The sequence below is a fragment of the Salmo salar genome, chromosome ssa06 (genome assembly GCF_905237065.1).
Source record: "Salmo salar chromosome ssa06, Ssal_v3.1, whole genome shotgun sequence".
Lineage (NCBI taxonomy): Eukaryota > Metazoa > Chordata > Actinopteri > Salmoniformes > Salmonidae > Salmo > Salmo salar.
The window spans coordinates 4,645,001-4,697,500 of record NC_059447.1 but is presented as its reverse complement, the minus strand read 5'-3'; the positions used below and the strand labels follow the sequence as shown (position 1 = coordinate 4,697,500).

The window sequence follows — 52,500 nt, the reverse complement described above, 5'->3', positions numbered from 1 at the left end:
AGTGTGTCGTCGGGATCCTTGTTGAAGCGTCGTTCGGTTGGAGAGTTCTCTCTCTCTCTCTCTCTCTCTCTCTCTCTCTCTCTCTCTCTCTCGGTTAGAATGGATCTTTCAAAGCGACATTCATTAATGTCGTCATAGAATGGATGTTTCGTTGGTCTTCACGTTCAATGATATAATTTACTTAGCTGCAGACTAATAATTAATATCAAAGACTTGTTCTTATTCTGTCAGTATCAATAGTCTAAAAGTTAACCACGTGGTATGGTTCACTTTCCGTAGAGTACTTGGATGGTCAAACCTATTGGCCAACTCACAATGGAGTGGAGGCCGGGTCTGAAGAAAGTAGCTCAGGCTATGGTTTTATAGTGAACATGTCACATGACGCCTGGTCCTGTCTGTGTCCCTGGGGGCGTGCCGATGACTGAGTTAAGCTTGGTACAGAAATATAATTCTATCACATTAACATCAGTACATAGCATCTCAATGTATTACAAATAGCTTTATCCTTATTAATACATTCTATACAACCATGTGGATGCAAGTCTCAAGGCTGAGGCTATTATATAAACCGTTTTATGGTAATATGGCTATATTCTCTCTTCTGAGTATCACAAAATTGTACCAAGCGGACCAGTTCGTAGCTGGATTCTTCCCCAATCTTTCATACCTTCTCCAGAACACAAATGTCGCTTGGCTCCCCAATTCTGTGAGTTGGAAGAATTTCCTGTGTCTCTCTATGGGTCATGTGGCAAGAGATTCTCCTCTTAGAGTTTTTACAACTTTCACACAGGGCCTGGGTGGGGGAAGGTAGGTTGGAGGATGGTGCAAGGGGGGGAGGGGGTCAACTGTCCTCCCTGTACTCAAAGAGGCCAACGTCATGACATACCCCCCCCTGGTGGTTTGGATCTTGTTTATCCTGCAAGTTACAAATCAACATAAAATCATGACCACGTGATGTCCCGTTGGTAGATCATCGTTGCAGTCCCCTCTGGTGGTTGAACTGTTATAGGCTCTCTGGAAGCGGAGCAGTCCACCACAAGGATGGGCAGTTGATGTCCGGTTGGTGGTCGCCGTTGCGGTCTCCTCTAGTGGTGTACCTTGGTAGGTTCCCTGGAAGCTGCAAAGTACCCCAGGAAGGGCCAGGGGATGTCCTGGTTGGTGATCACCGTTGCGGTCCCCCCCTCTGGTGGTTTACCTTGGTAGGCTCTCTGACAGCGGGCATGCCGCCACAAGGATAGGCCTTGGGTGTCCGGATTTGGTGTCGCCGTTCCGGACCCGTCGTCCAGACTGGAAGATCTGGGCAGTAACTTAGGCAGATGTTAACAACGCACACACACTCATGAAATATATATAATTACATTCATTCCCCAATGAGCGGCGTTGTGGCACTAAGTGATGGTTGTATGGGGACTTTGTTTATGGCTCTATCACTTCCTAAGTGTCAAAGGAACTGAACCGAAAAGGAATGAAAGCATAAACAAAACAAAAAATATACAAAATATAGTTCTCACACAAAAAAAATCATCTAATTGGACTGTATTCTATATACGTTCAATGTTCTGGCAAAATGATTATCATGGCATTGTCTCTAATGCCATATCTAGGGTTTTTCCTACTTGGTGTGTTACTTAGGCGCTATCCTAAGTTGATAACTATATGATAAGTCTACAGCTGTAATCCACCAGTTTTGGGCAGTCTACAGGGATGACCTATGGACTTCTGGGAAGAAAACTGGTGAGTGCTGTAGAGTCAAAGGCCTAGAAGTAAATGTTCAACTTTACTAAGGCTGGTATTTTGCTTGGGCCCTTAAGTGGTCCTAGCATAAATCCTAATTGGATGTTCCGTTGTGCATGTGCGCTTATGCTTACACAAGCGCGCATGTCAAGGGAAGAAAACCAAGTGTCCGGGCAGATTACAACTTGTTCAGAATGAGTCTGACGTAGTCAGGTAATTTTCAGGTCAATGCCTGGAGGTCAGTCAGAATTGGTGTCAAGGGAGTCTGTAGTGGTTTTACTACCAGTCACTGTCTTCCACTATTGTAGTGGCGATAGGTATGAAGTCTATTCCATAGCTATGTTATCCACGGAGGAGCTAACCTCATGACGGAAGTACTCTTTAAGTATTGGACCAGTCATACGTGGTGTGATCATGGTTCATGACTTCTAATAATTTTACTCCTGAATGGAGGGTCCTATTTATTAGTGACATGTGTGTTAACCATTGGAAGAGGGCACTGGAGATTCCCCTCCACGTGTTGCACTCTGAGTGACTCCTATGTCGCTGTTGTCAATGGTAATTTGATTGGTTAAATCTCTAACCTTCTTACTGATTGTAGCTGGACTGACTGTTGCTAGTATTGGTACTGGTACTCAAGGGGACCAGTTATCCGACCGATTTATTCAGAAATATTATCTACCGGAACACATGATTGGAGCATATTACAAGTTGTATTGTAGTTGAACCTACACATGGCAAAGAATGATTACTGATGCCATTTGTTTTGGAGGTGGACAAGTCCACTGGACTTCCTTTACGACCAGTGTGGTACACCTCAGTACTATCTTTGATGTGTTCTAAGATAATCCCCGTCTAGGGGCCTGTCTGCTCCTCACTGTTCTCATAGGGGAGTTTACAACTAGATTTGATTTATGCTCTGGCGGCCTCGTACGGTGTTGTCCGTAGTCTTGACCCCCCCACCGGCCTCGATGAGGCTCATCATGGGTCTGGGCTACTATTCCCCCCCTTTGTGCCTCGGGACCCCCCCACCAGCGGGTGGTGTTGGTGTCTGATGCGCAAACGAGAAGATCGGACCCTATGTACGAGTTGTCAGCGGCCGCGTTGTTATGAGAATGGCTGTAACCTTTCAACCAAATCTCCTGGTGTTTGTGCTTCAAAACGCTCAGTGGCTGTCGAGGCATGTCAGTCACCACCGCGTCCGTGTGTGGCAACCTCTTCATTACCTGCGAACTGAGACGAGGATATCGGTCTGTGATATCGCAAAGTGTTTCACCAGTGGGAGTCATCGGGTCAGTTGCTGGACTGATGCCATTAGTGTCATTGTAAGGGGTGACAGTCCCCAACAAAGCGGAAGGTGTATCATCGGAAGCAGAGTATACTCTGTGCATCAATGTTTTACTTGCTGAGACGGCCGCAGTGCTTGCGGAAGTGTCCGAAGGGCAAGAGAAGTTCATCTCAACTATCGTATTGCACAACTGTAAGGAGGAGGGAAGTTGCTTATTCACAGAGACAGCTGGCTCGAAATCATGAAAAGAATGGTCAATCAGGTTGGCTGATGGAATGTGTCGAGATATCGTACTATCTCCGTGGATCGGATTTTGTACCAAGAGGTTTCTAAACGTCTTTTTCCCAAGGGGTGCTTTCGACAGATACCTCTCGTGAAGGACTGCGTTGCAGCTAGCGTTAGGGGGAGACAGTGTGGTCAGTGGAGAAGGCACTGTGACCTGTGACCATACCTGGTTGGTTTTCCAATCCATCAATGGGAGTAACCGATCCATCAAGTCTGCTCCAAGTAGCAGGGTTACAGTTTTGAGGCTGGTAACATACACAGGGTGAACGAGCGATACGTCCTGGAAGTGTAGTTTCAGCATGACTCTCAATGTGAGAGGCGAGGTAGTCTGAGTGACCCCTCGAAGTGTAGTGTCGCATCGTTCCACTTTTAACCAACGTTTAGTTGGCTTCAAAGCCCTTTTGAGATCATCAAACAATGTTTGAGAGATGAGTCATATTGTCGCACCCGAATCAATTAGCACATGACAAGCTAAGCAGTCCTCCAGGACTGTTTCCAGGTATGGCCGTTTAGATTCGTGGTTAGTGGACATATTCCCCACAAAGTGGAGTGGTCGTTCGCAACGACGTGATGTGCCATGTCTGTTCAAGATGGAAGCAGATTGACTTTTCCGATTTTGAGTGGGCTTGGCTTTAACGAAGCGTTTGACCTTTTTCTTCGCAACTTTTGTATCAGAGTCTATAGACAAAGCCCGGGGGCTTGTTTCTTGATCAAGCGGGCCCTGGATAGGGTCTTGAATGAGAGCGGGAGAAATTTGAACTTTAACGTCCTTGCTATGGGTGTTAATTCCTGCGGACCTGGTGTCCGGTAATTCCCCGTCTAGTCCTTGTGACTTATCTTTTACCCTTTTCTCAAATTGTTCTCGCTTAAGTTCTTCCCGTAGTGGGACTTCTGGAGAACATTGGTCTACGTTTTGATCGTCCTTCAACCCTTTGTTACCCTTGTGCTCTGACACTTTTTGTGGGTTGGGTGCAGGAACGTAGCGAACGGGTCGATTGTAGCGGTAGTCATGTTGATGGCTACGTACTTTACAGTTATTTCGACCGCGGAGATTATTGGAACCATGGTTTCGTGGTAGAAAATGTTGTTGTTGTGCGTCATCTCTCGACGCTCCAATACCTGATAATGCACCCTCTAACTGGAGTGAGTGCTCCTGGTCAAACTTCAAAACCGAGTGGTCAGGGATCTTAGCATTGTGAACATTTGATGCCTCAAAAGCTGTGCTTGCAAGCTCTCTGAGTTGTAAGATAGGGAAGCCAACGTGGGCGGCAGGGCCCAAGTAGGTAATGAAGGTGGGATACATGTTCGACAGAAACATTTGTTTGAATGGTAACAGCTCTTCCATTCCTGTTTCTGTGAGTAGGCCAAAGTAAGCTGAACGAAGCCTATGATAGAAAGCTTGTGGGTGTTCGTTCCGAGCTTGTTTGACGGTGTTAGCCAGTGAGCTATCGTGTTTGCGAGTCGCAGAACCACTGAATTCTAATTTCAAAGCTGTGGCAAGTTTAGCGTAGTCATTTAGCACGTGTTGCTGTTGTAGACGAATGAACCTCGTCACATGTCTATTCGACGTTCGCTTCAACAGGTAAACCCTGTCAGAACCCGTAGCGTTCGGGTAGCCATCCAACGCGTCCTCTATGTCAGCTAGGAACGTCCCAGTATCGTTTGGCTGACCTGGAACGGGGTCAAAGGTGGGGAGATTCTTGACGAGTTTGTCAAGGTATTCCGCGCCAAGCGGGCGGAGAGGGTTGGCTTCATCCTGTGGAGAGATTGGGGCCGAAAGGCCAAGAGAAGAAGCCAAGCCTTGTTGTTGTTGGCCAAGAGGCGCCATATTACTCAGTGCCGAAGGGCCAAGAGGAGAAGACTGAGGGACACATGAGGGAGGCAAGGTCTGAAACCTATTGTCTTCACTCCTGTGAGTACAGGGCTCCGGTTGCTTGGATGGGTAGTCGCGCTGTAGAGCGTGACCATTCTGGATTTCCTCCAGATGGTACCTAAGGGTGGAATTCTGCTGCATTGCAGAGTCCACTTGAGCGCTTAGAGTACTGATTTTGGACACGTGAGTGTCACACCTGCTCCTTTCGGTCTCAAACTTATCTGTCATGGTTTGCAGATAGAGGTCTTGAGTACGGAGCGAGAGATTCAGTGATGAGATTTCCTTTGCTTGCTTAGAAATCAATATTTCCATCCTCATCACCTGAGTTCTCTCATCATTCATTTGGTCAGCGACTTCAATAAGTTCTGCTGATTTATCATCCAACTTTGTCATTGTGTTCATTAACTGATCGTCTTTGGTCTGCAGCGCTTTGAGGAGCACCGTGTTATTTTGAGTAACATTCAACAAAACAGCATGCATGTTGTCAAGTTGAGCGCCCCTGTTTTGTAGATAACTCTTCAGATTTATCTAATTTGGCGTGGACATCATCGTATTTAGTTTTGGCTAAATCGAGTTGTTCCTGTAGCATATGATTTTGTTCCTGTAGAAAACGATTTTGTTGAAGAGCTTGTGCTTGTTCATCGTCATACGGATTTGCAATTACATTTAATTGTTCCGTTTTCGAACGCAGTTCCATAGCTAGCAGAATTTTTCCCTTGTCTGCATTGGTCATTGGTTTCCCGGTTCTCTCCACCTGTCCCTTTATGTCTACCGTTACCTGCTCGTGCTTCAGCTGTGCACTGCGGTATTGGACAGATGGCAATCTCGGATGGCAAGACATCAGGGCTAGACTGGAGAGAACCTTTACGAGGCCTGCGCCCGATGGTTGATTTTGGAAAACATTGTTGTCTGCTTTTCCACTAATGGCATAATTAGGGTTGTTATCGCTGCTGAGGTCAGAGATCAATCCATTTACGGGTGGAGGTTCACTAATTAGTGGGCGAGTGGGGACCACCCCCTCTGATAGCTTGCACATTGTTAGAACATTTGAAAGGAAAAAATGTTTTTCCTAATTTTCCAAAATTTGGTTTTGGAATGTGGGGAGCTGCAAAGACGATTTTAATCTATTTATAGACGTTAATGAACCATCAGTACTGTACAGTACTGTGGAAGTTGGACGTGAATGAATTTGCAAAAGCAAATTGAATTAATCAATGCCAATGATTAATCCTACCTGTATAGGCTATCTGGGAATTAACTTTGAATTACCTGAGAGGTTGCTTCATCCAGGTTAATATGCAAAGTTTAAGTTGTCTCATTTAATTGGAGAACCTAGAAAGGTATGTTCGACAGTTTAACTTATTAAATTGAATGAGACGATAATCCATACAATCTCCATTGATTGGATATCATAAGTGTAAACCGTAGGTCAGATGTTGGGACCCTTCACCACTAGGGTACGCTCCTCCCTGGGGCTGAAGCCACATGGGATTCACTCCCGTGAGTAATGGGTTTTACTGAATGTGCTTTGCTAAAGCAGATTTTACTGATTAATCTATTTATGATAAATCAAACCCGTATAGGCTATCTGGGAATTAACTTTCAATTAACCTGAGAGCTTTGCTTCATCTAAGTTAAGTTTGGAAAAAGTTAATCATGTCTCATTGTAGAAACTCATCAATTTGGATATTATTTAAAAGATCCACTTGAAAAGGTAAATCTGGCAATTTCACTTGTTAGTTAAATTGAATGAGACGTCATATCCAGTCAATTGTGATTGTCTGGATATTTTACCGTGATCCACGTTTGGATTTCCCCTAGAGATGTACTGGCAATTCTTCACCACCAGGGTATAGAATGCTGGAATTAAACGTAAGTACAAAGGTCGGGACTTCCGTCGCGCTAGCGGACGTGGTACGGGGAGGGTAAAATGTTCCCTCTCTGTTAGCTTGCAGTAATGCTAAGCTCTTCCTAACTTTGTTCAGGAGTATCACTTCCAAGCACCAAAATAGGGTCCTCTCACAATGGAAAGGATGGGTTTTCTAGTGACGTCTCACCTTACCCCCATTCAGCATATTCTGCTGGCGTTTATGCTGACCGGAGCGACACGGTACTTAAATACAGATACGCATACGGTCTGCCCACACTGTCTTAGTGCGGTAGGCAAATTATTCGGCTCGGTTACCGGACAGTTAACTTCTAATTTCTAACCTTACTCTAGAAGTTAATATTGACCGACAGAAATAGTACCGTTTGGCCTAACGGACTAAATCTGGAATTTATCCCTCACTGCTATCGACATAAGACCGGAGCCACTGTAAATAGCTTCTCCCAATGGAAAATACACAATCACTTTGTTTAGATAGCAGGCTGTTTGTACAATTGATATATAGAATTTCACAGCAAAGTCTGTTTGCACAATTGATATATAGAATTTCACAGCAAAGTCTAATTCTATCTTAGATTCCTCGCACGGGGGCTCCATATATGTATTATCAAAATGACCCAACGTGCGTTTTAGTTTGAGTCCTCACAGGGGGCACCATATATGTCGTGTCTTTGGGGTACCATTAAACTGAAGATCATCATCATCATTAACTTGAAGACATGTTTATCAATTAACTCCCTGTAATTATTATCACGTGATTAAACTGATTAATCGTTTAATTGTAATTAACTAGGAGATCGGGGCACCAAGGAAAATATTCAGATTACAAAGTTATAATTTTCCTAATATAACTTTCCTATATTATAACATTATATATTATATTCTATTATTGTATAGGCCGATTATCTTCTGGTTTAAATGGTGTATTTTACCTCGCGTCCAGTCTCATTCCAAACGTCGTAAATTGTTGTATCTGCACGAACCCAGTCTTTACTAAGAGTCATCCATACATCAATTGTCTTAAAATCATTTATTTACTAAACTAAGTAATTCACATAAAGTATACTAACAGTAATTATCATCACAAAGAATTGGTAGAGTAATGTGCCCTAGTGGTCTAAAACAGGCATGGCTGGTGTCTTGTAGAACAATGGGTCATAAAATGTTCAGCTGAGGAGGTACACAGAGTTCATTAATATTAACAATTGACAATTGAACGCTCACTCATTCGGGAACAATTGCAATCAATATATATTTACGCTCAGTGTGTCGTCGGGATCCTTGTTGAAGCGTCGTTCGGTTGGAGAGTTCTCTCTCTCTCTCTCTCTCTCTCTCTCTCTCTCTCTCTCTCTCGGTTAGAATGGATCTTTCAAAGCGACATTCATTAATGTCGTCATAGAATGGATGTTTCGTTGGTCTTCACGTTCAATGATATAATTTACTTAGCTGCAGACTAATAATTAATATCAAAGACTTGTTCTTATTCTGTCGGTATCAATAGTCTAAAAGTTAACCACGTGGTATAGTTCACTTTCAGTAGAGTACTTGGATGGTCAAACCTATTGGCCAACTCGCAATGGAGTGGAGGCCGGGTCTGAAGAAAGTAGCTCAGGCTATGGTTTTATAGTGAACATGTCACATGACGCCTGGTCCTGTCTGTGTCCCTGGGGGCGTGCCGATGACTGAGTTAAGCTTGTTACAGAAATATAATTCTATCACATTAACATCAGTACATAGCATCTCAATGTATTACAAATAGCTTTATCCTTATTAATACATTCTATACAACCATGTGGATGCAAGTCTCAAGGCTGAGGCAATTATATAAACCGTTTTATGGTAATATGGCTATATTGTCTCTTCTGAGTATCACAAAATTGTACCAAGCGGACCAGTTCGTAGCTGGATTCTTCCCCAATCTTTCATACCTTCTCCAGAACACAAATGTCGCTTGGCTCCCCAATTCTGTGAGTTGGAAGAATTTCCTGTGTCTCTCTATGGGCCATGTGGCAAGAGATTCTCCTCTTAGAGTTTTTACAACCCTTTCACACAGGGCCTGGGTGGGGGAAGGTAGGTTGGGGGGATGGTGCAAGGGGGGAGGGGGTCAACTGTCCTCCCTGTACTCAAAGAGGCCAACGTCATGACACCGTGAACAAGGGGGGAGGGGGGGGGGTGTAAAGCTCATTCATTCAATGATAAACGCGAATCTGACCATCACCTCTAGTGAGACAAAACCGCGACTCATCAGTGAAGAGCACTTTTTGCCAGTCCTGTCTGGTCCAGCGACGGTGGGTTTGTGCCCATAGGGCGACGTTGTTGCTGGTGATGTCTGGTGAGGACCTGCCTTACAACAGGCCTACAAGCCCTCAGTCCAGCCTCTCTCAGCCTATTGCGGACAGTCTGAGCACTGATGGAGGGATTGTGCGTTCCTGGTGTAACTCGGGCAGTTGTTGTTGCCATCCTGTACCTGTCCCACCGGTCTGATGTTCGGATGTACCGATCCTGAGCAGGTGTTGTTACACGTGGTCTGCCACTGCGAGGACGATCAGATGTCTGTCCTGTCTCCCTGTAGCGCTGCCTTAAGCGTCTCACAGTACGGACATTGCATTTTATTGCCCTGGCCACATCTGCAGTCCTCATGCCTCCTTGCAACATGCCTAAGGCACGTTCATGCAGATGAGCAGGGACCCTGGGCATCTTTCTGTTGGGGTTTTTCAGTCAGTAGAAAGCCCTCTTTAGTGTCCTAAGTTTTCATAACTGTGACCTTAATTGCCTACCGTCTGTAAGCTGTTAGTGTCTTAACAACCGTTCCACAGGTGCATGTTCATTAATTGTTTATGGTTCATTGAACAAGCATGGGAAACAGCGGTTAAACCCTTCACAATTAAGATCTGTGAAGTTAATTGGATTTTTACAAATTATCTTTGAAAGACAGGGTCCTGAGTGTAGTAGTGTAGTAGTGGTGGTAGTAGTGGTAGTGGTGGTAGTAGTGGTGGTCGTTGTAGTAGTGGTGGTAGTAGTAGTGGTAGTGGTGGCAGTAGTAGTAGTAGTAGTGGTAGTGGTAGTGGTGGTAGTAGCGGTAGTAGTAGTGGTGGTAGTAGTAGTAGTAGTAGGGGTGGTAGTAGTAGTAGTGGTGGTGGTACTAGTAGTAGTAGTAGTAGTAGTAGTAGTAGGGGTGGTAGTAGTAGTAGTAGTGGTAGTAGTGGTGGTGGTACTAGTAGTAGTAGTAGTAGTAGTAGTAGTAGTAGTAGGGGTGGTAGTAGTAGTAGTGGTGGTGGTACTAGTAGTAGTAGTAGTAGTAGTAGTAGTAGTAGGGGTGGTAGTAGTAGTAGTAGTGGTAGTAGTGGTGGTGGTAGTAGTAGTAGTAGTAGTAGTAGTAGTAGTAGTAGTAGTAGTAGTAGTAGTAGTAGTGGGGTGGTAGTAGTAGTAGTGGTGGTGGTACTAGTAGTAGTAGTAGTAGTAGTAGTAGTAGGGGTGGTAGTAGTAGTAGTAGTGGTAGTAGTGGTGGTGGTACTAGTAGTAGTAGTAGTAGTAGTAGTAGTAGGGGTGGTAGTAGTAGTAGTAACAGTATTGGTAATAGTAGTAGTAGCAGTAGTGGTAATAGTAGTGGTAGTAGTGGGGGTGGTGGTAGTACTACTACTAGTAGTAGTGGGGGTGGTGGTAGTAGTGGTGGTGGTAGTAGTAGTAGTAGTAGTAGTAGTAGTAGCAGCAGTAGTGGTAATAGTAGTTGTAGTAGTGGTAGTAGTGAGGGTGGTGGTAGTAGTGGTGGTGGTACTAGTAGTTGTAGTAGTGGGGGTGGTGGTAGTAGTGGTGGTGGTACTAGTAGTAGTAGTAGGGGTGGTAGTAGTAGTAGTAGTAATAGTGGCAGTAGTAGTAGTAGCATTGACAAAACGTGGGTGAATGATGCATCTTGCCATAGAGATCTGTCATTTACAAAATTACACTGATTGGCCCAATGGGGGCTCTGCATCATTCGTGGGGGACAACATGTTTCCTGTTGCCTTGTTTTTTCTGGTATCGATTATTTCCTGCTTGATACACAATTATTATGCTAGTTGAGGAACTAATCCTGGGACTAACATCATTACAACTAACTATAGAGAGAGCTCACAACTCCAACAAGTAGCTTAAATGGAAATATGTGCTCAGCAATGTTCAAAAGCAGAGTTACTGAAACCAGGCGGAACCAACCGCCACTTATCGTTTCCCCTCGGTCATATTTGACTGTTACACTGGTTTGGCACATGAATCACTGTTGAGAACAGCCTGGAGTACATTTTACTAAGTGTTTCTCATACAGGTAAATGTTATTTTGTGTTATCAAGCATTTTGATGAAATGTTAGATATGTCTACTAGCGTGTCATCAACATGTTTTGTTTTGGACTCTATTTAAATGAAATCCACCGGAATTGTACTAGCTACTGTGCTAACGTTAGCTGGCTGGGTAACCAAGAGTCATGTGCACCCAGTGGCTGTATAACTAGCTAGAGTATGTGTGCACCACTTCTGACACGCGATCGCTAAAATTGGTGGATCTCGGGACTCTGCTGCTTTGTAAAGTGTTTTAGATATGTCCGTATTAACATTAATGAAATTGTCCTTGTCACATCCAGAGCATCATGCTTGCGGGGAGATGAGGACGTATATAATAACTACCATATGAAACTGTCCAGAGATTTAATCAGTTTTAATCAGTCCCATAAGTCCTACAGATATACTATCTCACTATAAGTCCTACAGATATACTATGTCGCTATAAGTCCTACAGATATACTATGTCACTATAAAGTCCTACAGATATACTATGTCGCTATAACTCCTACAGATATACTATGTCGCTATAACGCCTACAGATATACTATGTCGCTATAAGTCCTACAGATATACTATGTCGCTATAAGTCCTACAGATATACTATCTCGCTATAAGTCCTACAGATATACTATGTCGCTATAAGTCCTACAGATATACTATGTCTCTATAACTCCTACAGATATACTATGTCGCTATAACGCCTACAGATATACTATGTCGCTATAAGTCCTACAGATATACTATGTCGCTATAAGTCCTACAGATATACTATGTCGCTATAAGTCCTACAGATATACTATGTCGCTATAAGTCCTACAGATATACTATCTCGCTATAAGTCCTACAGATATACTATGTCGCTATAAGTCCTACAGAGATAGCTTTTTTATTTATTTTATTTAATTTAACCTTTATTTAACTAGGCATGTCAGTTAAGAGCAAATTCTTATTTACAATGACGGCCACCCCGGTCAAACCCGGACGACGCTGGGCCAATTGTGTGCCGCCCTATGGGACTCCCAATCATGGCCGGATGTGATACAGCCTGGATTCGAACCAGGGACTGTGGTGACGCCTCTTGCATTGAGATGCAGTGCCTTAGACCACTCCTTCACTCGGGAGCCAGTTCATATCCAAGAAAGACCATGACCCATTTAGGTGCTCAGTGGCCCAACGGGAATCCTCTTCCTACTTTAGTTCTACCCAGTACCCTCTTATTTTGACAGTATTGGCCTCCTATGCTCAAAACAACTTAATTTTCTCTCTCATTCCCCTCTCCCTCTGTCAGGTCAAACTGCGAGGTTGCTGTGATGGCGGTGAAGCTGCAAGGCTTTGAGTTCTGGAAGACTACGCTGAGGGGAGCGCGTTACGTCGTTGCACCCATGGTGGACCAGAGCGAGCTGGCCTGGCGTCTACTGAGCCGTCGCCATGGCGCCGAGCTTTGCTACACGCCCATGCTGCACGCACAGGTGTTTGTGCGCGACGCCAACTACAGGAAAGATAACCTGTACAGCGAAGTCTGCCCCGAAGACAGGCCGCTTATTACACAGGTGAGAGAGAGAGACACACAAACACATGCTGACAGAGGAATGGAGTGTCACAGGTAGTATTATTCAACTACAGCTATTAGCAAACCTCTGTTTTACCATCACCTCTCACCCCGTTTCAGCTAGCCTCTGTGCTTTACCATCACCTCACACCCCGTTTCAGCTAGCCTCTGTGTTTTACCATCACCTCACACCCCGTTTCAGCTAGCCTCTGTGTTTTACCATCACCTCACACCCCGTTTCAGCTAGCCTCTGTGTTTTACCATCACTTTACACCCCGTTTCAGCTAGCCTCTGTGTTTTACAGTCACCCCGATTCTTGTGTTATGGTCTCAGTTCTGTGCCAATAACTCAGAGGTGTTTGTAATGCACTTTCTCTGCTTTCTTTTTGTGTGTGTGTGTGTGTGTGTGTGTGTGTGTGTGTGTGTGTGTGTGTGTGTGTGTGTGTGTGTCAGTTCTGTGCCAACGACCCAGAGGTGTTTGTCCAGGCATGTCTACTGGCTCAGGACTACTGTGATGCTATCGATCTCAACCTGGGATGCCCACAGATGATCGCCAAGAGAGGTACTAACTAACAAACCCTGAAACCCCACTCAGAGACAGAGAGAGAAACCCTGATTAAAAAAAACTGTGGTTTTCAATTAGGCTAAGCGTGCTGAATGTATGAGGTCAATTTGTTTCTAACTGGCTTATTTCTGACGAAGGGCACTACGGAGTCTTCCTACAGGATGAGTGGGAGCTGCTGGAGAAGATGGGTGAGTTTGAACAGATAGAGAAAAGAGGGAGAGAGTTGGAGAGGTAGAAATAAAATATAGTATGCTGTGTTTTACCTGTCTGGAATGGTGTCATGCTATGTTTTACCTGTCTGGAATGGTGTCATGCTATGTTTTACCTGTCTGGAATGGTGTCATACGGTGTTTACCTGTCTGGAATGGTGTCATGCTATGTTTTACCTGTCTGGAATGGTGTCATGCGGTGTTTACCTGTCTGGAATGGTGTCATGCTGCATTTTACCTGTCTGGAATGGTGTCATGCTATGTTTTACCTGTCTGGAATGGTGTCATGCTGCATTTTACCTGTCTGGAATGTTCTGTACATCATAAGCACTCAGTCTTTACTAGATAATTAGTAGAAACATTTTTGGGGGAGTTTAGGGTTCTATATGTTTTCAGAAGATGGGCAGGGACTCTGCTATCCTAGTTTCAGGGGGAAGTTTGTTCCACCATTGGGGTGCCAGGAGAGAGAAGAGCTTTGACTGGGCTGAGAGGGAGCTGTGGGGTGGGAGGGCCAAGAGACCAGAGGTGGCAGAACGGAGTACTCCGGTTGGGGTGTAGAGTTTGAGCATAGCCTGAAGGTAGTGAGGGGCAGTTCCTCTTGCTGTTCCGTAGGCAAACACCAGGGTCTTGAAGAGAATGCGTGCTTCGACTGGAAGCCATTGGAGTGTGCGGAGGAGCGGGCTGCGGCATTCTGGAGAAGTTGCAGGGGTTTGATGGCACAAGCTGGGAGGCCAGCCAACAGAGAGTTGCAGTGGTCCAGACGGGAGATGACAAGTGCCTGGATTAGGACCTGTGCTATTTCCTGTGTGAGGAAGGGTTGTACTCTATAGAGCTTGACCCTGCAGGACAGAGTCACTGCTTTGATGTTTGCAGAAAACAACAGGGTGTTGTCTAGTGTCCTGCCAAGGTTCTTTGCACTCTGGGATGGGAACACCATGGAGTTGTCAAATGTGATGGAGAGGTCTTGGAGCAGGCAGGCCTTTCCCGGGAGGAAGAGCAGCTCCGTCTTGTTGAGCTTGAGGTGGTGGGCCGACATCCAAGCTGAGATATCTGCCAGGCATGCAGAGATGTGTGTCGCAAAATTAGTGTCAGAAGGGTGAAGGTGAAAAGTAGTTGAGTGTCATCCACATAGTATTGATAAGAGAGACCATGTGAGGATATGACGGAGCTGAGTGACTTGGTGTATAGAGAGAAGAGGAGAGGGCCTAGAACGGCGCCCTGGGGGACACCAGTAGTAAGAGTATATGGTGCAGACACAGATCCTCTCCACGTCACCTGGTCTCAATGTTTTTAGCTCTTAGGAAACTTTGCAGTATTTTATGTATTATTTCTTACATTGTTAGCCCAGAAAATGTTTTGTGTTATTACATACAGCCGGGCCATATATATTTTTTAATTGCTTTACTTAGATGTGTGTGTATTGGGTATATTTTGTGGAATTGTTAGATATTACTTGTTAGATATTACTGCACTGTCGGAGCTAGAAGCTCAAGCATTTCGCTACACCCGCAATAACATCTGCTAAACACGTGTATGTGACCAATAACATTTAATTTGATTTAAGCTAGCCAGACTTTTCTCTCTGTTTCTCCATCGTGAAGCTAGCCAGTATTTTGTCTCTGTTTCTCCATCGTGAAGCTAGCCAGTATTTTCTCTCTGTTTCTCCATCGTGAAGCTAGCCAGACTTTTCTCTCTGTTTCTCCATCGTGAAGCTAGCCAGTATTTTCTCTCTGTTTCTCCATCGTGAAGCTAGCCAGTATTCTCTCTGTTTCTCCATCGTGAAGCTAGCCAGTATTCTCTCTGTTTCTCCATCGTGAAGCTAGCCAGTATTTTCTCTCTGTTTCTCCATCGTGAAGCTAGCCAGACTTTTCTCTCTGTTTTTCCATCGTGAAGCTAGCCAGACTTTTCTCTCTGTTTCTCCATCGTGAAGCTAGCCAGTATTTTCTCTCTGTTTCTCCATCGTGAAGCTAGCCAGTATTTTCTCTCTGTTTCTCCATCGTGAAGCTAGCCAGTATTTTCTCTCTGTTTCTCCATCGTGAAGCTAGCCAGACCTTTCTCTCTGTTTCTCCATCGTGAAGCTAGCCAGTATTTTCTCTCTGTTTCTCCATCGTGAAGCTAGCCAGTATTCTCTCTGTTTCTCCATCGTGAAGCTAGCCAGTATTTTCTCTCTGTTTCTCCATCGTGAAGCTAGCCAGTATTTTCTCTCTGTTTCTCCATCGTGAAGCTAGCCAGACTTTTCTCTCTGTTTTTCCATCGTGAAGCTAGCCAGACTTTTCTCTCTGTTTCTCCATCGTGAAGCTAGCCAGTATTTTCTCTCTGTTTCTCCATCGTGAAGCTAGCCAGTATTTTCTCTCTGTTTCTCCATCGTGAAGCTAGCCAGTCTTTTCTCTCTGTTTCTCCTTAGTGAAGCTAGCCAGTATTTTCTCTCTGTTTCCCCTTAGTGAAGCTAGCCAGTATTTTCTCTCTGTTTCTCCTTAGTGAAGCTAGCCAATGAGAAGATCTCTGTTCCCATCACCTGTAAGATCCGTGTGTTTAACAAGATGGAGGAGACTGTTCAGTACGCTCAGATGCTGGAGAAGGCTGGCTGCCAGGTAGGAAACATCACACACAAGTATTTTATTTTGATCTTCTATGAAACATTACCTAAAATAAACCAGATTATATTTGGAGGTGCTTGGTCTATCTGGGTGATGTTTTCTCTCTCTCCTGAAATGATCTGAATCTAGGATTACAGGGACTCTCCGCAACTATATTCAATGTGCGGGACAAAATTGAGGCTATGATTAAGAAGTTGGAGCTCTTCTCTGTCTGCGTTAACAAGGACAACACACAGGTCTTTCCATCATTGTATGACATTTTTTTTTGTGTGTTCAAATGAACTCAAGCTTACGGACAATGTCAATTTTTATTATTTATTTATTTTCTTTTTATTTCACCTTTATTTAACCAGGTAGGCTAGTTGAGAACAAGTTCTCATTTACAACTGAGACCTGGCCAAGATAAAGCATAGCAGTGTGACACAAACAACAACACAGAGTTACACATGGAATAAACAATAAACAAGTCAATGACACAGTAGAGAGAAAAAATAAAGTCTATATACAGTGTGTGCAAAAGGCATGAGGAGGTAGGCAATAAATAGGCCATAGTAGCGAATAATTACAATTTAGCAGATTAACACTGGAGTGATAAATGAGCAGATGATGATGTGCAAGTAGTGATACTGGTGTGCAAAAGAGCAGAAAAGTTAATAAAAACAATATGGGGATGAAGTAGGTAGATTGGATGGGATATTTACAGATGGGCTATGTACAGCTGCAGCGATCGGTTAGCTGCTCAGATAGCTGATGTTTAAAATTGGTGAGGGAAATAAGTCTCCAGCTTCAGCGATTTTTGCGATTCGTTCCGGTCACTGGCAGCAGAGAACTGGAAGGAAAGGCGGCCAAATGAGGTGTTGGCTTTGGGGATGACCAGTGAGATATACCTGCTGGAACATGTGCTATGGGTGGGTGTTGTTATGGTGAACTGAGATAAGGCGGAGCTTTACCTAGCATAGACTTATAGATGACCTGGAGCCAGTGGGTCTGGCGACGAATATGTAGCGAGGGCCAGCCGACTAGAGCATACAGGTCACAGTGGTGGGTGATATAAGGTGATTTGGTAACAAAACGGATGGCACTGTGGTAGACTGCATCCAGTTTGCTGAGTAGAGTATTTGAAGCTATTTTGTAGATGACATCGCCGAAGTCGAGGATCGGTAGGATGGTCAGTTTTACGAGGATAAGTTTGGCGGCGTGAGTGAAGGATGCTTTGTTGTGAAATAGAAAGCCGAGTCTAGATTTGATTTTGGATTGGAGATGTTTAACGTGAGTCTGGAAGGAGAGTTTACAGTCTAACCAGACACCTAGGTATTTGTAGTTGTCCACATATTCTAGGTCAGAACCGTCCAGGGTGGTGATGCTAGTCGGGCGGTGTGATATAGAGAAGCACCTGAGTGAGTTGAGTGTGTAATTACACAGGTACTTTCCCGAAACGGATGACAAACAACTGGATTGGTTATCCCTATTATGCCCTGCCTCCAGTCCACTTACCCATATCTGAACAAGAGAACCTCATCGAATGTTCCTCGTAGTACTGCAGTGTCACCCGTGCTGTCTCTCCATAGCAACACAGACACACTCATTTCATTTCATTTGAATTTAACCAGGTAGGCAGTCTTTTCATTCAGACCTCTCCATCTCTGTCTCAGCTGCTGACCGTTCACGGTCGGACCAAGGACCAGAAAGGACCCGCGACAGGCATCGCTAGCTGGGAACACATCAAGGCTGTACGGTACGCAGACTACACTGCAGTTCTCTACAGTTAAATAAAGACTACAGAGAAGAACCAATATTATGTTTCTCCAACAAACATTGAGATTGTCAGTTGGAGACTGACAACTGTTTGTGTAGACAGTTTGTGTAGTCTAGTAGGTCTCTGCTGGGTAGTTGGAGGTAGTTTGTGTAGTCTAGTAGTCTCTGCTGGGTAGTTGGAGGTAGTTTGTGTAGTCTAGTAGGTCTCTGCTGTGTAGTTGGAGGTAGTTTGTGTAGTCTAGTAGGTCTCTGCTGGGTAGTTGGAGGTAGTTTGTGTAGTCTAGTAGGTCTCTGCTGGGTAGTTGGAGGTAGTTTGTGTAGTCTAGTAGTCTCTGCTGGGTAGTTGGAGGTAGTTTGTGTAGTCTAGTAGGTCTCTGCTGGGTAGTTGGAGGTAGTTTGTGTAGTCTAGTAGGTCTCTGCTGGGTAGTTGGAGGTAGTTTGTGTAGTCTAGTAGGTCTCTGCTGTGTAGTTGGAGGTAGTTTGTGTAGTCTAGTAGGTCTCTGCTGGGTAGTTGGAGGTAGTTTGTGTAGTCTAGTAGGTCTCTGCTGGGTAGTTGGAGGTAGTTTGTGTAGTCTAGTAGGTCTCTGCTGGGTAGTTGGAGGTAGTTTGTGTAGTCTAGTAGGTCTCTGCTGGGTAGTTGGAGGTAGTTTGTGTAGTCTAGTAGGTCTCTGCTGGGTAGTTGGAGGTAGTTTGTGTAGTCTAGTAGGTCTCTGCTGGGTAGTTGGAGGTAGTTTGTGTAGTCTAGTAGGTCTCTGCTGGGTAGTTGGAGGTAGTTTGTGTAGTCTAGTAGGTCTCTGCTGTGTAGTTGGAGGTAGTTTGTGTAGTCTAGTAGGTCTCTGCTGGGTAGTTGGAGGTAGTTTGTGTAGTCTAGTAGGTCTCTGCTGTGTAGTTGGAGGTAGTTTGTGTAGTCTAGTAGGTCTCTGCTGTGTAGTTGGAGGTAGTTTGTGTAGTCTAGTAGGTCTCTGCTGTGTAGTTGGAGGTAGTTTGTGTAGTCTAGTAGGTCTCTGCTGGGTAGTTGGAGGTAGTTTGTGTAGTCTAGTAGGTCTCTGCTGTGTAGTTGGAGGTAGTTTGTGTAGTCTAGTAGGTCTCTGCTGTGTAGTTGGAGGTAGTTTGTGTAGTCTAGTAGGTCTCTGCTGGGTAGTTGGAGGTAGTTTGTGTAGTCTAGTAGGTCTCTGCTGGGTAGTTGGAGGTAGTTTGTGTAGTCTAGTAGGTCTCTGCTGGGTAGTTGGAGGTAGTTTGTGTAGTCTAGTAGGTCTCTGCTGTGTAGTTGGAGGTAGTTTGTGTAGTCTAGTAGTCTCTGCTGTGTAGTTGGAGGTAGTTTGTGTAGTCTAGTAGGTCTCTGCTGGGTAGTTGGAGGTAGTTTGTGTAGTCTAGTAGGTCTCTGCTGGGTAGTTGGAGGTAGTTTGTGTAGTCTAGTAGGTCTCTGCTGGGTAGTTGGAGGTAGTTTGTGTAGTCTAGTAGGTCTCTGCTGTGTAGTTGGAGGTAGTTTGTGTAGTCTAGTAGTCTCTGCTGTGTAGTTGGAGGTAGTTTGTGTAGTCTAGTAGGTCTCTGCTGGGTAGTTGGAGGTAGTTTGTGTAGTCTAGTAGGTCTCTGCTGGGTAGTTGGAGGTAGTTTGTGTAGTCTAGTAGGTCTCTGCTGGGTAGTTGGAGGTAGTTTGTGTAGTCTAGTAGGTCTCTGCTGTGTAGTTGGAGGTAGTTTGTGTAGTCTAGTAGGTCTCTGCTGGGTAGTTGGAGGTAGTTTGTGTAGTCTAGTAGGTCTCTGCTGGGTAGTTGGAGGTAGTTTGTGTAGTCTAGTAGGTCTCTGCTGTGTAGTTGGAGGTAGTTTGTGTAGTCTAGTAGGTCTCTGCTGGGTAGTTGGAGGTAGTTTGTGTAGTCTAGTAGGTCTCTGCTGGGTAGTTGGAGGTAGTTTGTGTAGTCTAGTAGGTCTCTGCTGGGTAGTTGGAGGTAGTTTGTGTAGTCTAGTAGGTCTCTGCTGGGTAGTTGGAGGTAGTTTGTGTAGTCTAGTAGGTCTCTGCTGTGTAGTTGGAGGTAGTTTGTGTAGTCTAGTAGGTCTCTGCTGGGTAGTTGGAGGTAGTTTGTGTAGTCTAGTAGGTCTCTGCTGGGTAGTTGGAGGTAGTTTGTGTAGTCTAGTAGGTCTCTGCTGGGTAGTTGGAGGTAGTTTGTGTAGTCTAGTAGGTCTCTGCTGGGTAGTTGGAGGTAGTTTGTGTAGTCTAGTAGGTCTCTGCTGGGTAGTTGGAGGTAGTTTGTGTAGTCTAGTAGGTCTCTGCTGGGTAGTTGGAGGTAGTTTGTGTAGTCTAGTAGGTCTCTGCTGGGTAGTTGGAGGTAGTTTGTGTAGTCTAGTAGGTCTCTGCTGTGTAGTTGGAGGTAGTTTGTGTAGTCTAGTAGGTCTCTGCTGGGTAGTTGGAGGTAGTTTGTGTAGTCTAGTAGGTCTCTGCTGGGTAGTTGGAGGTAGTTTGTGTAGTCTAGTAGGTCTCTGCTGGGTAGTTGGAGGTAGTTTGTGTAGTCTAGTAGGTCTCTGCTGGGTAGTTGGAGGTAGTTTGTGTAGTCTAGTAGGTCTCTGCTGGGTAGTTGGAGGTAGTTTGTGTAGTCTAGTAGGTCTCTGCTGGGTAGTTGGAGGTAGTTTGTGTAGTCTAGTAGGTCTCTGCTGGGTAGTTGGAGGTAGTTTGTGTAGTCTAGTAGGTCTCTGCTGGGTAGTTGGAGGTAGTTTGTGTAGTCTAGTAGGTCTCTGCTGGGTAGTTGGAGGTAGTTTGTGTAGTCTAGTAGGTCTCTGCTGGGTAGTTGGAGGTAGTTTGTGTAGTCTAGTAGGTCTCCAAGAAGTTCCTTCACAGGAAAACATTCTATTATACTCTACTGTACAGTACTCTCTTCTGTTGTCACATAGCTGATCATGTGATTGTACTGGGTTTATTAAGTAGTCTCTCTCTCTTTCTGTTTGTTGTTGCTATAGGAACGCTGTTAACATCCCTGTGTTCGCTAACGGTAACATCCAACACCTGAGTGATGTGGAGCAGTGTATGGAGGAGACTGGAGTACAGGGGGTGATGAGTGCAGGTACACACACACACCTCCGCCGCACCTTGAGTAAATAGTCACCCAAGAGTCATAACACCTACTAATTTGTGTTTATCACTTTCTCTCTCTCTCATGTGTCTGTGTGTATGGTTATCTCTGTGTGTGTGTGTGGTTCTTTCTGTGTGTGTGTGTGTGTGTGTGTGTGGTTCTGCGTGTTTCTCTCTTTCTCTGTGTGTGTGTTTCCAGAGGGGAACCTCCATAACCCAGCTCTGTTTGAGGGTCTCAGCCCTCCTGTATGGGAGATGGCTGAGGAGTATCTAGAGGTGGTCAGTCAGTACCCTCCCTGTACCCTGTCCTATGTCAGAGCACACCTCTTCAAGCTCTGGCACCACACGTATGTAACACACACACTCAGTACTTCACTATCGCCACAATCTGTGTGTGAGTTTATTTGTTAGTGTTTCTCCAGACTGCAGATCCACAAGGACCTGAGAGAGGAGCTGGCTAAGGTGAAGAACCTGCAGGGGCTGACAGAGGTCAGCAGACAACTCAGACTACGCTGCCAGGTACCAAGGGTTAGGGTTAGCTACACTGTCAGGTACCAAGGGTTAGGGTTAGCTACACTGCCAGGTACCAAGGGTTAGGGTTAGCTACACTGCCAGGTACCAAGGGTTAGGGTTAGCTACGCTGCCAGGTACCAAGGGTTAGGGTTAGCTACACTGTCAGGTACCAAGGGTTAGGGTTAGCTACGCTGTCAGGTATCAAGGGTTAGGGTTAGCTACACTGTCAGGTACCAAGGGTTAGGGTTAGCTACGCTGCCAGGTACCAAGGGTTAGGGTTAGCTACACTGTCAGGTACCAAGGGTTAGGGTTAGCTACACTGTCAGGTACCAAGGGTTAGGGTTAGCTACACTGCCAGGTACCAAGGGTTAGGGTTAGCTACACTGTCAGGTACCAAGGGTTAGGGTTAGCTACGCTGTCAGGTACCAAGGGTTAGGGTTAGCTACACTGCCAGGTACCAAGGGTTAGGGTTAGCTACACTGTCAGGTACCAAGGGTTAGGGTTAGCTACACTGCCAGGTACCAAGGGTTGGGGTTAGCTACGCTGCCAGGTACCAAGGGTTAGGGTTAGCTACGCTGTCAGGTACCAAGGGTTAGGGTTAGCTACGCTGCCAGGTACCAAGGGTTAGGGTTAGCTACGCTGTCAGGTACCAAGGGTTAGGGTTAGCTACGCTGTCAGGTACCAAGGGTTAGGGTTAGCTACACTGCCAGGTACCAAGGGTTAGGGTTAGCTACGCTGTCAGGTACCAAGGGTTAGGGTTAGCTACACTGCCAGGTACCAAGGGTTAGGGTTAGCTACACTGCCAGGTACCAAGGGTTAGGGTTAGCTACACTGCCAGGTACCAAGGGTTAGGGTTAGCTACGCTGCCAGGTACCAAGGGTTAGGGTTAGCTACACTGCCAGGTACCAAGGGTTAGGGTTAGCTACACTGTCAGGTACCAAGGGTTAGGGTTAGCTACGCTGCCAGGTACCAAGGGTTAGGGTTAGCTACGCTGCCAGGTACCAAGGGTTAGGGTTAGCTACGCTGTCAGGTACCAAGGGTTAGGGTTAGCTACGCTGCCAGGTACCAAGGGTTAGGGTTAGCTACGCTGCCAGGTACCAAGGGTTAGGGTTAGCTACGCTGCCAGGTACCAAGGGTTAGGGTTAGCTACACTGCCAGGTACCAAGGGTTAGGGTTAGCTACGCTGCCAGGTACCAAGGGTAGGGTTAGCTACACTGCCAGGTACCAAGGGTTAGGGTTAGCTACACTGCCAGGTACCAAGGGTTAGGGTTAGCTACGCTGCCAGGTACCAAGGGTTAGGGTTAGCTACGCTGCCAGGTACCAAGGGTTAGGGTTAGCTACGCTGTCAGGTACCAAGGGTTAGGGTTAGCTACGCTGTCAGGTACCAAGGGTTAGGGTTAGCTACACTGCCAGGTACCAAGGGTTAGGGTTAGCTACACTGCCAGGTACCAAGGGTTAGGGTTAGCTACACTGCCAGGTACCAAGGGTTAGGGTTAGCTACACTGCCAGGTACCAAGGGTTAGGGTTAGCTACACTGCCAGGTACCAAGGGTTAGGGTTAGCTACACTGCCAGGTACCAAGGGTTAGGGTTAGCTACACTGCCAGGTACCAAGGGTTAGGGTTAGCTACACTGCCAGGTACCAAGGGTTAGCTACACTGCCAGGTACCAAGGGTTGGGGTTAGCTACACTGCCAGGTACCAAGGGTTAGGGTTAGCTACACTGCCAGGTACCAAGGGTTAGGGTTAGCTACGCTGTCAGGTACCAAGGGTTAGGGTTAGCTACGCTGCCAGGTACCAAGGGTTAGGGTTAGCTACACTGCCAGGTACCAAGGGTTAGGGTTAGCTACACTGCCAGGTACCAAGGGTTAGGGTTAGCTACACTGCCAGGTACCAAGGGTTAGGGTTAGCTACACTGCCAGGTACCAAGGGTTAGGGTTAGCTACACTGTCAGGTACCAAGGGTTAGGGTTAGCTACACTGCCAGGTACCAAGGGTTAGGGTTAGCTACGCTGTCAGGTACCAAGGGTTAGGGGTTAGCTACGCTGTCAGGTACCAAGGGTTAGGGTTAGCTACACTGTCAGGTACCAAGGGTTAGGGTTAGCTACACTGCCAGGTACCAAGGGTTAGGGTTAGCTACGCTGTCAGGTACCAAGGGTTAGGGTTAGCTACACTGTCAGGTACCAAGGGTTAGGGTTAGCTACACTGCCAGGTACCAAGGGTTAGGGTTAGCTACGCTGTCAGGTACCAAGGGTTAGGGTTAGCTACGCTGTCAGGTACCAAGGGTTAGGGTTAGCTACACTGCCAGGTACCAAGGGTTAGCTACACTGCCAGGTACCAAGGGTTAGCTACACTGCCAGGTACCAAGGGTTAGCTACACTGCCAGGTACCAAAGGGTTAGCTACACTGCCAGGTACCAAGGGTTAGCTACACTGCCAGGTACCAAGGGTTAGCTACACTGCCAGGTACCAAGGGTTAGCTACACTGCCAGGTACCAAGGGTTAGCTACACTGCCAGGTACCAAGGGTTAGCTACACTGCCAGGTACCAAGGGTTAGGGTTAGCTACACTGCCAGGTACCAAGGGTTAGCTACACTGCCAGGTACCAAGGGTTAGGGTTAGCTACACTGCCAGGTACCAAGGGTTAGGGTTAGCTACACTGCCAGGTACCAAGGGTTAGCTACACTGCCAGGTACCAAGGGTTAGGGTTAGCTACACTGCCAGGTACCAAGGGTTGGGGTTAGCTACACTGTCAGGTACCAAGGGTTAGGGTTAGCTACACTGTCAGGTACCAAGGGTTAGGGTTAGCTACACTGCCAGGTACCAAGGGTTAGGGTTAGCTACGCTGCCAGGTACCAAGGGTTAGGGTTAGCTACACTGCCAGGTACCAAGGGTTAGGGTTAGCTACACTGTCAGGTACCAAGGGTTAGGGTTAGCTACACTGTCAGGTACCAAGGGTTAGGGTTAGCTACGCTGCCAGGTACCAAGGGTTAGGGTTAGCTACACTGCCAGGTACCAAGGGTTAGGGTTAGCTACGCTGTCAGGTACCAAGGGTTAGGGTTAGCTACACTGCCAGGTACCAAGGGTTAGGGTTAGCTACGCTGCCAGGTACCAAGGGTTAGGGTTAGCTACGCTGCCAGGTACCAAGGGTTAGGGTTAGCTACACTGCCAGGTACCAAGGGTTAGGGTTAGCTACGCTGCCAGGTACCAAGGGTTAGGGTTAGCTACACTGCCAGGTACCAAGGGTTAGGGTTAGCTACACTGCCAGGTACCAAGGGTTAGGGTTAGCTACGCTGCCAGGTACCAAGGGTTAGGGTTAGCTACGCTGCCAGGTACCAAGGGTTAGGGTTAGCTACGCTGCCAGGTACCAAGGGTTAGGGTTAGCTACGCTGCCAGGTACCAAGGGTTAGGGTTAGCTACACTGCCAGGTACCAAGGGTTAGGGTTAGCTACGCTGCCAGGTACCAAGGGTTAGGGTTAGCTACGCTGTCAGGTACCAAGGGTTAGGGTTAGCTACACTGTCAGGTACCAAGGGTTAGGGTTAGCTACGCTGCCAGGTACCAAGGGTTAGCTACACTGCCAGGTACCAAGGGTTAGGGTTAGCTACACTGCCAGGTACCAAGGGTTAGGGTTAGCTACACTGCCAGGTACCAAGGGTTAGGGTTAGCTACGCTGTCAGGTACCAAGGGTTAGGGTTAGCTACACTGCCAGGTACCAAGGGTTAGGGTTAGCTACACTGCCAGGTACCAAGGGTTAGCTACACTGCCAGGTACCAAGGGTTAGGGTTAGCTACACTGCCAGGTACCAAGGGTTAGGGTTAGCTACGCTGCCAGGTACCAAGGGTTAGGGTTAGCTACGCTGTCAGGTACCAAGGGTTAGGGTTAGCTACACTGCCAGGTACCAAGGGTTAGCTACACTGCCAGGTACCAAGGGTTAGGGTTAGCTACACTGTCAGGTACCAAGGGTTAGGGTTAGCTACACTGCCAGGTACCAAGGGTTAGGGTTAGCTACACTGCCAGGTACCAAGGGTTAGGGTTAGCTACACTGCCAGGTACCAAGGGTTAGGGTTAGCTACACTGCCAGGTACCAAGGGTTAGGGTTAGCTACACTGCCAGGTACCAAGGGTTAGGGTTAGCTACGCTGCCAGGTACCAAGGGTTAGGGTTAGCTACGCTGTCAGGTACCAAGGGTTAGGGTTAGCTACGCTGTCAGGTACCAAGGGTTAGGGTTAGCTACGCTGCCAGGTACCAAGGGTTAGGGTTAGCTACGCTGCCAGGTACCAAGGGTTAGGGTTAGCTACGCTGCCAGGTACCAAGGGTTAGGGTTAGCTACGCTGCCAGGTACCAAGGGTTAGGGTTAGCTACGCTGCCAGGTACCAAGGGTTAGGGTTAGCTACGCTGCCAGGTACCAAGGGTTAGGGTTAGCTACGCTGCCAGGTACCAAGGGTTAGGGTTAGCTACGCTGCCAGGTACCAAGGGTTAGGGTTAGCTACGCTGCCAGGTACCAAGGGTTAGGGTTAGCTACGCTGTCAGGTACCAAGGGTTAGGGTTAGCTACACTGCCAGGTACCAAGGGTTAGGGTTAGCTACACTGCCAGGTACCAAGGGTTAGGGTTAGCTACACTGCCAGGTACCAAGGGTTAGCTACACTGCCAGGTACCAAGGGTTAGGGTTAGCTACACTGCCAGGTACCAAGGGTTAGGGTTAGCTACACTGCCAGGTACCAAGGGTTAGGGGTTAGCTACACTGCCAGGTACCAAGGGTTAGGGTTAGCTACACTGCCAGGTACCAAGGGTTAGGGTTAGCTACGCTGCCAGGTACCAAGGGTTAGGGTTAGCTACGCTGTCAGGTACCAAGGGTTAGGGTTAGCTACGCTGTCAGGTACCAAGGGTTAGGGTTAGCTACGCTGTCAGGTACCAAGGGTTAGGGTTAGCTACACTGCCAGGTACCAAGGGTTAGCTACACTGCCAGGTACCAAGGGTTAGCTACACTGCCAGGTACCAAGGGTTAGCTACACTGCCAGGTACCAAGGGTTAGCTACACTGCCAGGTACCAAGGGTTAGCTACACTGCCAGGTACCAAGGGTTAGCTACACTGCCAGGTACCAAGGGTTAGCTACACTGCCAGGTACCAAGGGTTAGCTACACTGCCAGGTACCAAGGGTTAGGGTTAGCTACACTGCCAGGTACCAAGGGTTAGCTACACTGCCAGGTACCAAGGGTTAGCTACACTGCCAGGTACCAAGGGTTAGCTACACTGCCAGGTACCAAGGGTTAGCTACACTGCCAGGTACCAAGGGTTAGCTACACTGCCAGGTACCAAGGGTTAGGGTTAGCTACACTGCCAGGTACCAAGGGTTAGGGTTAGCTACACTGCCAGGTACCAAGGGTTGGGGTTAGCTACACTGCCAGGTACCAAGGGTTGGGGTTAGCTACGCTGCCAGGTACCAAGGGTTGGGGTTAGCTACGCTGCCAGGTACCAAGGGTTAGGGTTAGCTACACTGCCAGGTACCAAGGGTTAGGGTTAGCTACACTGCCAGGTACCAAGGGTTAGGGTTAGCTACACTGTCAGGTACCAAGGGTTAGGGTTAGCTACGCTGCCAGGTACCAAGGGTTAGGGTTAGCGATGCTGTCAGGTACCAAGGGTTAGTGTTAGCTACACTGCCAGGTACCAAGGGTTAGGGTTAGGTACACTGTCAGGTACCAAGGGTTAGGGTTAGCTACGCTGTCAGGTACCAAGGGTTAGGGTTAGCTACACTGCCAGGTACCAAGGGTTAGCTACACTGCCAGGTACCAAGGGTTAGGTTAGCTACACTGCCAGGTACCAAGGGAGGGTTAGCTACACTGCCAGGTACCAAGGGTTAGCTACACTGCCAGGTACCAAGGGTTAGCTACACTGCCAGGTACCAAGGGTTAGCTACACTGCCAGGTACCAAGGGTTAGCTACACTGCCAGGTACCAAGGGTTAGCTACACTGCCAGGTACCAAGGGTTAGCTACACTGCCAGGTACCAAGGGTTAGCTACACTGCCAGGTACCAAGGGTTAGCTACACTGCCAGGTACCAAGGGTTAGCTACACTGCCAGGTACCAAGGGTTAGGGTTAGCTACGCTGCCAGGTACCAAGGGTTAGGGTTAGCTACACTGCCAGGTACCAAGGGTTAGCTACACTGCCAGGTACCAAGGGTTAGCTACACTGCCAGGTACCAAGGGTTGGGGTTAGCTACGCTGCCAGGTACCAAGGGTTAGGGTTAGCTACACTGCCAGGTACCAAGGGTTAGGGTTAGCTACGCTGTCAGGTACCAAGGGTTAGGGTTAGCTACGCTGTCAGGTACCAAGGGTTAGGGTTAGCTACGCTGCCAGGTACCAAGGGTTAGGGTTAGCTACGCTGTCAGGTACCAAGGGTTAGGGTTAGCTACACTGCCAGGTACCAAGGGTTAGGGTTAGCTACACTGCCAGGTACAAAGGGTTAGGGTTAGCTACACTGCCAGGTACCAAGGGTTAGGGTTAGCTACACTGCCAGGTACCAAGGGTTAGGGTTAGCTACACTGTCAGGTACCAAGGGTTAGGGTTAGCTACGCTGACAGGTACCAAGGGTTAGGGTTAGCTACGCTGCCAGGTACCAAGGGTTAGGGTTAGCGACGCTGTCAGGTACCAAGGGTTAGGGTTAGGGTTAGGGTTAGCTACGCTGTCAGGTACCAAGGGTTAGGGTTAGCTACACTGTCAGGTACCAAGGGTTAGGGTTAGCTACACTGCCAGGTACCAAGGGTTAGGGTTAGCTACGCTGTCAGGTACCAAGGGTTAGGGTTAGCTACGCTGCCAGGTACCAAGGGTTAGGGTTAGCTACACTGCCAGGTACCAAGGGTTAGGGTTAGCTACACTGCCAGGTACCAAGGGTTAGGGTTAGCTACACTGTCAGGTACCAAGGGTTAGGGTTAGCTACGCTGTCAGGTACCAAGGGTTAGGGTTAGCTACACTGCCAGGTACCAAGGGTTAGGGTTAGCTACACTGCCAGGTACCAAGGGTTAGCTACACTGCCAGGTACCAAGGGTTAGCTACACTGCCAGGTACCAAGGGTTAGCTACACTGCCAGGTACCAAGGGTTAGCTACACTGCCAGGTACCAAGGGTTAGCTACACTGCCAGGTACCAAGGGTTAGCTACACTGCCAGGTACCAAGGGTTAGCTACACTGCCAGGTACCAAGGGTTAGCTACACTGCCAGGTACCAAGGGTTAGCTACACTGCCAGGTACCAAGTAGGGTTAGCTACACTGCCAGGTACCAAGGGTTAGCTACACTGCCAGGTACCAAGGGTTAGCTACACTGCCAGGTACCAAGGGTTAGCTACACTGCCAGGTACCAAGGGTTAGGGTTAGCTACACTGCCAGGTACCAAGGGTTAGGGTTAGCTACACTGCCAGGTACCAAGGGTTAGGGTTAGCTACACTGCCAGGTACCAAGGGTTAGGGTTAGCTACACTGCCAGGTACCAAGGGTTAGGGTTAGCTACACTGTTAGGTACCAAGGGTTAGGGTTAGCTACACTGCCAGGTACCAAGGGTTAGGGTTAGCTACACTGCCAGGTACCAAGGGTTAGGGTTAGCTACACTGCCAGGTACCAAGGGTTAGGGTTAGCTACACTGTCAGGTACCAAGGGTTAGGGTTAGCTACACTGCCAGGTACCAAGGGTTAGGGTTAGCTACACTGCCAGGTACCAAGGGTTAGGGTTAGCTACACTGTCAGGTACCAAGGGTTAGCTACACTGCCAGGTACCAAGGGTTAGGGTTAGCTACACTGCCAGGTACCAAGGGTTAGGGTTAGCTACACTGCCAGGTACCAAGGGTTAGGGTTAGCTACACTGCCAGGTACCAAGGGTTAGGGTTAGCTACACTGCCAGGTACCAAGGGTTAGGGTTAGCTACACTGCCAGGTACCAAGGGTTAGGGTTAGCTACACTGCCAGGTACCAAGGGTTAGGGTTAGCTACGCTGCCAGGTACCAAGGGTTAGGGTTAGCTACGCTGCCAGGTACCAAGGGTTAGGGTTAGCTACGCTGCCAGGTACCAAGGGTTAGGGTTAGCTACGCTGCCAGGTACCAAGGGTTAGGGTTAGCTACGCTGCCAGGTACCAAGGGTTAGGGTTAGCTACACTGCCAGGTACCAAGGGTTAGGGTTAGCTACACTGCCAGGTACCAAGGGTTAGGGTTAGCTACACTGCCAGGTACCAAGGGTTAGGGTTAGCTACACTGCCAGGTACCAAGGGTTAGGGTTAGCTACGCTGTCAGGTACCAAGGGTTAGGGTTAGCTACGCTGCCAGGTACCAAGGGTTAGGGTTAGCTACACTGTCAGGTACCAAGGGTTAGCTACGCTGCCAGGTACCAAGGGTTAGGGTTAGCTACGCTGCCAGGTACCAAGGGTTAGGGTTAGCTACGCTGCCAGGTACCAAGGGTTAGGGTTAGCTACGCTGCCAGGTACCAAGTGTTAGGGTTAGCTACACTGCCAGGTACCAAGGGTTAGGGTTAGCTACGCTGTCAGGTACCAAGGGTTAGGGTTAGCTACACTGCCAGGTACCAAGGGTTAGGGTTAGCTACACTGCCAGGTACCAAGGGTTAGGGTTAGCTACACTGCCAGGTACCAAGGGTTAGCTACACTGCCAGGTACCAAGGGTTAGCTACACTGCCAGGTACCAAGGGTTAGCTACACTGCCAGGTACCAAGGGTTAGCTACACTGCCAGGTACCAAGGGTTAGCTACACTGCCAGGTACCAAGGGTTAGCTACACTGCCAGGTACCAAGGGTTAGCTACACTGCCAGGTACCAATAGGGTTAGCTACACTGCCAGGTACCAAGGGTTAGGGTTAGCTACACTGCCAGGTACCAAGGGTTAGGGTTAGCTACGCTGCCAGGTACCAAGGGTTAGGGTTAGCTACGCTGCCAGGTACCAAGGGTTAGGGTTAGCTACGCTGCCAGGTACCAAGGGTTAGGGTTAGCTACGCTGCCAGGTACCAAGGGTTAGGGTTAGCTACGCTGCCAGGTACCAAGGGTTAGGGTTAGCTACGCTGCCAGGTACCACGGGTTAGGGTTAGCTACGCTGCCAGGTACCACGGGTTAGGGTTAGCTACACTGCCAGGTACCAAGGGTTAGGGTTAGCTACACTGCCAGGTACCAAGGGTTAGGGTTAGCTACACTGCCAGGTACCAAGGGTTAGGGTTAGCTACGCTGTCAGGTACCAAGTAGGGTTAGCTACGCTGCCAGGTACCAAGGGTTAGGGTTAGCTACGCTGCCAGGTACCAAGGGTTAGGGTTAGCTACGCTGCCAGGTACCAAGGGTTAGGGTTAGCTACGCTGCCAGGTACCAAGGGTTAGGGTTAGCTACGCTGCCAGGTACCAAGGGTTAGGGTTAGCTACGCTGCCAGGTACCAAGGGTTAGGGTTAGCTACGCTGCCAGGTACCAAGTGTTAGGGTTAGCTACACTGCCAGGTACCAAGGGTTGGGGTTAGCTACACTGCCAGGTACCAAGGGTTAGGGTTAGCTACACTGCCAGGTACCAAGGGTTAGGGTTAGCTACACTGCCAGGTACCAAGGGTTAGCTACACTGCCAGGTACCAAGGGTTAGCTACACTGCCAGGTACCAAGGGTTAGCTACACTGCCAGGTACCAAGGGTTAGCTACACTGCCAGGTACCAAGGGTTAGCTACACTGCCAGGTACCAAGGGTTAGCTACACTGCCAGGTACCAAGGGTTAGCTACACTGCCAGGTACCAAGGGTTAGCTACACTGCCAGGTACCAAGGGTTAGCTACACTGCCAGGTACCAAGGGTTAGCTACGCTGCCAGGTACCAAGGGTTAGCTACGCTGCCAGGTACCAAGGGTTAGGGTTAGCTACGCTGCCAGGTACCAAGGGTTAGGGTTAGCTACGCTGCCAGGTACCAAGGGTTAGGGTTAGCTACGCTGCCAGGTACCAAGGGTTAGCTACACTGCCAGGTACCAAGGGTTAGGGTTAGCTACGCTGTCAGGTACCAAGGGTTAGGGTTAGCTACGCTGTCAGGTACCAAGGGTTAGGGTTAGCTACACTGCCAGGTACCAAGGGTTAGGGTTAGCTACACTGCCAGGTACCAAGGGTTAGCTACACTGCCAGGTACCAAGGGTTAGCTACACTGCCAGGTACCAAGGGTTAGCTACACTGCCAGGTACCAAGGGTTAGCTACACTGCCAGGTACCAAGGGTTAGCTACACTGCCAGGTACCAAGGGTTAGCTACACTGCCAGGTACCAAGGGTTAGCTACACTGCCAGGTACCAAGGGTTAGCTACACTGCCAGGTACCAAGGGGTTAGCTACACTGCCAGGTACCAAGGGTTAGCTACACTGCCAGGTACCAAGGGTTAGGGTTAGCTACACTGCCAGGTACCAAGGGTTAGGGTTAGCTACACTGCCAGGTACCAAGGGTTAGGGTTAGCTACGCTGCCAGGTACCAAGGGTTAGGGTTAGCTACGCTGCCAGGTACCAAGGGTTAGGGTTAGCTACGCTGCCAGGTACCAAGGGTTAGGGTTAGCTACGCTGCCAGGTACCAAGGGTTAGGGTTAGCTACGCTGCCAGGTACCAAGGGTTAGGGTTAGCTACGCTGCCAGGTACCAAGGGTTAGGGTTAGCTACGCTGCCAGGTACCACGGGTTAGCTACACTTTCAGGTACCAAGGGTTAGGGTTAGCTACACTGCCAGGTACCAAGGGTTAGGGTTAGCTACACTGCCAGGTACCAAGGGTTAGGGTTAGCTACGCTGCCAGGTACCAAGGGTTAGGGTTAGCTACGCTGTCAGGTACCAAGGGTTAGGGTTAGCTACGCTGCCAGGTACCAAGGGTTAGGGTTAGCTACACTGTCAGGTACCAAGGGTTAGCTACGCTGCCAGGTACCAAGGGTTAGGGTTAGCTACGCTGCCAGGTACCAAGGGTTAGGGTTAGCTACGTTGCCAGGTACCAAGTGTTAGGGTTAGCTACGCTGCCAGGTACCAAGGGTTAGGGTTAGCTACGCTGCCAGGTACCAAGGGTTAGGGTTAGCTACGCTGCCAGGTACCAAGGGTTAGGGTTAGCTACACTGCCAGGTACCAAGGGTTAGGGTTAGCTACGCTGTCAGGTACCAAGGGTTAGGGTTAGCTACACTGCCAGGTACCAAGGGTTGGGGTTAGCTACACTGCCAGGTACCAAGGGTTAGGGTTAGCTACACTGCCAGGTACCAAGGGTTAGGGTTAGCTACACTGCCAGGTACCAAGGGTTAGCTACACTGCCAGGTACCAAGGGTTAGCTACACTGCCAGGTACCAAGGGTTAGCTACACTGCCAGGTACCAAGGGTTAGCTACACTGCCAGGTACCAAGGGTTAGCTACACTGCCAGGTACCAAGGGTTAGCTACACTGCCAGGTACCAAGGGTTAGCTACACTGCCAGGTACCAAGGGTTAGCTACACTGCCAGGTACCAAGGGTTAGCTACACTGCCAGGTACCAAGGGTTAGCTACACTGCCAGGTACCAAGGGTTAGCTACACTGCCAGGTACCAAGGGTTAGCTACACTGCCAGGTACCAAGGGTTAGCTACACTGCCAGGTACCAAGGGTTAGGGTTAGCTACACTGCCAGGTACCAAGGGTTAGGGTTAGCTACACTGCCAGGTACCAAGGGTTAGGGTTAGCTACACTGCCAGGTACCAAGGGTTAGGGTTAGCTACGCTGTCAGGTACCAAGGGTTAGGGGTTAGCTACGCTGCCAGGTACCAAGGGTTAGGGTTAGCTACGCTGCCAGGTACCAAGGGTTAGGGTTAGCTACGCTGCCAGGTACCAAGGTTTAGGGTTAGCTACGCTGCCAGGTACCAAGGGTTAGGGTTAGCTACGCTGCCAGGTACCAAGGGTTAGGGTTAGCTACGCTGCCAGGTACCAAGGGTTAGGGTTAGCTACGCTGCCAGGTACCAAGGGTTAGGGTTAGCTACGCTGCCAGGTACCAAGGGTTAGGGTTAGCTACGCTGTCAGGTACCAAGGGTTAGGGTTTGCTACGCTGCCAGGTACCAAGGGTTAGGGTTAGCTACACTGCCAGGTACCAAGGGTTAGGGTTAGCTACACTGCCAGGTACCAAGGGTTAGGGTTAGCTACACTGCCAGGTACCAAGGGTTAGAGTTAGCTACTCTGTCAGGTACCAAGGGTTAGGGTTAGCTACGCTGTCAGGTACCAAGGGTTAGGGTTAGCTACACTGTCAGGTACCAAGGGTTAGGGTTAGCTACGCTGCCAGGTACCAAGGGTTAGGGTTAGCTACGCTGCCAGGTACCAAGGGTTAGGGTTAGCTACGCTGCCAGGTACCAAGGGTTAGGGTTAGCTACGCTGCCAGGTACCAAGGGTTAGGGTTAGCTACACTGCCAGGTACCTAGGGTTAGCTACACTGCCAGGTACCAAGGGTTAGGGTTAGCTACGCTGCCAGGTACCAAGGGTTAGGGTTAGCTACACTGTCAGGTACCAAGGGTTAGGGTTAGCTACACTGCCAGGTACCAAGGGTTAGGGTTAGCTACACTGCCAGGTACCAAGGGTTAGGGTTAGCTACGCTGCCAGGTACCAAGGGTTAGGGTTAGCTACACTGCCAGGTACCAAGGGTTAGGGTTAGCTACGCTGCCAGGTACCAAGGGTTAGGCTTAGCTACACTGCCAGGTACCAAGGGTTAGGGTTAGCTACACTGCCAGGTACCAAGGGTTAGGGTTAGCTACACTGCCAGGTACCAAGGGTTAGGGTTAGCTACGCTGCCAGGTACCAAGGGATAATTTTGTTTTTCACCTTTCCTTCCCTCCTCCCCAAAATGTTTTACTCCTTTTTAGTTTCTCTTCCTCACCAATTGCTCCTCCTCTTTTTCCCCTCTTCTCCCCCCTCCCCCTCTTCTCCCCCTTCCCCCCCTCTTTTCTCCCTCCTCCCAACACAGCTAGATGATGACACTGGTTGTTTTCTCATTTGTTTAACCTCTGCAGGAGGAGATAACCAATGGAGGAGAGGAGGCGGGGCAGGTGGTTGGGCTGCCATTCCCTCATTGGATCTGCCAGCCGTACGTCAGACCAGTGTGAGTGACAATTTCCTGTTGAGAATCCTAACTTGAGATCTGTGTACATTCCTTTACTTAGATTTGTGTGTATTAGGTAGTTGTTGTTCGATTACTGGTTAGATATTACTGCACTGTCGGAACTAGAAGCACAAGCATTTCACTACACTCGCATTAACATCTGCTGACCATGTGACCAATACAATTTAATGTGATTAGAAGATCAGTCATCAGTCCACACATAGAAACCGTAACATGTTGACTTGAGGATGAACATTGTTCCTGCCAGGCCGAAGGATCTGGTTGCTAACAGCAACGGTACGGAGGTGAAGGCAGTGCGTCACAAGAGGGCGTTGTCACTAGAGGACTCGGACGGGGCGAGCGACGCCCTCTCCAAAAACAAACAGAAGAAGAAAGCCAGAAACCCCCACAAGAACTTCTGTCCCGAGCAGAAACGTGAGTCATTTTTCCTCGTAGTATTGCAGTCACCTATGCTCTCTCTCTCTCTCTCCAGTCTAATGAAGCAATAAGGCCCTTAGCCGTGGGATATTAGCCATATACCACAAACCCCCAAGGTGTCTTATTGCTATTATAAACTGGTTACCAACGTAATTAGAGCAGTGAAACTAAATGTTTTGTCATACCCGTGGTGTACGGTCTGATAAACCACAGCTGTCAGCCAATCAGCATTCAGGGCTCGAACCACCCAGTGTATGACAAAACATTTGTTTTAACTGCTCTAATTACGTTGGTAACCAGTTTATAATAGCAATAAGACACCTCGGGATATATGGCCAATACACCACGGCTAAGGGCTGTGTCCAGACACTCAGCGTTGCGTCGTGCTTAAGAACAGCCCTTAGCCGGGGTATATTGGTATATGTTTTGTCATACCCGTCGTATACCACGGCTGTCAGCCAATCAGCATTCAGGGCTGGAACCACCCAGTTTCTAATGCTACAGAGCCTCAGCCTACACAAACAGTACAGTAGATAACCTCTGTTTTACCTCTGTTTTCTCTGCAGCAAAGTACATCAAGTGTGAGCAGTGTGGAAATCCAAAGGTGAGTGTAGAGACCTCTTCACCCTGTTCCTCATTACCATGTGTAGCGACCTCTTCACCCTGTTCCTCATTACCATGTGTAGCGACCTCTTCACCCTGTTCCTCATTACCATGTGTAGCGACCTCTTCACCCTGTTCCTCATTAGCATGTGTAGGATGAGAGGGCATCAGATGAAGTTTAGCCCTGGCCTAAGAAACGTTCAACCTCTCTCCCAGTCCCTGTCCTAACTGACTGTGTATAGTAGTGTTACATATGCAGGTCAGATTCTTAGGAGCAAGAAGCAGAACTGCCACGTCTGTTGGCGCAATTTTGTACTTCTAGGTCCCTAACCTGTCTCCCCCCCCTCTCCAGGGCCCTAACCTGTCTCTCCCCCCTCTCCAGGGCCCTAACCTGTCTCTCCCCCCTCTCCAGGGCCCTAACCTGTCTCTCCCCCCTCTCCAGGTCCCTAACCCGTCTCTCCCCCTCTCCAGGTCCCTAACCCGTCTCTCCCCCCTCTCCAGGTCCCTACCCCGTCTCTCCCCCTCTCCAGGTCCCTAACCCGTCTCTCCCCCTCTCCAGGTCCCTAACCCGTCTCTCCCCCTCTCCAGGTCCCTAACCCGTCTCTCCCCCTCTCCAGGTCCCTAACCCGTCTCTCCCCCTCTCCAGGGCCCTAACCCGTCTCTCCCCCTCTCCAGGGCCCTAACCCGTCTCTCCCCCTCTCCAGGTCCCTAACCCCCTCTCTCCCTCTCCAGGTCTCTAACCCCCTCTCTCTCTCCAGGTCCCTAACCCCTCTCTCTCTCCAGGTCCCTAACCCCTCTCTCCCCTCTCCAGGTCCCTAACCCCTCTCTCTCCCCAGGTCCCTAACCCCCTCTCTCTCCCCAGGTCCCTAACCCCCTCTCCCTCTCCCGGTCCCTAACCCGTCTCTCCCCAGGTCCCTAACCATCCCTCTCTCTCTCAGGTCCCTAACCCTCTCTCTCTCTCCCCAGGTCCCTAACCCTCCCTCACTCTCTCCAGGTCCCTAACCCGTCTCTCCCCTCCAGGTCCCTAACCCCTCTCTCTCTCCAGGTCCCTAACCCCTCTCTCTCTCCAGGTCCCTAACCCCCTCTCTCTCTCCAGGTCCCTAACCCCTCTCTCCCTCCCCAGGTCCCTAACCCCTCACTCTCTCCCGGTCCCTAACCCGTCTCTCCCCCAGGTCCCTAACCCCTCTCTCTCTCCAGGTCCCTAACCCCCTCTCTCTCTCCAGGTCCCTAACCCCCTCTCTCTCTCCAGGTCCCTAACCCCCTCTCTCTCTCCAGGTCCCTAACCCCCTCTCTCTCTCCAGGTCCCTAACCCCTCTCTCTCTCCAGGTCCCTAACCCCTCTCTCTCTCCAGGTCCCTAACCCCCCTCCAGGTCCCTAACCCCCTCTCTCTCTCCAGGTCCCTAACCCCTCTCTCTCTCCAGGTCCCTAACCCCTCCAGGTCCCTAACCCCCTCTCTCTCTCCAGGTCCCTAACCCCCTCTCTCTCTCCAGGTCCCTAACCCCTCTCTCTCTCAGGGCCCCTAACCCCTCGCTCTCTCCAGGTCCCTAACCCCTCTCTCTCTCCAGGTCCCTAACTCCCTCCAGGGCCCTAACCCCTTGGCGCTCTCTCCAGGTCCCTAACCCCCCTCTCTCTCCAGGTCCCTAACTCCCTCCAGGGCCCTAACCCCCTCTCTCTCTCTCCAGGTCCCTAACTCTCTCCAGGTCCCTAACCCCCTCTCTCTCTCCAGGTCCCTAACCCCCTCTCTCTCTCCAGGTCCCTAACCCCCTCTCTCTCTCCAGGTCCCTAACCCCTCTCTCTCTCTCCAGGTCCCTAACCCCCTCCAGGTCCCTAACCCCCTCTCTCTCTCCAGGTCCCTAACCCCCTCTCTCTCTCCAGGTCCCTAACTCCCTCCAGGTCCCTAACTCCCTCCAGGGCCCTAACCCCCTCGCTCTCTCCAGGTCCCTAACCCCCTCTCTCTCTCCAGGTCCCTAACTCCTCCAGGGCCTAGCCCCTCGCTCTCTCCAGGTCCCTAACCCCCTCTCTCTCTCCAGGTCCCTAACTCCCTCCAGGGCCCTAACCCCTCTCTCTCTCCAGGTCCCTAACTCTCTCCAGGTCCCTAACTCCCTCCAGGGCCCTAACCCCTCTCTCTCTCCAGGTCCCTAACTCTCTCCAGGTCCCTAACCCCCTCGCTCTCTCCAGGTCCCTAACCCCCTCTCTCTCTCCAGGTCCCTAACTCTCTCCAGGTCCCTAACCCCTCGCTCTCTCCAGGTCCCTAACCCCTCTCTCTCTCCAGGTCCCTAACCCCCTCTCTCTCTCCAGGTCCCTAACTCCCCTCCAGGGCCCTAACCCCCTCTCTCTCTCCAGGTCCCTAACCTCTCTCTCCAGGTCCCTAACCCCCTCTCTCTCTCCAGGTCCCTAACTCCCTCCAGGGCCCTAACCCCCTCGCTCTCTCCAGGTCCCTAACCCCCTCTCTCTCTCTCCAGGTCCCTAACCCCTCTCTCTCTCCAGGTCCCTAACTCTCTCTCTCTCTCCAGGTCCCTAACCCCTCTCTCTCCAGGTCCCTAACCCCCTCGCTCTCTCCAGGTCCCTAACCCCTCTCTCTCTCCAGGTCCCTAACCCCCTCTCTCTCTCCAGGTCCCTAACTCTCTCCAGGTCCCTAACCCCTCGCTCTCTCCAGGTCCCTAACCCCCTCTCTCTCTCCAGGTCCCTAACTCTCTCCAGGTCCCTAACCCCTCTCTCTCTCCAGGTCCCTAACTCCCTCCAGGGCCCTAACCCCCTCTCTCTCTCCAGGTCCCTAACCCCCTCGCTCTCTCCAGGTCCCTAACCCCCTCTCTCTCTCCAGGTCCCTAACCCCTCTCTCTCTCCAGGTCCCTAACCCCTCGCTCTCTCCAGGTCCCTAACCCCCTCTCTCTCTCCAGGTCCCTAACTCTCTCCAGGTCCCTAACCCCCTCTCTCTCTCCAGGTCCCTAACTCCCTCCAGGTCCCTAACCCCTCTCTCTCTCCAGGTAATTCAGGTCCCTAACCCCCTCTCTCTCTCCAGGTCCCTAACCCCCTCTCTCTCTCCAGGTCCCTAACCCCCTCGCTCTCTCCAGGTCCCTAACTCTCTCCAGGTCCCTAACCCCCTCTCTCTCTTTTTGTAGGGTAATCAGTGTGTATTCAACCTGTGTCGAGGCTGCTGTAAAAAGAAGGCCTACAAGGAGGTGGCAGACTGCCCAAGTGAGTCCACACACACACACACACACACACACACACACACACACACACACAGCTATCTTTCTCAGATATATCATGTATTTCCTCTCGTCTGGTTTACAGGTCATGGGCTAAAGTTCAAGACCAAGGCAGAGAAACAGAAGTCAGAGCGGGAAGAGGAGAAGAGAAAGAGCAGAGGATTACAGGAGGAAGAGGATGGAGGATTGTTGAACGGGACCCCCAACACCCCAACAGACCCCCACAGAGGACAGACTGTGGCCTGAGACATGGACAAACAGGGACATAGACATCCATTCATACGTAGAGCAGTACACACACACCAGGATGTGAGAAACTCCATCCATCAACAGTATACAGAGACAAGAACGTGTTGTAAGGAACACACGTGTCCATCCATACAGTCTCATACTCACCACTGTCCTCCATTGCTGCTGTGCTGATCTGGCTTTGTTGGGGTTTCACCACTACGCCCTCCTCCTACCTGACTGACTGGAGGAGTCTTCCTGGACTAGCTCCACTGGGACTGATGTAATGGACAGCCTCCTCCTACCTGACTGACTGGAGGAGTCTTCCTGGACTAGCTCCACTGGGACTGATGTAATGGACAGCCTCCTCCTACCTGACTGACTGGAGGAGACTTCCTGGACTAGCTCCACTGGGACTAACGTAATGGACAGCCTCCTCCTACCTGACTGACTGGAGGAGTCTTCCTGGACTAGCTCCACTGGGACTGATGTAATGGGGAGTCTTCCTGGACTAGCTCCACTGGGACTGATGTAATGGACAGCCTCCTCCTACCTGACTGACTGGAGGAGACTTCCTGGACTAGCTCCACTGGGACTGATGTAATGGGGAGTCTTCCTGGACTAGCTCCACTGGGACTGATGTAATGGACGGACTAATTTCTCTCTTGGACTTTAGCATAACAAGTTAGCTTTGAAGTCAATGGGAGATTCACCCCAAAACGTCCAGTTACATGTGGGGCTTTCTAGTTGGTCTACAGCTGTTTCTGGAAGGAGGAAAAACTCATGGAGTCGTAACAGTACTATCCCAGTGCTGCTCAATCTCTACATGTATTAGTCTTTTGGTTGTGGTCAATAATGGGACTATTTCCTGGTGATCTTTGTCATGTTTTCCCCTGAACTAGAATGATATTTTATCACCTGACTGTTAGAATGGTGACTGTCCAACATAGTCAGTCCGTTTTTCTTTTTAGATCAATTTTCATCAACCTATCAAGCTCCTAGTCTTAATGTGTACCTGTGTGATGTGTAGGGCTTGGAGTTTGTTTTCTAGGCCTGTCTCCAGAAAGTATTTTAGGGTAGGGATGCTGATCTGAGATCTGTTCATCATTGTTGGGGCGGCAGTGGTTAGAGGGGCGGTAGGTAGCCTAGTGGTTAGAGCGTTGGGCCAGTAACCGAAGGGTTGCTAGATTGAATCCCTGAGCTGACAAGGTAAAACATCTGTCGTTCTGCCCCTGAACAAGGCAGTTAACCCACTGTTCCCCCGGTAGGCCGTCATTGTAAATAAGAATTTGTTCTTAACTGACTTGCCTAGTTAAATAAAATAAAAAATGATCTGAGATCTGTCCATATAGGTCTTATTCATTATGATCTGAAAGGCTAAACTGATCCTAGATCAGCACTCCTACTCTGAGGCGCTTGGTGGATACGGGCCCTGTGGTAAAACTCCTGGTCATTCTGATGTCATGTGTTTACAAGTCGGGAACTTTTTAAACTTCGAGTTAAAATTAACGTAAGTTATTTGCGTACTTTCCAAGTGGGAAACCTGGGGCCTCATCTTTCTTCAAGTTTCCAAGTTGTCTTGAACACACCATTACTGGGAACCAAACAGGGGGGGGGGGCCTACCTGAATTTGTCCAATAGAAACTCTTGTTTTTGTTGCAAAACATTTTCCATTATGAAATTGTTTTGCTATGGTTTGCACAAATCAATAAACCCCAGGTGAGAAGTCAATGCCAAATCACACTGGAAACTATTTTTTCATCACTTCAAATAATTGTAAATCATTTATATGAGTCATATATTTGGTTTTAATTTCTCTTTGTGATGGTTTTATTTATTTTCTGGTGGTTGGGGGTTGCTTGCATTGAGTTCAGTGCCTTCTGGTAGACATAACACTTGGCCTATCCAGTCATATATGAACTAGAGGTTAAATAAATGGATGTGACAAGTGAGAAATGGTGTATTTGATATTTTTCTCTTATCTATGATTTCTCCATTCATACATTTTGGGCCAAAATGAGCCCTTTTGTCAACTTTTGGATTTTCTGCTGAATATAAAACTGACACGTCATCTTGTCTTTTTACTGTGGTTTGTGGATTTAATTTTTTTTTAATTAATCCCCATCTGTATCGCAAGTAGTAGTAGATTCAATTACCATCTTGCATATAAGTCTTTGCTAGGTAAAGCCCCACCTTATCTCAGCTCACTGGTCACCACAGCAACACCCACCCGTAAAGCCAACACTTCCTTTGGCCACTTTTCCTTCCAGTTCTCTGCTGCCAATGACTGGAATTAATTGCAAAAATCTCTGAAGCTGGAGACTTAATCTCCCTCTCTAACTTTAAGCATCAGCTGTCAGAGCAGCTTACCTTTATATTTGTATTTTCTTTTGTGTTATTGACTGCATGTTTGTTTATGTGTAACTCGATGTTGTCGTTTTTGTCGCACTGCTTTGCTTTATCTTGGCCAGGTCGCAGTTGTAAATGAGAACTTGTTCTCAACTGGCCTACCTGGTTAAATAAATGTAAAATAAGAGGACTTTTATTTTTAAAGTCGTGAATATCAGACGAGACGTCATTCCGAAAAAGAAGCTGAAATCCCACGCTCGTAGCGTTTTTAATCAACGTAAATTCAGGCAAATTAGAGCAGAAAGTTTTGGTCGACTTTTGGCTAAACATTCTAGTAAAGAAAGTAAAACGCATCCAAATGGATAAAACGAACTGTCCGACGTTTATTGCCCCCGAAATGTCCAAACTACAGTGGTTAACCTCTTCCTCGCGGAGCGGCTAACCGCGGCTGCTATAGAGATCTTTGGGGCCGTGGAAAAAACGATACTCGAGTATCAGGAAGACGGGGTGACCATATTTTAGTTTTCAAAAAAAGAGGACAGCGGGAGCGGGAGGCAGACGGACACAGTGGGCGCTAAATACAAATGCGTTCACAACCATGCAACTATGTTATTTAACTTTAATACATAAAGTAATACATCCTTTACATTCAACTGTTGGCCCTCAACAATAGAATAACAAAAAAATAGTTTAGCTTTTAACACCTTTCTTTTCATGGCCATAGGTTAAAATAAAATAAACAGTTATAAAAAAATCCACTATTTCAGTCAAAAATAATGTCAGTCCTCCTGATGCTCTCTGGTATACTTTCCCGAAGATCGAATCTTTCCCAACAGTCCTTGATTACCAATCAAGTAGGCATGAAAGTCTTTGCAAGACATGTTTTTAAAGTTGTATTGTGTACACAGAAGCCCCTTCAGTGACTCAACAGACAAGTGATTCCTTTCCTTTGTCCACTGGCTTTGCATCAGTGAAAAAAACTCTCTACATTTGCATTGTGAGAAGGAATAGCAAAGAAAAACTGTGCAATCTTCAGTAGCTCTGAATGAAAATCTATGCTTTTGGACCTTTCAAAATATTTGGTCCACTTCTTGTGTGCTTGCAGATTACTGAACTCTCCATCACTGTTACACCTTTCTGTGAATTTCTTCAGGTTGGTGACCTGATCAAAGCACTTTGCATCATCAATTGGCACCCCCTTTTCTCCCAGGTGTTTTATACAGGCTTCTATGTCATTCCAGTCAGGTGTCTCACTCAGATCCATCCACATGAAAGAGGAGAACTCCTCCATGGGTGCCATCCATTTCTCCAGGCATGAACTGTACAGACCCTGTACTTGAGCATTGAAATGGTCACAATTCTTACCAAGTCCATCCTTGTGCTTTTGTGCCGATAGTCCCTTAACCTTAAGGGACATGAAGTTATTTGTCTTGCGTTCAAGAAGCATGGTGTGGACTTTGTTCAAAAGGTTCTTCACTTCCACAATTGAATTACTCTCCCTTTCCATCTCCTGAATGTGTGAATGAAACACACACGAGTGAGTGCATGTGCCAGAGGTACATTTCACTGAACTCTTCTTGATCAAGGAGGGCGTTTTTTCCTGTGACAAAAAGAATGCTTTCAAGGCTGGAAACATCTGCAGCAGCCTCTCAATACCTGGGAATAATGACAGCCATCGCGTCTTGCTGTGAGAAAGGAGACTTCTGTATTCAACATCAACAAATTCACAGTACTCCTTCAGATCCTCTGTGCGCACAGTGTAGATGTGAAAGTATTGACATATTTTGAAGATGATGTTCTCAATATCGACATCTAGTGTGTCTGCACCGTAATGAACACAATTGTTCAAGACGTGTGCTGGGCAGCCCACACCGATTAAAGACTTGTTCTGCAATGACTTCTTTAAGTTTGCGAAAACATTCTTTCCTTCTTCACGCCGGATTCCCCCGAACATTGTATTGCAGTTGTCACCTGTAAATACAATACATTTGGAAAAAATCCCATTATTTCCCAGTGTTTCTGCGATCGTATCAGCTGTCTCATTTGGAGTGTTTTTAACTTCGACTAATTTACTTTGCACGCCACCGTTCTTCCAATCAAAATACTGAATAAGCAGAGGGAATATTTTCACAGCACCGTGATTGCTCCCATCAGTAGAAACACCACAGTAAGGTATGTCTTCTAGTGCTTTCTGAGCTATGTCGACAGAATGTGGCGCTTTCACAGCGTTAACAGTCGCTTCGGTCTTAGTACGAGCGCTTGAACATTTTGGCGCAGTCTCGGAATCAGGGAAAGACGTTTTTAACAAGGCAGACTTGCAGTCAGTCCATTGATCTGTAGCTATTGTGATACTTCGTGTTGTGGAATGCAAAAACTCCCTCCGCAGCAGTAACAGCATCTTCTGTTTTACCTGCTCTCACAAAATCGTCAGTTAATTTACCTGACCAACTCTCTCCTTTAGCTGCAATTTTGTGTTTTGCGGAGCTTACGTGGGCTTCTAGGTCGCTAGCACCTTTATTTGACACTGACACGTACGTGCCAGCTTTGCAGGTCATACATGCATTCTGCTTCACACGGATCCCGACCAAGACGAAAACACGGGAATTTTCTCTGGAAATCGTCTGTGAATTTACATTTGCGTTTGGGCATTTTTACGCTGTTCTGGAGCCATGTGCCACTGTTGACAAGCAAGCTGCTGCTCTGTCGCTTGGCTGTTGCCATGGTGAGGGTAATGATTGAGATGCAGTTTGACCAATGTTTGCGTAGGCCTACATGACCCACCAATGGTGGCGTGTGAGAAGGCGGGACCTAAAGAGAAAGGTCAAAGCAATGCAAAACCCCAAAAACGCACACAATGAATGGCGACTGTAGAAAGCAAAAGCCGAATCACGGACATTTTGGGTGATTTAGAAATCCCGGCCGGACGCATTTTTTTTTGTCCAAAAAGAGGACGTATGGTCACCCTAAGTAAGAGATCATCCGTTTGAGACAGGAGAACAGTCGCCTACGGCGTAATAACACGGTGATCCAACGAGAGAAGTTACCAGACCCCCAGCAGCAGCAGCTCACGTTCTCCGTCTCTGAAGAGGTTCTCCTGGACTTGGAGGAGCAGCACTGTGGGCAGAGCCAGAGGTGGAGCTCCAGTCTGGGGAAAGAGGCCCCAGAACCCAGACAGTCAGACAGAGAAGGAACAAGATTGCATGACCAGTCAGGAGGAAGCACAGCTTCAACAACTGGAGTTTGCTATCAAATTGACTCCTGTCTATTGTGTGGAAAATGACTGTATCAGGACCAACCTCAGCCCTGACACCATGACCAGCTACAGACTGTATCAGTACACCATGACCAGCCACAGACTGTATCAGGACCAACCTCAGCCCTGACACCATGACCAGCCACAGACTGTATCAGTACCAACCTCAGCCCTGACACCATGACCAGCTACAGACTGTATCAGTACACCATGACCAGCCACAGACTGTATCAGGACCAACCTCAGCCCTGACACCATGACCAGCCACAGACTGTATCAGTACCAACCTCAGCCCTGACACCATGACCAGCTACAGACTGTATCAGTACACCATGACCAGCCACAGACTGTATCAGGACCAACCTCAGCCCTGACACCATGACCAGCCACAGACTGTATCAGTACACCATGACCAGCCACAGACTGTATCAGGACCAACCTCAGCCCTGACACCATGACCAGCCACAGACTGTATCAGTACACCATGACCAGCCACAGACTGTATCAGGACCAACCTCAGCCCTGACACCATGACCAGCCACAGACTGTATCAGTACACCATGACCAGCCACAGACTGTATCAGGACCAACCTCAGCCCTGACACCATGACCAGCCACAGACTGTATCAGGACCAACCTCAGCCCTGACACCATGACCAGCCACAGACTGTATCAGTACACCATGACCAGCCACAGACTGTATCAGTACACCATGACCAGCCACAGACTGTATCAGGACCAACCTCAGCCCTGACACCATGACCAGCTACAGACTGTATCAGGACCAACCTCAGCCCTGACACCATGACCAGCCACAGACTGTATCAGGACCAACCTCAGCCCTGACACCATGACCAGCCACAGACTGTATCAGGACCAACCTCAGCCCTGACACCATGACCAGCCACAGACTGTATCAGGACCAACCTCAGCCCTGACACCATGACCAGCTACAGACTGTATCAGGACCAACCTCAGCCCTGACACCATGACCAGCCACAGACTGTATCAGGTCAGCCACACCATGACCAGCCACAGACTGTATCAGTACACCATGACCAGCCACAGACTGTATCAGTACACCATGACCAGCTACAGACTGTATCAGGACCAACCTCAGCCCTGACACCATGACCAGCCACAGACTGTATCAGGACCAACCTCAGCCCTGACACCATGACCAGCTACAGACTGTATCAGGACCAACCTCAGCCCTGACACCATGACCAGCCACAGACTGTATCAGGACCAACCTCAGCCCTGACACCATGACCAGCTACAGACTGTATCAGGACCAACCTCAGCCCTGACACCATGACCAGCCACAGACTGTATCAGTACACCATGACCAGCCACAGACTGTATCAGTACACCATGACCAGCCACAGACTGTATCAGGACCAACCTCAGCCCTGACACCATGACCAGCCACAGACTGTATCAGCCAACCTCAGCCCGACACCATGACCAGCCACAGACTGTATCAGGACCAACCTCAGCCCTGACACCATGACCAGCCACAGACTGTATCAGGACCTAGCCCACACCATGACCAGCCACAGACTGTATCAGGACCAACCTCAGCCCTGACACCATGACCAGCCACAGACTGTATCAGTACACCATGACCAGCCACAGACTGTATCAGAAATCAGTGACACCATGACCAGCCACAGACTGTATCAGGACCAACCTCAGCCCTGACACCATGACCAGCCACAGACTGTATCAGGACCAACCTCAGCCCTGACACCATGACCAGCCACAGACTGTATCAGATGGACACCATGACCAGCCACAGACTGTATCAGGACCAACCTCAGCCCTGACACCATGACCAGCCACAGACTGTATCAGGACCAACCTCAGCCCTGACACCATGACCAGCCACAGACTGTATCAGTACACCATGACCAGCCACAGACTGTATCAGGACCAACCTCAGCCCTGACACCATGACCAGCTACAGACTGTATCAGGACCAACCTCAGCCCTGACACCATGACCAGCCACAGACTGTATCAGGACCAACCTCAGCCCTGACACCATGACCAGCCACAGACTGTATCAGTACACCATGACCAGCCACAGACTGTATCAGGACCAACCTCAGCCCTGACACCATGACCAGCCACAGACTGTATCAGTACACCATGACCAGCCACAGACTGTATCAGGACCAACCTCAGCCCTGACACCATGACCAGCCACAGACTGTATCAGTACACCATGACCAGCCACAGACTGTATCAGGACCAACCTCAGCCCTGACACCATGACCAGCCACAGACTGTATCAGTACACCATGACCAGCCACAGACTGTATCAGGACCAACCTCAGCCCTGACACCATGACCAGCCACAGACTGTGGAGCTTCTGTCTCAGATCAAACCAGAAGCTAATGAAGTAAAATGACTGCACTTCATGGGAGAAACTAGGCCAAGATGGGTATAAATATCCTATCACCCAGCCACACACAACAATTCCACCAGCTCACCATGTTGACAACCCAGCAGCTACACCAGCTGAGGTATCAAACATCCAGACCTACAGAGCTGTCAAGAATCTGAGCCAAATGACAGCTCAGGTGAAAGATGACTTGAACTGTGTGGTTGGAGGACTGAAAGAAGAAATAGGTCTGAAAGAACACGTTGTCTCACTGAGAGACTCTCTGGAAGGTGATGCTCATCAGCTTGGCCCGGTACCGGCTAAGTGAAAGCGGGCCAGAAGCTCACTAGTAGCAGAAACGGTGAGGCGGCTCCATAATTCCGTGGGTAATCTGATACAGATACCAGCCTAAGGATAAACTCCCCACACAACAAGGTGGTCACCACCTATCTGATTAGAGAAGCATCCAAGGAAAGTTTAAGTGCGACTCACGACGTGCTCAGAGCTGCCAGTGTGACCTACTATGAAACAGTCCGGCGGAACTTCCTGATGCAGTTGCCAGAGAACCGTAAGAAGAGTTAAGATACACGCGTCGACAAGCAATGGCGATCGAGGAGGAAGCGGCTGCTGGATTCCAGAACCGCGATGCTCCAGAGTCACGAGGAGAAGGATCTGTGGGAAGGAGTGACATGGGAGTTGATGTCAGATGAGGAAGACACCATGGTGGATGATAAACTGGTATGGCTGGTGAAGCCTCCAGCGTTCCCGAGCATGGAGCTGAGTAAGCTGTGTGCAGTGCTCCAGAAAAGGCACTGCCACGCACCCCACACCTCCCCAGTGGATTCATGTCTATAAGGGAGCCTCCAAGGATCTTCCACCAGGACAGACATGGACAGGTGGATTTAATGGCACAACACACTCCCCTGATGCAGTCTGTTGGAGACCATCAGCGATTCGATAGCCCTGGAGTGACCCTCTTAACTGTCAGAGGAAGAGATGGACTGAAACAGACAGAGATTAAAGACGTCCCCCAGGGGTTTAACTTTTCCTGTTAAAGCGATATTCCAAGCATAACTATAACACACAATCAATAGAGAACACAAGACACCTCCAGAAGTTGTTTTTGCTGATAGTTGCTTTATTGAGCAACGTTTTTACATGATATGTGGTTGTTTTATCTACCTTAGTTGATTGGACTGACTAAGTCGCTTTGGATAAAAGCATCTGCTAATTCAGTACCCCCAGCCGTGGTCCTCCAGTACCCCCAGCCGTGGTCCTCCAGTACCCCCAACAGTGTTTCCCAACCCTGGTCCTCCAGTATCCCCAACAGTGTTTCCGAACCCTGGTCCTCCAGTATCCCCAACAGTGTTTCCCAACCCTGGTCCTCCAGTATCCCCAACAGTGCAGTTTAGTTGTATCCCTGCTCCTCCAGTACCCCAACAGTACAGTTTAGTTGTATCCCTGCTCCTCCAGTACCCCAACAGTACAGTTTAGTTGTTCCCTGGTCCTCCAGTATCCCCAACAGTAAGTTTAGAACCCTGGTCCTCCAGTATCCCCAACAGTACAGTTTCCCAACCCTGGTCCTCCAGTATCCCCAACAGTGCAGTTTAGTTGTATCCCTGGTCCTCCAGTACCCCAACAGTACAGTTTAGTTGTATCCCTGCTCCTCCAGTACCCCAACAGTACAGTTTAGTTGTATCCCTGCTCCTCCAGTACCCCAACAGTACAGTTTAGTTGTATCCCTGCTCCTCCAGTACCCCAACAGTACAGTTTAGTTGTATCCCTGCTCCTCCAGTACCCCAACAGTACAGTTTAGTTGTATCCCTGCTCCTCCAGTACCCCAACAGTACAGTTTAGTTGTATCCCTGGTCCTCCAGTACCCCAACAGTACAGTTTAGTTGTATCCCTGGTCCTCCAGTACCCCAACAGTACAGTTTAGTTGTATCCCTGGTCCTCCAGTACCCCAACAGTACAGTTTAGTTGTATCCCTGGTCCTCCAGTACCCCAACAGTACAGTTTAGTTGTATCCCTGGTCCTCCAGTACCCCAACAGTACAGTTTAGTTGTATCCCTGGACCTCCAGTACCCCAACAGTACAGTTTAGTTGTATCCCTGGACAAACACCTCATTCAACTCATTCAACTCATTGAGGCTTGATGATTAGTTGACCAGTTGAATCAGATGTGCTTGTCCAGGGTTACAATAACAATGTGTTCTGTTGGTGGTACTGGAGGACCAGGGTTGGGGGTACTGGAGGACCAGGGTTGGTGGTACTGGAGGACCAGGGTTGGTGGTACTGGAGGACCAGGGTTGGTGATACTGGAGGACCAGTGTTGGTGATACTGGAGGACCAGTGTTGGTGGTACTGGAGGACCAGGGTTGGGCTGTTGGTGGTACTGGAGGACCAGGGTTGGGCTGTTGGTGGTACTGGAGGACCAGGGTTGGGCTGTTGGTGGTACTGGAGGACCAGGGTTGGGCTGTTGGTGGTACTGGAGGACCAGGGTTGGGCTGTTGGTGGTACTGGAGGACCAGGGTTGAGCTGTTGGGGGTACTGGAGGACCAGGGTTGGTGATACTGGAGGACCAGGGGTTGGGAACCACTGTTGGTGGTACTGGAGGACCAGGGGTTGGTGGTACTGGAGGACCAGGGTTGGTGGTACTGGAGGACCAGGGCGGACCAGGGTTGGTGGTACTGGAGGACCAGGGGTTGGTGGTACTGGAGGACCAGGGGTTGGTGGTACTGGAGGACCAGGGTTGGTGGTACTGGAGGACCAGGGTTGGGCTGGACCGTTGGTGGTACTGGAGGACCAGGGTTGGGCTGTTGGTGGTACTGGAGGACCAGGGTTGGGCTGTTGGGGGTACTGGAGGACCAGGGTTGGTGTTACTGGAGGACCAGGGTTGAGCTGTTGGGGGTACTGGAGGACCAGGGTTGGTGATACTGGAGGACCAGGGTTGTTTGGGGAACCACTGTTGGTGGTACTGGAGGACCAGGGGTTGGTGGTACTGGAGGACCAGGGTTGGTGGTACTGGAGGACCAGGGTTGGTGGTACTGGAGGACCAGGGTTGGTGGTACTGGAGGACCAGGGTTGGTGGTACTGGAGGACCAGGGTTGGGCTGTTGGTGGTACTGGAGGACCAGGGTTGGGCTGTTGGGGGTACTGGAGGACCAGGGTTGAGCTGTTGGGGGTACTGGAGGACCAGGGTTGGTGATACTGGAGGACCAGGGTTGGGAACCACTGTTGGTGGTACTGGAGGACCAGGGTTGGTGGTACTGGAGGACCAGGGTTGGTGGTACTGGAGGACCAGGGTTGGTGGTACTGGAGGACCAGGGTTGGTGGTACTGGAGGACCAGGGTTGGTGGTACTGGAGGACCAGGGTTGGGCTGTTGGTGGTACTGGAGGACCAGGGTTGGGCTGTTGGGGGTACTGGAGGACCAGGGTTGAGCTGTTGGGGGTACTGGAGGACCAGGGTTAGTGGTACTGGAGGACCAGGGTTGGGCTGTTGGTGGTACTGGAGGACCAGGGTTGGGCTGTTGGTGGTACTGGAGGACCAGGGTTGGGCTGTTGGTGGTACTGGAGGACCAGGGTTGGGCTGTTGGTGGTACTGGAGGACCAGGGTTGGTGGTACTGGAGGACCAGGGTTGGGCTGTTGGGGGTACTGGAGGACCAGGGTTGAGCTGTTGGGGGTACTGGAGGACCAGGGTTGGTGGTACTGGAGGACCAGGGTTGGGAACCACTGTTGGGAATACTGGAGGACCAGGGTTGAGCTGTTGGGGGTACTGGAGTACCAGGGTTGGGAACCACTGTTGGGGATACTGGAGGACCAGGGTTGGGAACCACTGTTGGGAATACTGGAGGACCAGGGTTGGGAACCACTGTTGGGAATACTGGAGGACCAGGGTTGAGCCGTTGGGGGTACTGGAGGACCAGGGCTGGGATCCACTGCGCTAGATTACCTTAACGTAATTGTGGAATCAGGAATCTGTGGCTGTATTGGAAACTTATCTAAACACCAGCAAAGAAAGAGTCAGTTTCATTTTGTATGTATCTTTATTAAAGGCTTGTTGTGTTTCCCTCCCAATGTGTAATCAATGTTTGTCACCAGGTACAGAGCAAAGTGCATCTCTTTACAAAGAACCAGCCAGCTACAGCTGGAAGTACCTTGTCTCTCCCAAAATGTTCATTTCTTTTAACTTCATTTGAGTAACAAGTTGTTGTTGGGTCTCGTGTGTCAGACATCATATTTTCATTGTGTTTCTTCTCGTCTTCTCTCCCACCAGGAAACGTAGGCCCTGGTAAAAAAGTAGCGCAGCATAGAGAACGGGGCCGTTTGAGGGAACAGGGGGCCGTTTGAGGGAACAGGGGGGCCGTTTGAGGGGACAGGGGGGCCGTCTGAGGGGACAGGGGGGCCGTCTGAGGGGACAGGGGGGCCGTCTGAGGGGACAGGGGGGCCGTTTGAGGGGACAGGTGTTTGTTTTGCTAATGTTGGGGCCATGTCATAGGCTGCTTCTCAAATGACACCATGTGCCCTACTTTTGGCCAGACTCAGTGCAGTTGTAGCTTTGACTTGGCCAAAAGAAGGGCACTACCTGAGGGCTGTTGTGGACAGGCACCCCACACTCCCTCTGTTCATTCAGAGGCACCAGGCATTGTCTGTGTACCAAATGGCACCCTATTCCCTACATAGAGCTCTACTTTTGACCAGGGCCCCATATGGTAGTGCACTATATAGGGAGCAGAGTGCCAGACACAGCCAGCGATGGTGTCATGATGGGACGTCCCTGTCACATGGTGCTGCTCATCCTGGTTGTTTGGCTGTTGGCTGTTGTTAGCTCCCCCTGGCTGCCTTCTCTAGGAGGGGACTGAGGGAGGAAGAGGAGGAGGAGGGAGAGAGAGAGGGGGGAAGGGAGGGAAGGGAGGGAGAGAGAGGGGAAGGGAGGGAGAGAGAGGGGAAGGGAGGGAGGAAGGAAGGGAGAGAGAGAGGGGGGAAGGGAGAGGAGGAGGGGGGAAGGGTGAGAGGGAAGTGAACAGATGTAGACTAACAGTGAAATGCTTAGAGAGGAGAGAGAGGTGGATAAATTGTCTTGAGGGGCCCAACAGTTGATTTCAAACGATGGACACAGTACTAAAATAATACATCACCTGATAAATGAACATGCTGACAAAAGCAAGAAAAGCTCTGACGACATGTTCCAAATCAAACACTAGGTGAACTATCCAGGTTTTCCATAAATTGAGGGATATAGAGGAAGCAGCTTAATCCCTAGGGGTCCGGTTTCCCAGACATAGATTAAACCTAGTCCTGGAGTAAAACACTTCAGTGAGGAATCTCCATTCAGAATGCTTCTAT

The 52,500-nt window shown here is 49.1% G+C and overlaps 2 protein-coding genes across 5 annotated transcripts in view; one reads left to right on the top strand and one right to left on the bottom strand.

The window, feature by feature from the left end:
- Positions 1-11,087: 11,087 nt before the first annotated feature.
- On the top strand, positions 11,088-41,234 carry LOC123743371 (tRNA-dihydrouridine(16/17) synthase [NAD(P)(+)]-like). The gene is made up of 14 exons (XM_045719609.1): positions 11,088-11,368; positions 12,672-12,933; positions 13,385-13,493; positions 13,634-13,684; positions 16,184-16,296; positions 17,955-18,037; positions 21,004-21,107; positions 21,315-21,462; positions 21,538-21,634; positions 34,597-34,685; positions 34,954-35,120; positions 35,690-35,727; positions 38,846-38,921; positions 39,021-41,234. Exons 2-14 carry the CDS (start codon positions 12,694-12,696, stop codon positions 39,179-39,181), a joined length of 1,476 nt encoding a protein of 491 aa, XP_045575565.1. The 5' UTR covers positions 11,088-11,368; positions 12,672-12,693; the 3' UTR covers positions 39,182-41,234.
- A 9,947-nt stretch (positions 41,235-51,181) lies between these two features.
- LOC106606204 (COP9 signalosome complex subunit 1) overlaps positions 51,182-52,500 on the bottom strand; it is a 64,698-nt gene continuing 63,379 nt past the window's right edge. For 3 of the 4 annotated variants that reach the window (XM_045719607.1, XM_045719604.1, XM_045719606.1), the window contains exon 14: positions 51,182-52,012. In XM_045719607.1, the coding sequence (XP_045575563.1) occupies positions 51,935-52,012 (78 nt within the window). In that variant the 3' untranslated portion in view covers positions 51,182-51,934. Of the gene's footprint in view, positions 52,015-52,500 lie in introns of all 4 variants that reach the window. The other variant, XM_045719605.1, reaches the window with a different exon arrangement.

Bases quoted from the DNA above. Each gene is read 5' to 3' on its own strand.
- LOC123743371 (XM_045719609.1), top strand. From the start codon at position 12,694: ATGGCGGTGAAGCTGCAAGGCTTTGAGTTCTGGAAGACTACGCTGAGG. The intron at 12,934-13,384 runs GTGAGAGAGAGA...TGTGTGTGTCAG, and splicing joins ACAGGCCGCTTATTACACAG to TTCTGTGCCAACGACCCAGA. The intron at 21,635-34,596 runs GTACCAAGGGTT...TAACCTCTGCAG, and splicing joins AACTCAGACTACGCTGCCAG to GAGGAGATAACCAATGGAGG.